The sequence below is a fragment of the Sorex araneus genome, chromosome X, assembly GCF_027595985.1.
Source record: "Sorex araneus isolate mSorAra2 chromosome X, mSorAra2.pri, whole genome shotgun sequence".
NCBI classification, from domain to species: domain Eukaryota; kingdom Metazoa; phylum Chordata; class Mammalia; order Eulipotyphla; family Soricidae; genus Sorex; species Sorex araneus.
In genome coordinates this window covers 114732245-114804333 of record NC_073313.1, presented here as the reverse complement: position 1 = coordinate 114804333, position 72089 = coordinate 114732245, and the positions used below count along the sequence as shown (strand labels likewise).

General features: G+C 37.5%; 1 pseudogene; it reads left to right on the top strand.

Moving 5' to 3' along the window:
* The first annotated feature begins 23647 nt into the window (after positions 1-23647).
* LOC101544980 (39S ribosomal protein L1, mitochondrial-like) lies at positions 23648-40200 on the top strand (annotated as a pseudogene).
* Positions 40201-72089: the final 31889 nt, after the last annotated feature.

Genomic DNA, 72089 nt, shown 5'->3' with positions numbered 1-72089 from the left:
CTTCCTGTTGTACATATCCCTTGATGATCTTCACTGTCCCATTGAATCTTTTTTAACCTGAAATCTATGTTGTCGATACTAGCATGGCCACCCCAGCTTTTTTTTAAATTTATTTATTTTTTTTATTTAACTTTTTATTAAATCACCATGTGAAAAGTTACAAAGTTCTCAGGTTTATGTCTCAGTTATACAATATTCAAACACCCATCCCTTCACCAGAGCCCATACTCCACCACCAAAAACCCCACTATACCCCCCGCCCCCACCCCCTACCCCCTACTGTACTAATGAATTTCACTTCATTTTCTCTTTACCTTGATTACATTCCATATTTCACTACAAAACTCACTATAGTTGTTGGAGTTTCCACCCAAGAGAGACAGACCTACTACCAAGGAAGCATTTGATAATTAGTTTTCCATTGCTGGAAATGAAGAAATATGTAGCCCCACTGCTACAAGTACATAACTCTTCTTTTTTTTTCCTTTTCCCTTTTTTTTTCCCTCATCCCCTTTCCCACGCCTCATAGTATGGTGGACGCCACGCCGCGTCCGCCAGCTTGGGGTTTTTGCTTAGCTCACAGTCCAGAGAGGTGGCTGCTACATTAATAACTTTCAATATTTCAACAAAAACTTACTGTTATTATTTGGAGTACCCATCCAAGTCAGATCTGTTCAAAAGGAACCGTTTCACATAGCTGACAATAATAGATGTTAAGTTGCACGGATGCGGCTGCGTTTTGGATTTCTGTATAAAGTCCAGGGAAAATTCTGCCAGAAATGGCATAGCCCAGCTCACGGTCCCAGTGCATTGCTGTTATGGCGACATGGTTGGGAGCACTTGCTGGGTTCAGAAGTCATCCATCTCGCTCTGGATGTTGGGCGTACAGCAGCAGAGCGGCCGTGCAAATGCATGGCCACACCGTTCGAGGGAGTTGTTTGCCTGCAGGATTGTTTATACCAAAATCAAACAAAGACATCACAAAAAATAAAACTGCAGACCAATATCCCTGATGAATACCGATGCGAAGATCCTCATCAAAATATTAGCAAATAGAATCCAACAACTCATCAAAAAGATCATACACCATGACCAAGTGGGATTCATCCCGGGGATGCAATGATGGTTTAACATTTGGAAATCAATCAACATGATCATTCATATCAACAAAAGTACCTTAGAATCAGCTTAACTAAAGAATTAAAGGACCTCTACAAAGAAAACTATAAAACGCTACTCCATGAAATAAAAGAGGACACGAGGAAATGGAAACATATCCCCTACTCATGGATAGGGAGAATCAACATTGTCAAAATGGCAAAGCATTATACAGATTCAACGCGATCCCGATAAAAATACCCATGAAATTATTCAAAGAAATAGGTCAAGCAATCCTGAAATTCATATGGAACAACAAACGTCCACGGATACCTAAAACAATTCTTGGAGAAAAGATGATGGGAGGCATCACCCTCCCCAACCTTAAACTTTACTACAAAGTGGTAACAATTAAAACAGCATGGTACTGGAACAAAGGCAGAGCCGCAGACCAGTGGAATAGGATAGAATATCCCTACACATAACCTCAAATGTATGATCATCTAATCTTTGATAAGGGAGCAAGAAATGTGACGTGGAACTAGGAAAGCCTCTTTAACAAATGGTGCTGGCATAACTGGTCAACCACATGCAAAAGAATGGGCTTACACCTCGACCTCACACCATGCACAAAAATCAGATCAAAATGGATTAAAGACCTCAACATCAGACCACAATCCATTAGGTACATCGAAGACAAGGTCGGCAAAACCCTACACGACATTATAGCCAATGGTATCTTCAAAGCTAACACGCCACTGGCCAAGCAAGTGAAAACAGATAAATAAATGGGACTACCTTAAATTAAGAAGCTTCTGCACTGCAAAAGATACAGTGACCAAAATACAAAGACAATCTACAGAATCGGAAAGAATATTCACCCAATACCCATCCAAGAAGGGGTTGTTATCAAGGGTATATAAAGCACTGGTTGAACTCGACAAGAAGAAAACATCCAACCCCATCAGAAAATGGGGTGAAGAAATGAACAGAAACTTTTCTAAGGAAGAGATACGAATGGCCAAAAGGCACATGAAAAAATAATCTGCATCAATAGTTATCAGGGAGATGCAGATCAAAACAACTATGAGATACCACCTCACACCACAGAGAATGGCACACATCTGAAAGAACAAAAGCAACCGCTGTTGGAGAGGATGTGGGGAGAAAGGGACCCTTCTACACTGCTGGTGGGAATGCAAACTGGTTCAGCCTTTTTGGAAAACAATATGGACGCTTCTCAAAAAATTTGAAATAGAGCTTCCATTTGATCCAGCAATACCACTTCTGGGAATATATCCCGGAGACACAAAAAGGTATTGTTGAAATGGCATCTGCACTTATATGTTCATCGTGGCACTGTTTACAATAGCCAGAATCTGGAAAAAACCCGAGTGCCCGAGAACAGAGGACTGGTTAAAGAAACTTTGGTACATCTATACAATGGAGTACTATGCAGCTGTTAGAAAAGATGAAGTCATGAACTTTGAATATAAGTGGATCAACATGGAAATTATCATGCTAATTGAAATGAGTCAGAAAGACAGGTACAGACATAGAAAGATTGCACTCATCTGTGGAATATAAAATAACAGAGTAGAAGACTAACACCCAAGAATAGTAGTATATAATACAAGGAGGTTGGCTCCATAGCTTGGAAGCTGGCCTCACATGCTGGAGGGAAAGGCAGCCGGGATAGAGAAGAGAATACCAAGTAAAATGCGGTTGGATATCTCACGCGGGAAGGGAGATACGTGCTGAAAGTAGACTAGAGACTGAACACGATGGCCACTCAATACCCCTATCACAAACCACAACACCCAAAAGGAAAGAGAGAACAAAAGGGAATACCCTGCCACAGAGGCGGCATAGGGTGTGGGGGAGGGGATTGGAGGGTAGGAGTGATACTGGGTTCATTGGTGGTGGAGAATGGACAAGGGTGGAGGGATGGGTTCTCGAGCATTGTATGAGGGAAACACAGGCACGAAAATGGGTAAATTTACAACTGTACCCTCACGGTGACTCACTAATTAAAAAATTAATTAATTAAAAAACATATTGTGGTTCTGAAAAAAAAAGAATACATTCAGCCAAATGGAATGAAATCGAAAGCACAAGGATAAATTCTTACAGACATGGGCAGTAAATTTATGACAAAAAAGAACTTTTAGCAGAAAAAGAAAAGCTTTTTCAACTTTTTAGCCACATACAAAATCATAAATCAGACTACTATCTCACAATATTTTTAAAATTTTTTAATTGAATCATCAGGAAATATACATTTGAAAAGTTGTTAATGATTGAGTTTCAGCCATACAATGTGCCAACACCCATCCCTTCACTAGTGCACATTTCTCACCACAAATGTCCCCAGTTTCCTTCTACCACATACACTCTCCTCCACACCCTCTCAGCCTGCTTCTATGGCAGACAATTCTCTATCTCTCTCACACACACACATACACACACTCTCAGTTTTTCTCTCTTATTTCCATTTGAGCGCTGTGGTTTGCAATACTCTTACTGAAAGTAACACGCATATTATTTCATTTTTCCTACTTTCAGTACTCAGATTTTGTCGAGAGTGATATGTTTGTCCCTCTCCCCTTGTTTAATTTCACTCAGCATGATACTCTCCACGTCCATTCATAAATAAGCAAATTTCATGACTTTATTTCTCCTAACAGCTGTGTAGTGTTTCATTGTGTAGATGTATCATAGATTCTTTATCTTTAATAAAGATTCTCTATTCTTTATTCCACTCATCTCTTCTTGACCCAAAATTTGACTCAAAATTTAATTAAGTATTTACATGTGACATATGATTCCATAAAATGCACAAAGAAAACAAAAATAAATATTCCATAATATTGGCTTCGATGGTGTCTTTGTTGCTTAGACTCACTCATGAGAAACACAAAAGCAAGAAAAAATAGCTTAATTCACATCATCTGCACTGTAGAAGAAACTACATATAAAATCAAAAGACATCCTACACAATAGCATGAAATATTCACACATTGTACAACTGACTATATCAGTATGGCCAAGGTGCAGTGAAAAAATTACCCTCATTAACTATTGGTAAGGTTATGAAGACTTTAGTGGTTCAGCTGCTACAGATTTCTCAAAGCACACAAAAAATCTACCATATGATCCTATAATTCCATTCCTAGACCTCTATCCTAAGAACACATTAAAAACGGCAATTTGAAAATATTTTTGTCATCCAAGCCACCCCAGAGTGGGCTGGTTCAGCCACCCAAACAGAGTTCCAGTATCTGCTTGCTCCCATACTGCAAAATTGCTACAATGCTTCTGACCAAATACCATTGTCTCTGGGCTGAGCAAACCCAGAAATTAATCTGCTGCAAATTCAGGCATGTGAGTCTTTGTGACAGAAATCTGCCAGCTTTTGCCAGACCAAGAATGGCTACCTCCCTCAATTTCCCTGTACATTTGGAAGCCCTGACAGGCCTGTCCATGAACCATCTTGGGCACCATGCAAGCTCATCTAGAGGTTTTTTTCCAGAGACTCATAAATAAATCTTGAAAGATATCAACTTGCCACAAAAATTTTTCTTGGACCCGCTTAGGCTGAGTATCTGGGGCACCACCAAAGGGTGCGGGTCAGCCCAACAGCTGAACAAACGAACCCTAGCAGCCGCTTGCTCACACACTGTGATATCATCACCATGCCTCCAAGGGGACTCTATTGTCTGAGATTGTAGCCTCAAACAAAATTCACTGTATCACTGTCACGGTCATCCCATTGCTCATCAATTTGCTCGAGCGGGCACCAATAACATCTCCATTCATCCCTGTCAAATTAACCTCTGAAAATTCATGTATTATCATATTTGTGGCTGAAATCACGTGGCCTTCTTAAGGTCGGGATGGACAACCTTCATGTACTTCCAGAAGCCTAGGCAGTCATATCAACATCCCAAAGCCACTGCCCAGTTAAAAATTAAACTCTAGTTGCATAGCACAGTTAAAAATTCTGGAATTCCCGGATCACAGGGTCACATTCACAGCCATATGACATCTCCAAACTCGACAACACTGCTAACCCACACACCAGATCGGATGGGATAAAACATAAAAGCAACCAATCTCAACTAATCAAAAAAGTAACACAGAAGTCTTAACCTGTAACAACATCTCAGTAAATCCTTATACAAGGACTTAATGTTTCATGGTGAGATACAACAATTTACACTACTTTTCTTTACAATTTACTGATAACAAGCAATATAAAATAAATTACTGTGGGTCTGCTATGGAGGCAGGTTTGCAGGGTGGTTGGGATAATTGGAGATAATTGTGGATGGAAAGTGACAATGGTGGTGGGACTTAGTTTTGGAAAATTGTATGCCTATAACAAATCATCATGAACAAGTTTGCAAGCAACATAGTTTATATAAAATGCTAGGAGAAAATTTACATAAGTAGGCCTTACCTATTTCATGCAAAGTCCAAAATATATTAGTGCAGAATTTCTTTAAATGTTTTATTAATGACAGGTAAGGCATGATTATTATCATACTGAGATACAAATATAAAATAAAATTTAATGGAATCAATATATCTTAGATTCCAGAGTTGAAAACGTATTTATGCAACTGAGAAGCAGCTTTCCTTTCCTTGTTTATATATAGGTTGAGAGAAGGGCACATTGATGGTGTTGGAACACTAAATGCATAAAACAACTGTATAAAGAAGAATTTGTAAATTATTGTTTTTAATAAAAGCTGTCACTCTCATCCCGTTGCTCATCGATTTGTTCTAGCGGGCACCAGTAAAGTCTCTCATTGAGAGACTTATTGTTACTGTTTTTGGCATATCCAATATGCACGGGTAGCTTGCCAGGCTCTGCCACGCGGGCTCAATACTCTTGGTAGCTTGCCGGGCTCTCCCAGAGGGGTGGAGGAATCGAACTCGGGTCAGTCGCGTGAAAGGTGAATGCCCAACCTCTGTGCTATCACTCCAGCCCAATGCTGTTTACAATATCCCAAGAACTGGAAACACTCAAGAGTGCAATGATAGACGTGTGAATAAGCAAGTTAAAGTACATATACACAAAAATAGGATGTTACTAAGTAACAAGAAAAGATCAAATCTTTCTTTTTTGCTACAACTTAAATGGAATGAATGGGTACAATGATAATAAAAATCAGTGAGAAAGAGAAAGACAAATATAAAATAATCTGACTCATAGAGAACAGTCAGAAAATAAAAATGTCTATTAAAGTCAATCTCTGATGACAGAACTTAACATGATCAAATAATGGAGTTGGGTGAAGGGAGCCATGGAAGGAAACTGTTCTGTGGATATTGTTAAAGAATATTGACTCTGTGGTGTTGCATAATGTGATATCCCTAAAGCAAACATTTATGCTTTTGTAAGCCATGGATACTTGAATAAAAATGAAAATTAAAAGGGAACCTTGTTTTATTTTAAAAAGACATCATGGATCTCAGAAACATAATATATCAAAGGAGTTGGATAAAATACTGCATATTTTAGAGTTCAAAGCACAGAAATTTAAACATAATGATTGAACTTGAAACATGATATACTTGAAGATGAATAATCATTGGGAGAACACATAGGGATATCACATCACCCTCTCCTAACCAACTTCACTCAGTTTAATACTCTACAAAACATCCACATAAAAAAAATTTGCATGGTTTCATCTTTTCTTATATCCAAGTAGTACTCCATTGTTTATCTATACCATATAGTATTTGAACAGTTTTCTGTTCTTGAACATCTGGGTTTTTTGCAGATTTTGGATACTGTGCATAGTGTTTCAATGTACATAGAAGTGCAAAATTTCTTCTATTTTTTCAGAAAGTATTTCATTACCATTTTACTTGTGTTGTTTATTATTTTTTAAATTTTTGAGTTTTATTTATTTTTAAAGCAAATCTATGTTAATATATTTTAAAATTTACATGGAATAGGTAAGGCCTACATATGTAATTTTCCCCTTACACTTTATATAAGCACTATGGTTTACAAAGTTGTTTATGATGATTTGTTACAGGCTTTCAATATTTCAAAACCAGTCACCACCATTATACCTTCCCTCCACAGTGGTCTCTAATTTTTCCAACTATCCCTTGAGCCTGCCCGCATAGCAAGCCCTCAATAATTTACTTTATATTTCTTGTTATCAATAATTTGCTAACAAAATTATAAAACAAATTTCCTTAGAAGAAAGTTAGTGAAAATTGTATCTCACCATGAAGCCACTAACACCTTGTATAAGAGATTACTAAGATGTTGTTACAGGTAAAGACTGCTGCGTTTACGTTTTGTTAATCAAGACTGGCTACCATCTATATTACCTTCTATATTAAATCACATACAATCTTTTGTGCTACTACTGAATTTGTGTTTTTTGAACTTAGATTTTAGGATTTATTTTTTAGATTTTATTTCCCCTTACACTTTATATAAACATTATGATTTACAAAGTTGTTCATAATGATTTGTAACAGGAATTCAATATTCCAACACCAATCCTGCCACCAAAATGCCTTCCCTCCAACAATGTTCCCAATTTTCAGATTTTTGGGTTTCCTAAGGTAGACTAAAAGGGGTAGACTATCTAGATCATATGGGGACTGGAATGAGAGCACAGCAGGTAGGGCACCCACACGGCAAAGCCTGGCAAGCTACCCGTGGCATATTCGGTATGCCAAGAACAGTAACAACAAGTCTCACAATGGAAACACTACTGGTGCCGGCTCGAGCAAATCAATGAACAACAGAATGACAGTGACAGTGCTAAAGTGTTCATATTGCTTTTCACAAAGGCATGACCAATCAAAATTTGCACCAGCATTGAACGAAGGTCCATTTCCCCCCACATTCATGCCACATGCATATCCACTGGCTGTTCTTTTATTCTTCTTGATGTGAACTTGTATTACTAGTGTGAGATGACATCTCATTGTTTTGACTTGCATTTCCCTGATGATAAGTGATGCAGGAACTTTTCATTTTTTTGTAACCTGTGTGCCATCTGTGAGGAATATTTATTTTTTTCTCCATTTTTGATGGGGATAGTTATTTTTGTTGTAAAGTTCTACCTGCTCTTGATCAATATTGGATATCAGCACTTTACCAGAGGAGTGGTCGGCAGATATTTAATCACTTTTATGGGATTCACTTTTCTGTTCGTTGTTTCTTTTTCTGTGTTGAAGTTTCTTATTTTGATGCAGTTCCATTTATTTATACATAATGAAATTTTGAAATTTTAAAATACTGATACCTAAATATAATTTTATAGAATATAGTTCTTAAAAATTAATTTTAGGGTCCAGGGATGTGACTCAGTGGTCAAATGTCTGCCTTTCAGATGTGAGGTCACAAGCTTAATCCACAGAATGCCTCACACCTTGAATTCAGATGCCAGTGGCACTGCCATTGAAATACTTGATGAGTGAAATAATAACAATATCAGCAACATGGTTAAATGTGGAAATGTATTCGATTATTTGTTTATATAACCAAAGCAACTCTACTCTTTCAAACCCACTAATTCTAAGAACGTGTGGGTTCTGATATTTGTTCTCAAATACCTCCATAATAACCTTGGTATACAAAAATGAGCAATTAGATATTTTCTTGCATGACCACTTAGAAAGCATCTCAAGGGCACAGATATTGTTAGAATAATAGACTATCAGTTTTAACCCCTTATTGAAAAATAATGAATCAGATCAGATCTCTGATATTTGGGAATCTAAAGCTCAACTCTCATCACCCATAAATCTTTAAGGACAATGAGGAAACAAAGGAATTCATCTGCTCTGGAAGACAGGGTCAGAACTCTCAGCAAATCATCCAGCTCAAATAATTCCTCAAGCCTCACTGAGGAGGACATCAAATCAACACTTCATGCAAGGGCGATGAGTATAAAACAATCATTGGAAGACAAAGTAAATATGCTCAAGGTGGAGCTGATCCAGGATATCAAAGATCCCATACACATGGAATTGAAGAAGTTAAGGAATACAATAGTAAATCACAGTAACAGAAATCAGCACACATGGAAAAGTATCAGAGATACTAAAGACATCAACAATAATGAAGTGGAAAAAGAAAAGAGAAGCAGATAAGTAGAAGAGAATGAAGAGGAATAATATCAAAATTATAGAAATACCAGGAAAATAGGGGAAAAGTAAAAAGAAAGAACAACTGGCAGAAGAAATAGTAACTGAGAAATTCCCCAGAGAGTGGTATTCTGTACAAATACAAGAGACCCAAAGAACATCAAACAAAAAAAAATTCCCAAGACAACACCAAGGCACATAGTAATCAAAATGATTAAAAAAAACAAAAGATAGACTATTTTAAAAATATTTTTCATTTTTATTTTTTAACTTTTTAATTGAATCACTGTAATATAGACCATTTCAAAGTTTTTCATGACTGGATTTCAGTCATACAGTATTACAACACCCATCTCTCTACCAGTGTACATCTCCCAGCACCAGAGTGCTCAGTTTCCCTCCCATGCCCCCCCATCACCTGCCTGCCTCTACAGCAGGTGCTTTTCTTTTCTCTCTCCCTTCCTTTCCCTTATCTCTCTCCACTTTTGGGTGTTGTGTTTTGCAATATTGGTACTGAAAGGTTATCAAGAATATCCCTTTATCTACTTTTAACCCTTAGATCTTGTCCAGCGTGATCATTCTCAGCTATTACTGTCATACTGGTCTCTTCTCTATCTTACCTACTCTCAGCCCCACACACACTTGTGGTTAGTGCCAACCATTGTCTTGTCCTCCTAATCCCTGTTTTCCCTGGCCATGGATATTAGTCTTCTACCATATATATTTTATATACTACAAATAAATGCAGTCATTCTATATCTGTCCCTATACTTCTGACTCATTTCATTCAGCATGATCCTATTCATGTCCATCCATTTACAGGCAAAATTCATGGCTTCATTTTTCCTAACAGCTGCACAGTACTCCATTATGTAAATGTGCCATAGTTTCTTTATCTATTCATAAGACTACTCCAAATCATCAAGAAGAAAAAAGAAACTTCAAGTACAATGGAAATAATTTAAGAATTACAGAAGTCCCCATATAACATAATACAACCAAGAAAAGAGTAGAATAACATCTTAAAATTACTGAATAAAAAATAAGTTCAACCTAGAGTAACTACCTTGCGAAGATATAATTTAGATTTGAGGGAATGATAAGAACCTTCTTAGACAAACAAAATCATGCAACCTTTGTGACAATCCAACATTGCAGAAACTACTACAAGCTTCTCATAAAAATTAAATGGCTATTTGTAAAAGTAACTAAACAACATGCACACATACTAGGCTATATCATCATTTACATCAATACTCTTTCTATTAATATAGTAAACTATTATACAAAAAGGCATAGAGAGTGGATGGGTGGATAATGAAACAAAATAGGTGTATTAGTTTCTCAGAAGAAACACACCTAAACTCAAGAATAAATAGAGGCTCAGACTGAAACAATGGAAAATAATCATAAAAGCCAAAGATAGACAAAAAAGCAGGAGAACCATACTTATACCAGGTAGCATTCAACATAAAGAAGGCAGATAAAGATCGGAGACAAGAAAAGGATGCCCACTCTCATCACTTCTCTTTAATATAGTACTGGAAGTATTAGCAATAGCCATCAGGCAAGAAAAAGATATTAAGGGGATTCAGATCGGAAAGGAAGAAATCAAGCTCTCACTATTCGCAGATGATATGATACTATACCTAGAGAAGCCTAAAAGCTCTAGTAAGAAACTCTTGCAAACAATTGACCTGTACAGTAAAGTCGCAGGCTATAAAATCAACACCCAAAATCCATGGCCTTCCTATATGCAAACAATGAGACAGAGGAAAGGGACATGAAAAAAGCAATCCCGTTCACAATCGTGCCCCAGAAAATCAAATACCTTGGAATCAGCTTACCTAAAGAAGTAAAGGGCCTCTACAAAGAAAACTATAAAATGCTACTCCATGAAATAAAAGAGGACATGAGGAAATGGAAACATATCCCCTGCTCATGGATAGGGAGAATAAATATTGTCAAAATGGTAATACTCCCCAAAGCATTATACAGATTCAACGCGATCCCTATAAGGATACCCATGTCATTCTTCAAAGAATGGATCGAGCAATCCTGAAATTCATATGGAACAACAAACGCACACGGATAGCTAAAACAATTCTTGGGAAAAAGATGATGGGACGCATCACCCTCCCCAACCTTAAACTCTACTACAAAGTGGTAACAATTAAAACAGCATGGTACTGGAACAAAGGCAGAGCTGAAGACCAATGGAACAGGGTGGAATAACCCTAAACACAACCTCAAGTGTATGATCATCTAATCTTTGATAAGGGAGCAAGAGATGTGAAGTGGAGCAAGGAAAGCCTCTTTAACAAATGGTGCTGGCACAACTGGACAACAACATGCAAAAAAATGGGCTTAGACTTCAACCTGACACCATGCACAAAAGTCAGATCAAAATGGATTAAAGACCTCAACATCAGATCACAAACCATAAGGTACATTGAAGACAAGGTCGGCAAAACCCTCCACGATATTGAAGATAAAGTTATCTTCAAAGATGACACGCAACTGGCTAACCAAGTGGAAACAGAGATCAACAAATGGGACTACATTAAACTAAAAAGCTTCTGCACCACAAAAGATACAGTGGCCAAAATAGAAAGACTATCTACAGAATGGGAAAGGATTTTTACACAATACCCATCAGAGAAGGGGTTGATATCAAGGGTATATAAAGCACTGGTTGAACTCTACAAGAAGAAAACATCCAACCCCATAAAAAAATGGGGCGAAGAAATGAACAGAAACTTTTCCAAGGAAGAGATACGAATGGCCAAAAGGAACATGAAAAAGTGCTCTACATCACTAATCATCAGAGAGATGCAGATCAAAACAACCATGAGATACCACCTCACACCACAGAGACTAGCACACATCCAAAAGAACAAAAGCAACCACTGTTAGAGAGGATGTGGGGCAAAAGGGGCCCTTCTACACTGCTGGTGGGAATGCCGACTGGTTCAGCCTTTTTGGAAAACAATATGGACGATTCTCAAAAAACTAGAGGTTGAGCTCCCATTTGACCCAGCAATACCACTGCTGGGAATATATCCCGGAGACACAAAAAGGTATAATTGAAATGACATCTGCACTTATATGTCCATTGCAGCACTGTTTATAATAGCCAGAATCTGGAAAAAACCCGAGTGCCCTAGAACAGATGACTGGTTGAAGAAACTTTGGTACATCTATACAATGGAATACTATGCAGCTGTTAGAAAAAATGAGGTCATGACGTTTGCATATAAGTGAATCAGCCTGGAAAGTATCATGCTAAGTGAAATGAGTCAGAAAGAGAGAGACAGACATAAAAAGATTGCACTCATCTGTGGAATATAGAATAATAGACTAGGAGACTAACACCCAAGAATAGTATAAATATGTACCAGGAGGTTGACTCCATGGCTTGGAGGCTGATCTCTAATTCTGGGCAACTCAGAGAAGGGAACACCAAGTAAAATGTGGTTGAGGCCATGCGGGGGAAGGGTGATGCACTCCGAATATAGACTAGAGACTGAACGCAATGGCCACACAACACTTTTATTGCAAACCACAATACCTAATCAGAGAGAGAGAACAAAAAGGAATACCCTGCCATAGTGGCAGTGGGGGGGTGGGGAGACGGGACTGGGAAGGGTGGGAGGGATGCTGGGTTTAGTGGTGGTAGAGAATGGGCACTGGTGAAGGGATGGGGTATCGAACTTTGTATGGGGAAAACATGAGCACAAAAATGTATAAATCTGTAACTGTACCCTCACGGTGATTCACTAATTAAAAATAAATAAATTATAAAAAAGAGATAGATACTACTTATTGTTTAAGGTCACAATATACAAATACATTAACCCGTACTAGTATCAGTAATATAAAAACCAATACAAATAATGAATAAAACTGGTTATATAAAAAGAATAAACAAGATAAAAAACTTTCCTAACTCATAAGGGAAAAAGAGAAAATGTCCAAATAAATCAGATCAGAGATTAAAGAAAAGAAATTACAACGGACCTCTCAGAAATCCAAGAAATTATGAAAGGTTACAATGAACAACTTTATGCTATTAAACTGGAGAACCTAGATTAAATGGACAGATTACTTATAATCATGTACTCTCCCAAACTGAATGGGGAGTAAGTAGAAAGCCTGAACAGGCCAATCACAAGAAAGTAAACTGATATAGTAAATACAGATTTTTGCAAGGACAAAAGTCCCAATAAAGATGGGTTTACCAATGAGTTCTAACAAATCTTCAGAGAAGACAAGTGTCTGGCAACAATGTTCCTATACAAAACTTGATTGCATCCTTATATACAAATAATAAATCAGAGGAGAAAGAGATCAAATAGTGTATCCCATTCAAAATATTGTCCAAAAAGTCAAGATTCTAAGACTCAACTTAAGAAAAAGCTGCATGGCGGCAGAGGACCTGGGCTATCCCCCTCAAGTCTCTGCCCGTCCAGCAGACTGGCTGTCACGCCCACAATTTGCCTTCGGGAGCCATCTTAGCACACCAGCCGCCCTGGCCTACAGACACAGCAGCAAGTCCCGAAGACACCACAGAGCCAGAGATCTCTCCAGGCCCCATACTGAGCCAATTTCATGGGGGCACTCAGATGGAGCAGGTGTGCTCTTCCTGCCTACTGCTGATGAAATCCTGTCAACCAAGAGTTTCCACAAGCAAGGCCCACCCTCCCCACCACACCCCCACCTGTATGCAGGTTCCAGGACTAAATCTCCAGGCCACATGGCGGCAGAGGACCTGGTCTGGGTCTTTGGCCCCCCAGTAGACTGGCTGTCACGCCCATAATTTGTCTCCAGGTGCCATCTTAACTCACCAACAGCTCTGGCCCAGAGATTCCCAGTTGAATCCCAAAATGGATTAGTGCTGCACAGAGATGTTTCTGGAGCCCAGACATTTTCAATCTAGAAATTTACATTTACAATTGCAACCATGGGAGCTCTCATGATATTCAAAATGAGCAATGGAAAATAAATTATCTAGCATCTGCCCCTGGCAGGTAGACTTGAATAGTGGGGGGAAATTTCAAGCAAAACCTAATACCCAAAATTAGAGAGACTGTATTGAGGAAATTGTTTGCCATAAAGGCAGAGTGAGGACTGGGATGTGGGTGGTGGAAAAGTGGAAAATGTGCACTGGTTGAGGAATGGGTGTTTCATCATTGTATGGCTGAATCTCAAACATGAAAGCTTTAAAACTATATCTCACTATGATACAATTTTTTAAAAAAAGTAATGTGGGGTTCATGCCCAATTAAATTAGCTTAATCAATGGCTGAACAAATAGCAGTACTTCTACATTATTTTTAAAATGTGGGATTATATACTATGAAAACTTTAAATCACTTAGAGATAGACCTTAGAAAATGAGAAAATATTCCATGTACATCAAATGGAAGTCTCAATATTGTCAGAATGATGATCCTAACTAAACTACTATATATGTGCTGTATACACCTTATCCAAATCCAGGCAACACTCTTTTAGGACTTATAATAGTCTATAATAAAGTTTGTATAGAATCATAAAATACCCAAACTGTACAAGTCATACTGAAAAATAAAAAAGTGGGAGGAATCTGTTACCTAAATTGAAACTACCATAAAGCTATAGTGATCAAAACAGCATTGTACTGGGATAAGGATAGAGTATCTGACCAATAGGTCAGAATCAAATATCCATGGACAAGTCCTCATAATATAATCAGCTAATTTTTGAAAAGTAGTAAAATGAAATAAATACATCCCATTCAACAAATAATGCTGGAAGAAGTGGATAACCATATGTGAAAAAATTAACCTAGATTTGTATCTCACAATTTATACAAAAGTCAATTCAAAGTGCACTACCGACCTCAGATCATATCAGAATCTATACATATGTTGAGGAAAAATACAGGATTCTCCATTATTTGGACTTCATATTGGTCTTCAACTATCTGATGCTACTGGTAAAGATAACAGAATTTTAAAAATAAACAAACATGACCACATCAAACTAAAGGGTTTCTGCATGGAAAAAGAAACATGGGATATAACTAAAAAACAGGTAATGAATGGGAGAAAATATTCATACCCAACACACCAGATAAAGTGTTAACATACAGAATATATATAAGACTCCCAAAGATCAAAAAATCCAAAGCCCCACCAAAAACTGGAGAGAGGAAATTAATAGACAATTCTTTGAGAAAGACCCATGGTTTTCCAATAGGCACGTGAAAAGTGCTCATCATCACATATTCCAAATCAAGATGACAATGAGACACCATCTCATACCAGTGAGAATGGCACATATCAAAAAACCAGGAACAATCTGTGGCAGGGATATGGTGAGAAAGTAACTCTCATCTACTGCTTATGAGAATGTTGTCTGGTTCAACCCCTATGAAGAATAATATGGAGATTTTCAGTAATATAAGAATTGAACTGCCATATGACTCAGCAACTCCACTTCTAGGTATCGGTTTCCAGGACTCAAAATACTTATGCACATGACGTCTGAAACTTAACTATGAATAACGTTGTAAATCATGGTGTTTTAAAAAGTAAACTAAAAGTAAAAAATTAAAAATTAAAGTCTTGCTCTTCTGAGTCAAAGAGATAATATAGCAGGTAGAGTTCATGCTTTACACCTGATTCGTGCAGTTTTGATCACTGACACCCTACGTGGTCCCTCAAGAACAGCCAGTTGTGATCCCTGAATGCAGAGCCAGGAGTAAGCCCTGAGAACTGTTGGGTGTGTTCCTGAAAGAAAAACCAAAACATGGAAAGTATCATGTTGAGTAAAATGAGTCAGAAAGAAGAAAGAGACAGACATAGAAAGATTCACTCATATGTGGAATATAAAGTAGCAGAGAGGTATGAGCTAGCAATGATGCAACTTCTGGCAGAAATCCCTCTGGACTTTGTTACTAAAATACAGAAATCCAGAAACTCGCGGCCACTATTGTGGCCATACGACCTCATATCTCTTCATTGTCAGCAATTGAAAACAAATGATCAAATGCTTCCTTTCCAGCAGGTCCAACTCTGGGGGGGAGGGAAACTCCAAACAATAATAGTGAGTTTTTTGTTTGTATGTAATCAAAGTAAAGAGAAAGTAAAGTGAAATTTATCAGCTACACAGGTGGGGTGGGGATCTGGGGGGCTGGGGGGGTGGGAGGGGGAGGTTTACTGTGGTTCTTGGTGGTGGAATATGTGCACTGGTGAAGGGATGGGTATTAGAGCATTATGTAACTGAGACTTAAGCCTGAAAGCTTTGTAACTTCCCACATGATGATTCAATAAAAATAAATAAATAAAACCTTAAAAAATCTTTCTCTTCAAGTTTCTACTGGCTTCACCTCCCTACAGTTTTGAATACTTAGGTGAATTATTTGCTATACATTTATAGCTATTCTCATTCAATGGTATCCAGACGCTTTGATTGACATATGAAAATATCTAATAATGTATAGAATATAATGATAGAGTTTGTATTATAAACTCTCTGTTTATCCAGCAGCAAAGTAAATACTTTTCAGAGACATGTAAAGTCACTTCATGGTTTCTCCCTTTTTGGCCCATTTAATCAACCAAATACCCAAGAGAATACTTCATCCTTAATTGTTAATTGCATTTTGATTAGAAAATCTCAAAAGTGAAGAAGCAGAGAGAAGTTGTAAATAATAATTATCGCACAATCAAAAATCAATAGGGAAAGTTCTTTGATTGAACTTTTTTTTGACCGAAATAACTACCAAACCAGTCTCTCTCCTGCTATCACATATACACTGAGATAGAGTAAAAGGGCAGATATGCCAAATCTTTTTGTCAGGACTTAATAGCCTCATCCTGCCAATTTTATGATGCCTCTGTTTACTTCTTTCTTAAGAAGATAAGGGACTAGAGTACAGAAGGTAAGATGTTTGCCAGCCTATATAGTCATCTGATCCATTCCAAGAGTGATCCTTGAGCACATAGACAGAAGTGATCCCTGAGTACATATTTAAGAGTAATCCCTGAGCACCGCCCACTGGATGTGGCCCCAACAAAGCAAAAAAGAATTCAGTTTCATTTTGAGTACTTTTCTTTCCTAGAGTGCTCTGGAAAAACCACTGGTGTCAGTAAATAGAACCTAATAGTCACCAATTCAACACTCCAGGTTTAGTGGCTTGGACTCTCATTACCACAGGCTCAGGACCTTGAATAGCCTCTGCAGAAATAGGGGTCAAATGTATTGAAATATGATTTAATTTTGTAAGTACTTCATTTTTATCTTAGATACACAAAGTCTTTTCTAGGAGACTGAAGATATGCTAACTAGAATATATTGCTGTTATACATTATAAATAAAATCTGCAGTTGCTAGGTTTGCATAATTTATCTTAAATACGAAATTACAAAATTTTAAAGTCTAGACCTATGCTAACTAAACATGGTCTATGGACCAGCAACAAATGCAATACCTTTATTCTTGCTATAAATGCAGAATTACAGGTTCCACTCCAGTTTTACTGCACTAAAGTTCCAGAAGTACTTTTTTTCCCACTGAATATCCTTAAAGAGCATCTGCTTCTCGAACTTTAATGTATATATGAGGTACCTGGGTACTCATAAAACTTCATTACTGATTTCCCAGTAAGAGTGGGGAAGGAACTAATATATCTCAGAGGAGCAATATTAACTATTCAAGGTTTCTTATGTAAGCTAACACTGTAAACTAAAAATTTCTTCAAGTCAAAGTTTGTCAGGTATATGTTTTAAGCCCTCAAGTAGCTTATCATTAGAATATACATGACAGTAAATAACCTAAGGAGTCTCTTAGCTATCATTTCATATCCAAATTTGTACTTAAAATAGGCAGACAGCTATAATTTTGGAAATTTCAAAAATACTCCAAGTATAATACAATTTTCTGTTCAGTTTATTTATTTGTAAATTTATCAACAGGAACAGCCTGTAGTAAAAATAAATCTGATTTGGGTGTATAAGCAGTCCAGAGTGTAATTAGCAGGTGGACCACTGGCTGGAGCTCAAACTCTTAACATTGTAACAAATTTGTACCATATTCTAATTTTGTTCTTTTCATCACAACTGTTTTTAAAGAGTTCAAAAATATTAAGAATACTTTGTATCAAGGAAAAAACCACACAGTGCAATCTGCATAAAATGCTGACAGCAGGAGCAATGTGAGATATAAAATTCAAAATACTTGAATTGAATTCTCTGTTCATCCACGGTGGCACACTGTCACATGAGTTAGATGAGAGGTGAATAGAAAAATAAGCCCTCTTTGCAGTACAAAAATTCCCATAGACAGCAAAAGAAGTTTGGTTATTTGGCCTGTTGTATTTATTTTAGATAACTAAGGTTATCAATTTCCCAAAATATCTCCATGCAAACTAATCAGCCTTTAGATAGGGACATCAATTCATGTGACAAAGTTGTTTCCATCTTTAAGAGTAACATATCTAAAAAACCAGCATATGTGGTAATTAAAGATTTCACTATTTCCAAGGTGACTTTATTCTTTATTGTGCTTCTATTTTCATTTTATTCTGAAGCTATGTACAAAATCCTTCACTAGAATAAAATAAACGTTTAAATTAGTTATCACAGACATTCAAGAGATAAAAGCACACCCTCTTGAGGTCCCCTCCATCCGCCCTTCCGAGTCCCAGCCTGCTCCTCAGACCCTCAGCACTCCAGCCTGCCTAGTCCGGTTGTGGGAAAGGGGCGTGGCCTAATAGTCAGGGGCGTGGCCTAGGAAAGTGGGAGTGGCCTCTTTTGGGGCCAGCTGCCGCTAACATGGCCGCAGATATTCTCCTCAAACCCATCAATATGTTGTTTCATCTCAACCTTAGTCACCTATGTCATGTCCAAAAGTAACATTCTAGCTTTCCAGAAATAGTAGGACAATAAAACACAAGACTTCACATAAGGATTAAAGGAACATCTGAATGGGAGGCCATGTTCTAGAAGGGGAAAATAAAAAGGCAACCACCATTGACTGAGCTCATCCACAATCCTTTTTGGCAACAAGAGGGAACGGGGATACTGATCTTCAAGGTCCTTCTTCCATACCACCACAACAACATGAAAAAACAACACAAATCCCCACCGCAAGCAGAGGACAATGAAAGGAGTCCAGAAAACTCAATAGGCGTTTCTTGCAAACTTGTGCTCTCTGATAAAGAAACCAGAGTTGAAATCCTCCAGATGTTCAATGAACTCAATGGAACGATTGACAACTTAAAGGAGGACCTGACAGAAACAGTACAACAGACAGCCAACAAAACATGGGAAGAAATGAGAGCAGAAATAAAAAACCTACAAAAAGAAATGAAGGATTCACTAGATGAAATCAAAAACTGTATGGCTACCCTCAACAATAGAATGACTGCAGAAGAAGACAGAATCAGTGTGCTTGAAGATCATCTGCAAGAAGCCTACAAGCAAAAACAAACAATGGGAAGGGACCTCAAAATAGCTCTAGGGCTACACAGATTCCTAGGGGATGATTTCAAGAGGAACAACATTAGAATCATCAGAGTACCAGAAGGACAGGGAATCAACCCCAACGAGAAAGCCACAGTCAAACAAATCATGAAAAGTTCCCAGAGCTGGACAATGCAGGAATTCAGATTCAAGGCTCCCGAAGGGTGCCAGCTAAAAGAGACCCTAACAGAAAAACCCCAAGACATATCATAGTTACAATGATGAATATCATGGATAGAGACACTATACTGCAAGCAGCAAGGTCGAAGAAGGAAATCGTATACAAAAAAGCACTCCTTAGATTCACAGCAGATCTATCAGAGGAAACCCTCCAAGCCTGAAGACAATGGTGGGATATAGTGAAAAAACTCAATGAAATGAATGCTTCACCAAGAATACTTTACCCGGCTAAACTCTCATTCAAACTCGAAGGAATGATACACTATTTGGGGGATAAACAACAGCTCAGGAACTTCATAGACTCAAAACCAAACCTAAAAGAAGCACTAAAGGGGCTATTGTAAGACAAGAAGAACCCCTACAAGCACAACAAACCCTTACAGAAAGATGGCGCAAAATCCCATAACAATAATCTCTCTTAATGTCAATGATCTAAATTCACCAATTAAGAGACACAGAGTGGCAAAATGGATTTAGAGACTAAATCCAACATTTTGCTTCCTGCAAGAAACTCATCTGAATAACCAGAACAAACACAGACTCAAAGTGAAAGGATGGAAAACAATCCTGCAAGCAAACAACTCTCTCAGAAAAGCTGGGCTGGCCTTACTAGTATCGGAAAACATAGATTTCAGGTTGAAAAAGATTAGATTACAAATTATCAAATGCTTCCTTTCCAGCAGGTCCGACTCTGGGGGAAGGGAAATTCCAAACAATAATAGTGAATTTTTTGTTTGTATGTAATCAAAGTAAAGAGAAAGTAAAGTGAAATTTATCAGCTACACAGGTGGGGTGGGGGACTGGGGGCTGGGGGGCTGGGGAGGAGGTTTACTGTGGTTCTTGGTGGTGCAATATGTGCACTGGTGAAGGGATGGGTGTTCGAGCATTATGTAACTGAGACTTAAGCCTGAAAGCTTTGTAACTTCCCACATGGTGATTCAATTAAAAAAAACACACACACACCCTCTTGAATACTTAGTTCATGTCATTTCTTAGAGATGTCTGTGGACTTTTAAAAAAATTATAATCTATGCATCTAATTACTAGGTTTCAGTGTGGTGGGATAATGAAACTACTCCAAAATGCATTGGATATTGGTTTATGACTCTTAAATATATATATATGTACTCCTTTGAATGATTTATATTTTAAATTAATTATAAGATATGTGAATTATATGTCAATAAAATGTTATTTTTTAAAATTATTTTTCATACTTTTTCACCTAATCATCTATATTTTTTTTAGATATAGTGCTTTTTTTCAAAGTTTCTAGTTTTTTCTAGAACTATATTTCATGGGTAAGAATAAAATATTATCCCTTAATTGAAGTTACCTCTTAAAGAAACCCATTAGAATGTAAAATCTATATAGCAATAGATTCCTTAAAATGTATGTACCTAAAATAGGTGACAAGCAACTCAACTGATACTAATTCACAGATCAGGGCTTTTAGTCAAAATTAAAAAATATATATAAATCACAAAATATTGGAGTTTGAAGGGATGTAAAATTAGTTTAATACAATCCTAGTATTCCAGATGATTAAACATTTGTAAATAAAAGAAAATTGGCTTATTAAAAGAAATGCATACATCCTACATCAACCTTGGCCCCAGAGTATAGGGAGAATAAGGAAATAAATAGAGTGAAGGAGATGGGAATAAGAAATAGATAGATGATATGCAACGGAGGCAGGGGTCAAAGGGATTGATGGTGTTAAAGAATGATGGAGCTGAATTTTCAAACCAAAGAGTCAACAACACTGAAATCATGAGACCCAAACTTTAATTTCCAAATGTAAAATATGCCTGTCAATATGGCAGGCTGGGGTAGGGGCTGGGGTTGTGAGATAGGAGAGGAAACATGGTAACACTGGCAGAAGAAAGTTTACACTGGTGGTGGGATCAGTGATGAAACATCGTATGTCAAAAACCCAACGATGAATAATTTTGTAACTCATGGTGCTTTAATTAAATAAAATTGGCAACCGAGGAGTGGGGAAGAGGCATACATATATGGTAAAATAATGCACATACTTCCTGAGTTCTGATATAAAATAGGGGTTTGGATTTCAAGAACAGGGAGTATGTACGCTTCGGATATGGGATGGTCATGAAATTAAACCAAAGATTGGGCCTATTCTCTTGCAACCAAACTTTTTTCATGTCACTCATCTTGTGCACACCTTTCTCCACATACTTTGAACTCTATTCTGTTCCTCTGATATTGTCAAAAGACTTACTTTTTCCATTTAAAGTTTCCCCTCTTTAGAAAGAGCTTTTTATGACACCAGAGCCATAGTAGAACAGGTAGGAAGCTTGCCTTGCATGCTGCTGACCTGGGTTCTATTGTATATGATGTCCTGAGTCTCACCAGTACTGTTGCCTGAGCACAAATCCAGGAGTAAGCCCTGAGCACCGTTGGGTGTGCCACTCCCCACCCCCCAAGGAAAGACCATTTCCTGGATAAACCAAAGATATCTTTAAATAAGTCATTTTTAAAGGACTTTGCTAAGAACCCTATTTAATGCAGTCACTTCATACAAGAGTTAGCCAATACATTTCTTCATGACAGCATTGACCTATTTCTTTTCATTACCATTTTATGTTTATTTGAACTTAAAAATTGCAAAATTAAGTTTATGGAGTATAGAAAGTGATGGGCATTGAGATCTTTGGGGAAGAGAATTGGGCACATCAGTATTGGGTGTGATGCTGGAATTCTGCACACTGAATATGACAATTAACAATATTGTAAATCACAGTACCTCAATCAATTAAAAGAAAATGTATAATCCAGTAGGATAATACATTTGCCATGATTGTGGCATACAGACATACCAGTGTTCGATCCCCAACATTCCATATAATCCCCAGCACCACCAATAGTGATTCCTGTGTGCAGAGCTAGCAGTAACATCTGAGTGTTGACAGATGTGACCCAAAATATTAAAAACTACATTTGATTAAATGGCCCTTTTCCACTAAGTAAACTATATTTTTATTAAATATTTCTGTCACATAGTGGCCACTATGGTGATTGGAGGCCACCCTAGAATCCCTCTCGAAGAACCCGGCAAGCTACTGAGAGTACCCCCACACACATGGCAGAGCCTGGCAAGCTACCCGTGGCATATTCAATATGTCAAAAACAGTAACAACAATGGGCTTCATTCAGCTTCATTCACCTGTCACTGAATGAGCCCCCAATACGGCAGTGTTAAGAAGGATGAGCAAGGAGAGCCTGATAAAAATCTCAAGGACGAACTAGACTGCCAAAACAAAGAAAGACTAAAATGACTGTCTGTACTTTCAACGCACATATGCTGGCATAAGAAACATCCATCGAGGACCTGATGGTGCAAGCACAGAAGATCAAGTATGGCATCTGGAGAAGAAGTGTTCCTCAGAACATGTGACAAGAGAGGCATCAGTGGCGTTGGTGTCCTTGTCAACATGAACTTGGCCATGAGCATTGATTCATTCAAATGCCTAACAACCCGAATTGCATGATTACGCTTGAATTGATGTGGTTCATGCCGGCAGTTTCTATCTTCGTTGTCTACACACCAACATCCAACTATGATGAAGAAGAAATTAAGAAGTTTTACATGGAACCGGAGAAGTTCTATAAAGATCACACCTTCTACACGATCATTGTTGGTGATTTTAATGTGAATATAGGACCGAGAAAGTTGCCCAAAGAACTCCACATCAGGTCCCATGGCCTATAATGGATCGGACAAGGTGAGAGACTGTCAGAGTTCATCATGTCGACCAAGACCATCCATGGTAACTCGCAGTTCCAGAAGGCCGAATCTAAACATTGGACATGGGAGTCTCCCAGTTGACAGTTCCACAACAAAATTGACCACATCATATTCAATCGAAGGCTTTGCTTGACCGATGTTTCTGTTGTCCCAAAATCCTAAATGAGATCGGACCACCGTCTTCTTCGTGCAAAATTCTACTTAACAGAGCGGGGATAAAAGACTAGAAAGTTTAGTTTAAGATGGGAACTCCCAGAATGACCACCAACTGGGAGCTCTTTGGCACTATTTCAGCAACGAAGATGCTGTTCTTGACAACATCAACAAGGAATATGATCTACTGGTTCAGCACCTCCAGACTGCGCAAATAATGCTGAGAGTGAGAAAGCCACAAACAGACGCCTGTCTTCGGAAACTATTGAGCTCATTCGTCAACGTTGTTTGGCGCGAGACAAACCACAAACTAACGTCAGAGCTCGCAAAGCTGTGCAGAGAAGCGATAAAGGAGACCTCAAAGAGATAAGAGCAGTAGTGTTGACCGATGCGGCAGAAGCCAGGAAAAGTATTTGGAACACTTGTCTAACCTTAGCCAACTACAAGACCAAGATGACTGCCCTCCGACATCCTGATGGGTCTCTCACATGTTCCCAAAAGGCAATGGAGAGGATTATTCACGGCTTCTACTCAGATCTCCTTGACAGCCATGTCCACCTGCCCACATACCAAATTCCGCAGGACGGATATGTTGTTCCCAATGTCCTCCTTTCTGAAATCTGACATGCCATTTCATTTGTAAAGACGCGTACAGCACCCAGACTGGACAAGGTCAGACCCAAACACCTGAAGAATCTCCCGCCAGTACTCATCAATACACTGGCTCGGCTCTTCACACACTACCTGTCTGAATGCAAGGTTCCATCCCAATAGAAAACCAGCAGGACCGTTCTGTTGTACAAGAAAGTAGACATCCACGACATCGGCGACTATTCCCCAATCTGCTTGTTGTCTATCGTCTACAACATGTTCACTCGTGTCATCCTAAATAGAGTAGACAAAACACTAGATGAAGGACAACCATGCAAGCAAGCCAGGTTCCAAAAAGGATTCAGCACAATCGACCATATCCACACAGTGACCAAGCTCATTGAAATTTCACGAGAGTTCAAGATGCTGCTCTGTCTAACGTTCATTGACTTAAGGAAGGCTTTTGATTCTGTTGAGACTGAAGCAGTCATCAAGCCTTAGCCAAACAGAGCATTCAAACTCATTACATCAGGATCCTCTGTGAACTTTATTATGGATTCACCACCAGGATCTCACCATTCTGCAAAGAACTGATCATCGACGTAAAGAGAGGGGTTTGGCAGGATGACACCATTTCACCAAAACTCTTCAGTGCCACCCTCGAGAATGTCATGTGATGACTGGAACGGGAAGGAATGGGAGTGAAGATAGATGGTAGGCAACTACACCACCTCTGCTTCGCTGATGACATTGTGCTCATAATGCCAAACATTAACCAAGCGGCGCAAATGCTGGCCAACTTCAACCATGACTGTGGAAATGTCTGACTGCAGCTGAATCTCAACAAGATGATGCTCATTTAAAACAAGCTAGTACCTGACATTCCATTTGCTCTCAATGGAATGAACATCTCCCAATGCAGCAGCTATGTGTGCCTGGTTTGAGAACTCAGCATGAGTAATGACTTGGCATCAGAACTGCGCAGGAGGAAGAGAACAGCGTGGAATATCTTCAAAAGCATCGATGAAGTGGTTAAGAGGAGAAAGGACCTCTGACTCCCAGCACATATTTTCGATTTCACCGTTCTTCCTGCACTAACATATGCCTCAGAGACCTAGGCCCTACGAAAACAGGACTAGAACGCTATTTGTGTATCCCAAAAGAGGAATCGAAAGAGCTATGCTAAGAGTATCACGTCTCACTGAAGTGAAAGAAGGAATTCTGACCTCCATCTATGGTCAAGAATCAGGGACGCTGTGTCATTTGCCAAGGTGTCAAAAATCAGATGGATCAGGCATGTAATGCGATTCAAAGACAACCGCTGGACTAGAGCTGTTACCAACTGGATTCCACAGAACTTCAAAAGACGGCGTGGCTGCCCACCAATGAGATGGTCACACTTCTTCATCAAAACCCTGAATGAATGGTATGAGGCTCTTCCTGTTCCTAGAGTGAGCAGACATTAACACTAGCATGCGACAGGGACAAATGGAGACGTTACTGGTGCCCTCTCGAGCAAATCCAAGATCAATGGGATGACAAATGATCCAAGTGATACAAGTGGCCCCTTATATATGCATGTCAAACAAATTTAATGCATATCAGAAATATTTCCTGAACAGGAGCCCTCCTTCCTGCAGTTTAAAGTCTGAAATACCCTATTTTCACTGCCAGGAAATAAAACCAAGACAGAATACGAGTACTGGTCACCAGACCTTGATCATAGTCATAGGTATACGCTAAAGTCTTTAGAAAGTCAAGCTTAATAAATAGTGATCACTTGAAGTTGACAGACCCAACAAACAGGAACAGCATAAATGATTAGAAATTAATTCACGAATCTGCAGTAGAGGCTAGTGGGCTAAAATATAATGAAAAGGAAGTCCAGATATATGCATGATCATTCCTATTACTTTGAAGGTATATGATGTGTGACTTAATTAAAGGATTAGGATTAAGTAGAACCATGGTAACTTTAAAGATTCCTTTCCTACCAACTCTCACAGTAGCGTAACAGAATGAGAGTCTTAAAAAGTTAAGGAAATCTTACTTTTTCTGTTAAACTTAGGGTCATTCCTTAAGTTTGGAAGAACTTTCACTATGAAAGTTCCATAAGGATAGATACCATATTTTATTCGTTACTTCCCTTGGCACTGTACTTTACACACTGTACATGCCGAATAAATATTTGCTAATTGAATAAACAATTGAATGAATAGACTGCTGTTCAGCAGAGACAACAGGCAATGCTCTAAACTGTGCATGGGGAAGATGTAGAGTGTAAGTTGACTCAATATTTGGAAAGAATTTTCCTTCTTTAAAGGTCAAATTATACTCTGTAGTATATTTGGACACTGCTAGCTGTGACTCACACCTTGGCCTGCACCGTCTTTGGGTGTCTGCCCTCTTTTTCCATCTGAGTCTGTTTGACCCTTTCTATCCAGTTTTGTAAGAGCGTGTGAGACTTCCTCTCTAGAAAGTATGTTGTTTCCTGGAGAAGGCATTTGTGTATATATATACATACACACACACACACATATATATATTATATACTTAACTAAGCTATTAAAGTACAAATTAGTTTACCTTAAGGAAAACAAATACCAAATTTGAAAAAAACACATTAAAAAACCTGAGTTAAAATGAATACTATCCCTTGCTCACTGCCCTTCTCTCTTTCTATCTCTCCTTATCTTAGTTATAAAATTCTGGATGTGCTAAATACCCAGCAAAAGTCACTGTCTTTTGGAAACAGTGATATATTTAGATTGTTTTCAAATGATACTATGAAATAATGCATTTCTTATTTTCCTTTATCCAAGTAAGTTTCTGTAGAAGCTCAGGGATTAAAAGACTGGCAGCTTCCAATAGTTAGAGATCCTGTAGACTTTTATGTCACTTAAATAAAGCAGTCCCTAGTAAGCGTGGTATGCCAAAGAGTGAGAAAGGAGAAAAGGAGAAGGAAGATTCTATATATATAAATATATATACATAATATATATACATATACTAAGAGCAGCTAACATAATGCATCATGATATTACCTGATCTCCACAAACACATAATGTCATTGATATCACTTTTATTTCCACTTTAGAAACTAGAAACATTTTCAAAAACTTTCACTTTCGACTTCAATTACCAGCCAAGGTGGAATAACATGGGTCTGGAGCAATGTTACAGCATACAGGGTGCTTTTCTTTATTAAGTATGCAGTCAACCCTAGTCAGGAGTAATTCTGAAGAACCACTGGATGCCCGCCCCCATTAAAAAGATGGAGCAACATGGACAGGGTTTACCCTCTCACTTAAAAAAAAACACAAAATCAAAAAGATAAACTATATAAAGAAACAGTTAACACAACTAAGAATGGCCCATTTAAAAAAATTCTGGACACAACCAGCACTGGTGAATATGCATTCACTATTGGTTGGAATGTTATCCTCCTCAGACTGTACAGAAAGCAGCACAAAGACTTATCAAAGACTAAAATTATATCTTCCATTCTTTTGGCATCTATCCCAAGAACAGAAAACATTAATCCATAAAGATATGTGCATCCCTGTTCGCTGCCGTGCTGTTTGTAGTTGCCAAGATCTGGGAAAAAAGACTATTCCAAACAATAGATAAGCGAATAAAGAAATTGTGGCATAGACAGACAATGGCACACTGCTCAACTGTTAAGATGAAATCTTGCATTTTGCAAAAATTTGGATGGAACTGGAGGATGTCATGATAAGTAAAACAACTCAGAATGAAAAAAAGCTCAAATGTTATATGATATCACTAGTGTGAAATATAAAGAAACAAAAGTAATAGCCAATAGCCAATGCAAACAGACCTTGAGATTCTGCCAAAAGAACTGTGTTCATGAAGCTAGGTGAAGAAGGAGAAAAAGGGACCTAGGGACAGTGGTGGAGGAATATTGACAACTCTGGTGATTGGTGTGTTGTGCTAACATTGCATGTGCAACACTTTAGTTTAAAAAAACTATTGTGAATAATGATACATCAATAAAATGCTTCACATAGTCAAAAACCAAATACAGATATTTATCAATGAATGACAGTGCTATCAGAGAAATGGGCAACAAAAAGAAAACTGGATTGTACCAACTTGCTATTTTAATACATTTTCCATGAAGAGGAAGAATTGAAGAAATGGTAGAAGACTCTCCAGGCTAAAAAGATGTAACTGTAAATACAGGAATATTGATGTAGCTAGAGCTCATAGGGAAAAATATCATAGAGGAGATAACTGCACAGAAAAGTCTGAAAACTTTTGCATTAAGTAATCATCAAAGTATGTATATGTGAGAAAATGACCCCAAGCTGGTTAAAAGGTCAGAGTAAGCAGCGTCCAGTGCTCATAGTTCTATTTCCAGTGCCCGGTGCTGGAAATAGAACCTGTCCCAACCACTCAGACTGGAAAACTCATAATTCATGTGTTTTGGACAGAGAACACAGAAGGGTCAGTCCTTGGTAGTGGGAAATAAGTAGCCCTAGATTTAACACTGCTGCAAAACCACCTTACAATCATAAAAACAAGATGCAGAAAGATAAAAATGTTTCCAAGTAAATTAGTTTAACCGCAGAACAGGACTAAGAAATATTTATAGAAATATAAAAACATTCAGCAGCAAACTGGTTAAATAACAATATCTGCCATCAAATAGAATAGCAACATTCATGCAAAGCAGCAGGAAAAAATGATCCATAGTAAAGTTACCAAGAAAATTAAAACTGAACTAGAAATAATAGTATTGGTAGAATTAGCTAAGAAGGATATAATAACATTATTCAGTCAATTTTGATATTTTTAGAAAGCTAAAAATATTAATATATAATAAAAAAGAGTTACACCAAAGGTAATGCCCTGCCACAGAGGTGGGGTGGGGTTGGGGGGTGGAGGTGCTGGAACGAATTCTGGGATCATTGGTGGTGGAGAATGGGCACTGGTAGAGGGATGAGTACTCGATCATTGTATGACAAAGGCAAGCACAAAACTTTGTAAATATGTAGCTGTACCCCACAGCGATTCACTAATAAAAATTTAAAAAAAATTCTAGAGATTAAACATTATAGTTTTGCTTCCTTTGGGTCACACCCTATGATACACAGGGATTTCTCCTGGCTTGCACTCAATGATCACTCCTGGCAGGTCTCAGGGATTTGGGATACCAAGGATCAAACCTAGTTGGACCACATGCAAGGCAAGCACTGTATCCACTGTACTATCACTCTAACCCCTAGAGATAAAAAAGTAGTGCAATGTAATTGTAAAATACACCACAAACAAGAGTAGTTCATCCCATGGATGCAAGGATGGTTCAATATATGTAAATCAATGAACATAACACATCATATTAATTAAAGAAAATATGAAAACTGTATGTTCATATTAATCAATACAGAAAAAGATTTATTTCAAGATCAAACATTGTTTCATGATAAAAACTCTCAACTAAATAGGGGTGGAGGAAACTTCCTGAAGACAGGCCATCTACAACAAGCCCACAGATAGTGTCATCATTAATGATGAAAAAATGAACACATGAGATCCAAATTATAACAACCAAACTTAAAAGTGTTCCTTTTGAGGAGTCAGGATTGACAAGGGGTGAAAGGGGTGGAAATGAGGACACTGGTGGAGGAAAGTTGACACTGGTGGTGGAATTGGTGCTGGAATATTGTATGCCTGAAATTCAACTATGAATAACTCTAAAAATTCATGGTATCTTAATAAAACTTGTCTTAACCACAAATGTCAAGATATACCTAATTCAGAAGTGATTATAGATGAATATTTTTGAAATATTCATAAAGTTTCTGATATCACTTTTAAGAAAAGTTAGTAATTATATGAATGCATATTTAGACGCAGATGCGTGGATTCACATACACATGTTCAATTGTAATAAATGAATCATTAAAAACCTCCAATATGTAACACTTAAGAAGTGTACTAGATGAGATTAGTAAAACTGTACACTGCAGAAGAAACATTAGTGAAATTAAAGGTATAACAATAGAGACTATTCTAGAGGGAAAAACAGTAAAAATAAGAAAAAGAGTAAAGAAAATTAACTATGCCATAGCTCAATTGGGTAATAATATATAATCAGAGGGGCTGGAGCAATAGCACAGTAGGTAGGGCATTTGCTTTGCACGCGGCCGGCCTGGTTCAATTCCCAGCATCCCATATGGTCCCCTGAGCACCGCTAGGGGTAGTTCCTGAATACAGAGCCAGGAGTAACCCCTGTGCATCGCTGGGTGTGACCAAAAAGCTATATATATATATATATATATACACAAACATATATATATACATATATGATCAGAGTTGGGCTGGAGCGATAGCATAGCGGGTAGGGCGTTTGCCTTGCACGTGGCAGACCTGGGTTCTTTTCTTCTGCTCCTCTCGGAGAGCCAGGCAAGCTACCAAGAGTATCTCACCTGCACAGCAGATCCTGTCAAGTAATCGTATTCGATATGCCAAAAACAGTAACAAGTCTTACAATGGAGACATTACTGGTGCCCACTAGAGAAAATCGATGAGCAATGGGATGACAGTGATACAGTGATGATAAGAGTTACAAAAAGAGGAAAGGAGATATATGGCAGTATAATATTTAATATTGGCTGAAACATTCTAAAAGTTTGCAAAACACAGATTCTTTGTTTTAGTAAACTCTAAAATCAAGTAATACAATGATAACTCTTTCAAGGCATAATATAAACAAGTTGCGTAACACTGATGAAAATAAGAGAAGCTCTTAAAAGCTACCAGAGTAAACATATTTATCCCTCAGGCAGAAAAAATTCATTCAAGTATATATGCACACCATTTTTCAATGTAGCACTCAATATAATAGCTAAGATTTGGAATCAACCTAGATTTCCCATGACAGATAAAAGGATCATGAAAATGTGGTATATGTACACAATGAAATACTACACAGATGTAGAAATGATGAAATCATGCAACTTCGCAGCAATATGGATGGAACTGGAAGACATCATGTTAAATGAAGTAAGCCAGAAGAAGAAAGTAAATAATAAAGGACTTATTTTATTCAGAGAAGAAAAATAGAAATGATAGGCATTTTTTATTATATACAAAGCTAAAGGGCAAGTATACATATATGTATAAATAGTGTGTGTGTGCTGGGGTTTGGATCCAGGCACTTACTCAGACATATGAAACATGTGTTCTACACCTAGCTAAATCCCTGATCAATATCTTGAATGTTTAACAGGAAATAAACTATTAAAAATTTTAAAACTGGAAAAAATCTTCTAAAAAGTTAGACAAATAAAGAATATTTTCAGACATGCAAAAGCTGAAATATAAATCACCTGGACCATTTTAATATTAGAACAGTTAAAGGACCTTCTTCATGTAGAAGGAAAAATGTATGAGATAGAAATTAGGATCCACACAAAGTAATGAAAGGGGGTGGAGGGGTGGGAGGTGGGGGAAGACAGAGAGAGAGAGATATTCTAAAAACAGTTTACTGTTTGAACAAAAGTAATAAGTATTCTGAAGTTTCAAACATAGATAAAGGTAAAATGCATAATAGAGATACTATAAAGATAATATAAAAGAACTGGAGGTATACATTAGAAGAATTCTTTCAAGTTATATTGAAATATAATTGATATGCCACTGTGCAAGTTTCAAGTGTACAGCAGCAGAATCACTTATCTTAATTAGGAAGACACTAATTTTAACATATGCAAAAGACCAATATCCTTTTGTTTATTAGCTTGCGAACAATGTTATAGAATTTCAGGGGTATAGTCTTATACATCTGCATGTGTATAATTTATCACCCCTGCCACCAAAATTCTAGTGCCCCCTCACCACCAAAATTATCTCTCTCTTACAGCTTTTCCTCTTGAAACCAATATAATTCACCAAATCTAAGAGCTAGTTTTCTCTTTATGCCTGTATGTTTCAGTAATTCATAATGTACAACTGAGTGAAACCATCTGTTAATAATCTTGAGAGCAGATTGTGAAAAACCAAAGTAGTAAACCATAAATCCTAAAACAACCCCTAAATTAACAAAACAAAAAGTTAGAAAGCCAAAAAATATGTTAAACATAAGTTTTTAAAAGTATGCTATTGTTGAGAGAAAAAATTGCAGAAAATGAGAGAAAATAATACGTGAGACAACTTAAAAACAAATGAGGTGGTAGACTCAAATCTTACCATATGAATAATTATGTTAGGTGTTAGAGAAAGTGCAAGATTCAGTTAATACACTGCTTATAAGAAATGTATCTTAAATATTAAAACACAAATCACTGTCACTGTCACTGTCATCCCATTGCTCATCGATTTGCTTGAGCGGTCACCAGTAAGGTCTCCATTGTGAGATTTTGTTGTTACTGTTTTTGGTATATCAGATATGTCACGGGTAGTTTGCCAGGCTTTGCCGTGGGGACAAGATACTCTCGGTAGCTTGCCAGGCTCCCTGAGAAGGGCAGAGGAATTGAACCCGGGTTGTCCACATGCAAGACAAATGCCCTACCCACTGTGCTATCACTCCAGCCCAAAGAAAATTATTTAAGGTTTAAAACACAAATAGGTGAATGAAAAACTAATTCATAAACCATGTTTAAAATGGTTCAAAAGAAAACTGGATTTAGAATTTATTATCATTTCATAAAATAAATTCCAAAATAGAGAATTTCATTTATTTGCTCTAAGTGACACAATTTATAGTATTATGTCAAAAATTTAAGCCATGATCTATTTTATTATGTTGAATATCATTTTATGTCTTCCCAGAGATCTACTTTTGAAGACTTAGATATAAAGACCTCTCTCTCTTTCTCTCGCTTTCTCTCTCTCTCTCTCTCTCTCTCTCTCTCTCACACACACACACACGCACATGCATACACATGGGCGAACATACATAAAACGTATGCACAAAAGTTCTAAGAATGCCCAGCTAAAGGGTCAGACAAGAAACCTTTCTAATTCTGACTCTATTCCTGTGTTCCTGTACAAGCAAGAGTGCATTATTTTGAGCTTTTTGAAACACAGAACTCACTCCCATCAAATTAGAATCTTGGATCATATCTTTCCCAGGGACACATGTGCAGTCATTGCCACAGCCAGAATTTGACCGTGGTCTGACCTACTTTCCCAATAGTGCAAAACTTGGCACCGCTTAACAAAAAAACACAAGGCAGGAGGCTAACTATGCAAAAGGTTCTCAGAAGCCTCGAGCACTAGGAGATGGAGTGGGAGTTGGCGAAGCATTTGAGTGTCTGGAGACGGAATTGGAAAAGGCAGTTTATGGTCTTGGAAAGGGTCCTGCCAAGGTTGTACCGATGATACTAAATTCTGCTGTGCAGCAGGCCTTCTCCTGCTGGGACAATGACGCATTTGAAGTTCATTTCCTGACACAGAGCCAGCCTCAGACTTGGATCAATGATCTCCCAACCCCCTCCAGTCCCAACAGACACTTGAGAATTAGGCTAAGAATGTTGCAATATCCATGGAGAAATTTCAGCTACATATTAAACCACATTCTTTAACTATGTCACTGTATCTGACTTGAGCTATTTTTTTGGACACGCATACAACAGGCATCAGGCACATTCATTTGATAATACATACATGTACATGTATATTTATTATTTTTTGCCTCAAGAAGTGACAAAAATTGTACTTTCAAGGTTTTTTGATAGAAAGGGCTATTCAAACATAACATTTTGAAAAGTCATCAGTTTTGCCTAGACAGTTCAAGTTTCTGTTCTAGGAACCATTTTTAATAAACTGCTGAATAGGACACATTTTTGTTTCCTGATTCTGTGAACAATCTACAATAGTTTCTCTAAAGGAAGTTTTACCCGTCTGTAGATTCTTCTACTTTTCTGGCACTGTTTCTCAAAGGTTCCTATTGTTACCTGTTCCTGTTCCAGGGCCTCTCATCTTCCAAATCTCATGAAAACAAATAAAAGACAACCTAACCTATTACTTTTACCAGTTTTTCCTGATAAAACTAGGTGATAGGTAGGCAGGAGAAAAATTAGAAGATTCATTAGGTAACAATTGCAAATCGTATTAACCCATAACAACTTCACTGCAAGAAGTCTTATTGTCTTCCTTTTCCCTTTTTGTTTTCTTTTGTGTATTTTTAAGTCTATTCCTGGCTCTGTGCTCAAGGAATCACTCCTGAAGGGCTCAGGGGACCATAAGGCATTTCAGGGATCAAACCTGGGTCAGCCTTATGCCAGATAAATGCCCTGCTTTGGCTCTGACCGAAGTTCAGTTTCTCCAAACTTTCTCATTTTATAGGTAAAGTCATAGAAAAGGTTTGTACAGAGTGAGTTTACTCTTTAACTAAGACTCTAATTCAAGTTTCCTAAGAATCACTGTCACTGTCACTGTCATCCTGTTGCTCATCAATTTGCTTGAGCGGGCACCAGTACCATCTCCATTCTGAGACTTGTTGTTAACTGTTTTTGGCATATTGAATACGCCACAGGTAGCTTGCCAGGCTCTGCTGTGTGGGCATTCCTAAGAATACTTTTTCAAATTATATATTGATGATTTTCAGGTCACTCTTACAGGAGACACTTCATTTTCACTGATTTTTAAAAATTTTATTTCCCTCTTACATCTTATATAAATACTGTGTTTTACAAAGTCGTTCATGATGATTTGTTATAGACATTCAATATACCAATATCAGTCCCACCACCATTGCACCTTCTCACCACCATTATCTTCAATTTTCCCAACCACCTCTTAAACCTGCCCCATAGCAGGCAATCAATAATTTATTTTATATTACTTGTTATAATTTACTAAAAAAAGATCAAAAATATTTCCTCAGAAGAAAGATTTTAAATATTGTGTAAACAGTGCTGCAATGAACATAGAAATACATATGTCATCTCTACTATACCGTTTTGCCTCTCTGGGATATATTCCCAGGAGTGGTATTGCTGGGTCAAATGGAAGCTCAATTTCTAATTTTTTGAGAATCGTCCATATTGTTTTCCAAAAGGGCTGAACCAGTCGGCATTCCCACCAGCAGTGAAGAAGAGTCCCTTTCTCCCCGCATCCACGCCAACACCGGTTGCTTTTGTTTTTGGGGAGGTGGGCCAGTCTCTGTGGTGTGAGATGATATCTCATGGTTGTTTTGATCTGCATTTCCCTGATGATTAGTGATGTGGAACATTTTCTCATGTGCCTCTGAGCCATTCGGATTTCTTCTTTAGGAAAGTTTCTGTTCATTTCATCACCCCGTTTTTTGATCGGGTTGGCAGTTTTCTTCTTGTGGAGTTCAACCAGTGCATTGTATATCCTTGTTATCAACCCTTTATCGGATGGGTACTGCATAAATATCCTTTCCCATTCTGTAGATTGTCTTTGTACTTTGGTCACTGTTTCTCTTGAGGTGCAGAAGCTTCTTAGTTCTGGAAAAAACCAGAGTGCCCCAAAACAGATGACTGGTTAAAGAAACCCTGGTATATCTACACAATGGAATACTATGTAGCTGTCAGGAAACATGAAGTCATGAAATTTGCATATAAATGGATCAACATGGAAAGTATCATGTTGAGTGAAATGAGTCAGAAAGAAAGAGACAGACATAGAAAGATTGCACTCATATGTGGAATATAATGTAACTGAGAAGTACAAGTTGGCAACGATGCAACTTCTGGCAGATATCTCTCTGGACTTAGTTACTAAAATACTAAAATACAGAAATCCAAAACTGAGAGGCCGCTAAGTGTGGTCACTCGACCTCATACCTCTTCATCCTCAGCAATGGAAAACAAATTATTTAATGCTTCCTTTTCAGCAGGTCTGACTTTAGGGGAGAGACTCTCCAAACAATAATAGTGAGTTTTGTTGAAATATTGTATGCAATCAAAGTGAAAGGAAAGTGAAATTTATTAGTTACACAGGCGGGGGGGGCTAAAAGTGGGGGGGCTAGGGGCGTGGGGGGTTAGGGGTGTGGGGGTGCGGGGTGGAGCTATACTGGGATTCTTGGTGGTGGAATATGAGCACTGGTGAAGGGATGGGTATTCGAGCATTGTATAACTGAGATTTAAACCTGAAAATTTTGTAACTTTCCACATGGTGACTCAATAAAAAATTTTTAAAAAAATATTGTGTATCTCACCATGGGGCTATTAAGCCCTTGTATAAGAGATTACTAAGCAGGTGTTATTACAGGTTAAGCCTTTTATGTTGATATTTTGTTCATCGAGACTGGATGCCTTCTACATTCCATCCTATCCAAGCTGGTGTGCTAATTCTGGTTTATCAGGGTTGTAGAGTTTGAGGTGTCACTCCCGGAAGTCCAAAATTTTTAAAGGGGTGATACATCTGGAGTTAAATTTTAAAGTAGCTGGCATTGGGGAGGGGGGCACTGCCAGGGCTTCCAGAAGTACAAAGAGATGAGGGGAGGTAGCTCATCCCCGACTCTCATGAAAGCCTAGAGATTTCAGCCAGAAAACCCACATATCTGAGTTTTTCAACAGATTAATTTCTGGATGAGGGTCTGGCAGGGAATGTGGTGGTGATTGTGGAGTGTGGAGGGTTTAAAGTTGCCAGATCTCTGTTTTTTGTAGTTCTGGGCTCACGCACTGCCCTGTTCCCACACCTCTCACCCCAGGGTATCTCAGATGAATCCCAGATGACTCAACCTTACACGGGGTCTGGAAGTTGTCTCTGAAACTTGTTGATCTCTTTCTAGATTTATTTATGAGTCTCTGGATCATGGCTCGTGAAAGACTTATTTTCACTGCAAGTGTCATCAAGTGTCATCCCGTTGCTCATCAATTTGCTTGAGCAGGCACCAGTAACGTCTCCATTTTGAGACTTGATGTTACTGTTTTTGGCATATCGAATACACCATGGGTAGCTTGCCAGGCTCTGCTGTGCGGGTGAGATACTCTCGGTAGCTTGCCGGGCTCTCCAAGAGGGGCGGAGAAATAGAACCCAGGTTGGCTGAGTGCAAGATATCACTCCAGCCCTTATTTTCACTATTTTTGAGTAATTTATTTCAGTGTTGTTCATTTATGCAGGCTGAGACGGAGTTGGGCAATCAAACAGTTATGCATAAATGGATATTACAACACAAAATACCCAATAACAAGCAACAAAGTTTCTAAATAAAATTAGTGCTTTAATAATACTAAACTTTATTTTTCACAATTCAGAGCTGATATGCCTATTCCTCCAAAGAGCAGACAAAACTAAGTAGCAAAGATAAAGTAGAAGTCTTATTTTGTGATTTGTTTATTTATTTTTATTTATTTTGTACTTTAGATAACTCTAACTCTCCTCTCTGTATATGCATAAATCTTTAGATATATATTCATGCAAATACATATGCATATGTACACATATAGATGTCTGGGTGTTTATGTGAGTCTAATGCTAAGAAAAAAATTAGAAACAAAGTGATGTTCACCCACAGAAAAATTCCATTACATAAATTAAAACTCACATGCATGAAAAATAATAAAAGACACTTTATTTAATGTAAATTACTTTTAAAATCAAGCATTATGCCTATGGTGAAGATAGGATAACTGAAGCAGAACATGGGGATAAGAATGAAATTAATTGGTGCTAAGGATGCAGCTCAGTGGTTAATCACCTGCCTTGCAGGCATGAGGTTTTGAGTTCAATACCCAATACCACAATGTATATTGAGGAAGATTATGCAAGAAAGCCTATACAAGGCCAAACGTATGTGTTCTTCTGCACACTGCAATCAAGTGTGTTCAAGCACTATAAACAAGTCTGCAACTCCTGGACATTGCAGCAACAATAATAGTGATGAAGAGAAGTGGGGAAATGAATGGATAGATAGATAAACAGTAATAAATAAAATCTTGAGTATGACTGTACAATGATCAGTTGTGGTTATGGACTGTAACTAAGAATGTGGTGAAATCAACCCTCAGCCTTTAAAATCTAACAAAAATTAACCAAATCAAAACAAAATAGTCACTTTCTGATACCTACTCCAGGAAAATGATCCAGGAATGAACATATCATTCTCCTTTTGTATAAAAACAAATGGTGTTTTTGGAGACAAGTGAAATTAATCATATAGTAGGTATATTGTATAATTTTGGATTTATTAATTGATATATTATATTTTCAGCAAATTGCATTCCACTTAAGTATGAATCCCGTGCCTACCAGCAATATACAAGAAACAATGGCATCTTTTGTTGAACTTTAGAAAGTTAAACCTTTAACCAACAACATATGTGTATATAATTTGATTGGGAAAGGAGATAAGAGATTTTCCTTGGTTTTGCCAAAATATTCTTTGACTGTAATTTGAATAATTTTTTTCATTTTGAATTTCTTTCAGTTGACTACTTGGCCACACTTCTAGTTCATATTGCATCAGTAATGTATTTAATTTTGAAGTTGTTAAGCAGAGGCACATTTCCGTTACAAGAATTTCACAACATAAATTTCCATTCTAGGTCTTGAAACTTGTTGGAAATGTTTTCATCATATTTTGTTAATTAAAAATGTGTCTGGGTGTTAAATTAACTTAAAGGTAAATTAACAGTATTACTAATTTAGCCATTGCTGTGAGTAAAATTCCTACAAATAAGTAATCAAATAAATAAAGATATAATTTGAAACTTAGTGGAGATAGTTCTCTTCTTTTCCCAAATTCTTGGTTAGCATTTAAACTTTATATGGTCAAAAAGAGAAAACAATGCAAGAAGGTGCAGTCCACCCTATCTAAATTTTATTTGTAACTATAATTTTTCTTCATTATATGAGGGAAAAAGGGTGTACAAGAAAAAGAAGTAGATTTGTGAATATGAAAGTGGCCATAAGACGCTTAGTAATCTTGATAGTTAATCAAAGGCATAGTGTATCCAAGATGGTTTGTTAATGTACCTCCAACTGCCTAGCAGATATTATGCTGCTGCTATGAAACGTCTTGTGCAGAGCAGTGCATAGTGAAGTACCTAATACTTTAGCTGGAAACTGGAAACTCTTTTCTTGTTAGCAGTGAATCCACCCAGTGAGAAACTTGCAGAAGCTGCCCACGTTGACTAACTTATGACCAGACACAACAGACCAACATAAAAAATAAAAAATAAAAAAAAACCTAAAGAAAAGCATTAGAGGGCAAAAAAAAGTTGATATAGAAAAAAAAATAAAGGCATAGCCATATATGGAAGATAAACCCATACCCATATATGGAAGTTAAACTGATGATGATGTCTACTTAAAATGCCTACTATAACCAAGACAGATACTTGAGGTGAATAAAGCTATTCATTTGCTTAACAAACCTCAGGTTTTGGACTTTACTATCCAAATCATGGTGCTTATCTTGATTTGGCACTGTATATGGCATTAGGGAAGAAGAAAAACGTGGAGTCATTTGCCAGTGTTCTTGGTTTCCCATAGCCATGAGTTTCAGAAATCAATAAGGTTTTTGTATTTTCAGGGAATGCTTCAGAGGTTAACTAACAGGAGAAAATTGAGCTGTATCTGCAGGAGGAACTGATCTGATTCAGATTTTGGATGATGAAAATCAATCAGCTATTGTTGTTGCTGTTCTAGAAATAATGCTTGAGCTTAATCCATTAAAGAAGAAACTGTGAAAAAGAATTTCCAAAATTAAGCTGAAATGCCTTTGGCCATGATATTACTAAAATGCTTGAATTAATTAAAAGTGGACATGAGGTTAAGGTTGATAAAGAAAGGGAGAGATTTCTCCACACCAATTAAAAAGCCTTCATTTAAAAAATTATTGATAGATAAGTGTTAGCCATACAATACTCCAACACCTACTACTACTACTACTACTACTACTACTACTACTACTACTACTACTACTACTACTACTACTACTGTGACTACGACTATGACTACTACTACTACTAGTGCAAACTTCCCTCTATCAGTGTTCCCATTCTCCCTTCCAACCTATCTCCACATGTCACCTTTGGTGATTGTAGTTCTGTAACTGTAGTTTTAATCTCCTGTTCTTGCTGTTGTTTAATCTGTATTAGATATACCACTCTCCAACATCACTAGTATTCCTGAGGCCCCTGACCCTAGTTCCTCCATTACTTCCCTTTCTCATCTTCTTCCCCTCTAGATTTCGTTGCTTCTGTGCTTCATCGTTGCTTCCTATTCGTTAGAGCTAGTGTGTTTTAGGCATCCCCCATTTACTACATCACACTTCCTCATTCAGTTATTCATTAATATATATTTTTAAATATATTTTTAAAAATATTTTATATATTATATATTTTAAAACCAAACTCCTGGAAATGCACAGCCGTTTTGCAGCTGTGCGACATCTTATAGTCTAGTTCTCCCTCTGGGAGGACCAGGCAAGCTACCGAGAGTTTCCTGTCCACGTGGGAGAGCCTCGCAAATTCCCCATGGTGTATTCATGTGCCAAAACCAGTAACAGTGCTAGGTCTCATTCCCCGGACCCTGAAAGAGCCTCCAATGTGACATCGTTGGGAAGGATGACTAAAGAGACGCTTCTAAAATCTCAGGGCTAGGATGAATGGAGACGTTACTGAGACCGCTCAAGAAATTCGACAAACAACGGGATGATGGTGATGATGATGATGATGATGATGATGATGATGATGATAATGATGATGGTGATTTTTTACCACTTTTGTCAGCTACATTTTTCAAAACAGAACAAAATCAAATTGAGTACAATGCTGTAACATGAACATTCATGTAGATACTAGTGATGAGAGCAGCTTCATGATGCTTGACCAAATTTTATTTCATTTCATTACTTTAGTCAGTGTTAGGAATTAGACCTAACATCTCACATATGTAAGGCAAGTGTTTTAGTGCTGGCTATATCCTTGGCCCTTGGACCATTAAACTTTGAAATTCATCATCATCATCATCATCATCATCATCATCATCATCATCATCATCCCGTTGTTCATCGAATTTCTCGAGCAGTCTCAGTAACGTCTCCATTCGTCCTAGCCCTAAGATATTAGAAGCCTCTCTTTATTCGTCCTTTCCAATGGTGCCGCACTGGAGGCTCTTTCAGGGTCAGGGGAATGAGACCCATCATTGTTACTGGTTTTGGCATATGAATACACCATGGGGAGTTTGCGAGGCTTGCCTATGTGGGCAGGAAACTCTCGGTAGCTTGCCAGGTTCTCCCAGAGGGAGAACTAGGCTATAAGATGTCCAGGAGCTTGGTTTTATAGTCTCTGGATGTTGGCCATTGATGGGATTACACGAGGCCGGGGGCAGTCCCTGGGTATGACCACCTAGCTACTGGAAAATGGGGAATCTGGGCGGAAGAGGCCCAGGCCCAATTCGAGCAGGCTTGGAGGTCTCAGGCCTGGGTCCCACACACCTGGGTTCCTCTGCCGGTTCCTTCATTCCTGAGGCTTATCCAAACCTGTGGAGAGGGAGGGGCCTTGAGCATGGCTGTGGCTAGGTTCTGCAGGTCTTCAGCCATGGGAGCTCTGCTCAGGGCAGGGAGGGAAACTGAAGCCCATCCCCTCCAAGGGGCCCCGGGGAAGACAGCTAGGCATGGGGGCAAGAGACTCTCTGACCCAAAAAGGAAAAAAGATGTGCAAGAGGGCAAGCAGACTTCTCTGGAGGTGGGAGAACTTGGAGGTGGTGGTGAGGGAAACACCGAGAAAGAGGCCACACCTTCAGCATCCGGCCACGCAGGGAAGCCCACAGGCTCAGCCGCATGAGGAGAAACAATTCTGATGTCGAAATCCTGGCAAAATGCAGGCCCTGGCAGACCTCCTCCCCTCCCTGCCGAGCACCCACCCTGCTGCGGGTATAAGGCTGATACTGCTGCAGGCCTGGGAAGCCGCCTGGTCAGAGGAAAATAAAGACTCCCCTGAGCTTGTGGTCCTGTTGCTGTTCACATGAGAAAAAAAGTGAAAGTGAGCTGGCTGCCAGCAGGGAGAAGGGCTTCCTCCCCTCTATGCTCTCTGCGCCCACACAGCAAAACCCAGACTGAAATTGAAATTATTATTACTATTTTATTGTTATTATTATTTTATATTTCTTACATCTTTATTTGATTTTTGTCTGGTAGATACTTTTTGGGGGGGGTCACACCCGGGGATGCACAGGGGTCACTCCTGGCTCTGCACTCAGGATTTACCCCTGGCAGTCAGTGCTCAGAGGACCATATGAGATGCTGGGAATTGAACCCCGGGTTGGCCGTGTGCAAGGCAAATGCCCTACCCGCTGTGCTATCGCTCCAGCCCCATGGTAGATGCTTTTATTTGCATTTTTTAAAATTTTTTATTAAAGAGCCACAAATTACAAAGTTACTGATAGTTGGTTTAGGTCATTTAAAAATTATAGTCATTAATGTATCATGATTTACAAAGTCATTCAAAGCTTTGTTTTAGATATGCAATGTTCTAGCACCGATCCCACTACCAGGATGAACTTTGTTCACTTATGCTCCCAGATGCCCTCCCTCCAAGCCTTCCCTTCCCAACAACCTCAGACTTTCCTCTCGACAGGTACATTTTTATTATTTTTTCACACAACTGATGGACCTGAATCCCTTGACACATTTTCTCTGTTGCTTCTCATCTATCTGTTCTCCCTTGACTCTCAGTTCCATTTCTTTCTTTCTCCTCTCTGTACTCTGAGGCTAGGGGTGATCTAGATATCACCCCCTTTAAACCATTGAATTCTCTTATCCAGTTATTCTAAATACCACATATAAACGATATCATATGTGTCTATCCTTTTCCTTTTGGTCCATTTAAAAAATGTAGGATAGCTAGATTTCTTTCAATACAAATGCCTCCATAGAAAAACTAAATGCCATTTTACAAACGATTTCACTCCACAATATAAGTGGAGTGTCTGATTAAGTAAACACTACCTTTCAGGGGAATTAAAATTAATGATCACATAACACCTTAGCATTGAAAGGACCAATATCAAATGTTGTAGGTGTGTACCAATATGGCCATTTCCAAATTGAATTTATCCCATTGTTGGAAAAAAGTTAAAGCACTGATATCTTGCATTGGCTTATGTAAAACATTGTGACTCTTATAGCCTGCTATGTATTTCTTACTTTCATTACTTCCATGTCTCCCATTGTTCCCATTTTCTTATTCTATATTCTATCTTGGAACTTGTCAATGAATATCTGAGCTTCTGTGTAGCAAATTTGAGCCATGGGGAATCTATTTTGCAACAATGAGTTCAAAGGATATGTTTAAAATATAATTTTAAATGAATTTAAATGTATAGCCTTGGGGCTGAAGACATAGTACTACAGGTAAGGCACTTGCCTTCCTTGTAGCCAACACAGGTTCAATCCCTGGCACCCCATGTGATTGCTTGAGCCTCCTGTATATATACATATATGTACAAATATATATATGCAAATATATTTTTATAAATATAAACACATATAAATATATATACATATATACATCAAATTGAGGTGATAGGCCCTTTTATGTAATTTAAAAACATTTCCCTTAACTTAGGAACCCATTACATACATACATTATCCTTTTCTCTTATTTGGCCATCTAGAATGGGGTTTCTTAACCAGGAGCAAGAGAGCCACAGTAGAAAGCACATTAATGGAGTGGGGAAAGTCACATGATTAGAGGGCTAATTGGTAGTGTGAGGTAGAGGATGGCACTGAGGGTTAAAAGTAAGTAAGGGATATTCTATTTTTTTTGGGGGGTCACACCTGGCGATGCACAGGGGTTAGTCCTGGCTCTGCACACAGGAATTACTCCTGGCGGCAATCAGGGGACCATATAGGATGCTGGGATTTGAATCCGGCTTGGCCGCGTGCAAGGCAGACGCCCTACCCGCTGTGCTATCACTCCAGCCCCCAGTAAGTGATATTCTTGATAAACTTTCAGTATCAATATTGCAAATTACAATGCCCAAGATGAGAGAGAGAGAGAGAGAGAGAGAGAGAGAGAAAGCTCCTGCCAAAGAGATAGGCAGGGGGTGAGTGGTGGGGGTGATGGGATGAAACCTGGGGACACTGGTGCTGGGAAATGTACACAGGTAGAAGGATGGTGTTGGAACACTCTATAAATAAAATCCAATCATGAACAGTTTTGTAATGGCCTATTTCACAGTGATTCAGTTAAAAAGCAAAAAAAAAAAAAAACGTAAGGTAAACATGCAAAAAAAAAAGAAAAGAAAAAAAAGGAACCAACTTCCCAGCGGTAGACAAATTTTTTGAGAAATTCTGATAGAAGATACCAACTTCCTTGTTAAATGAAAATATAGACATGGATGAAGGTTTTTTTTATATCTCATCATTTGGAAGATCCTCACAACCAAATAAATAAGCTATCCTCACTACTATTAGTATTATTGCATTGGCTTGTGTAAAACATATATATTGAAGGATATGTGTGTGTCAATTTTTAGGATTTCCTTCATTTCATACACATTGCAATTATAGCATAAACATTATACATGTACATATATACTTGGTACTTATTAGTAAAAACTAAAATGGTCAATGTATGATGCATTGACAAAGACTTGGCTAGCCTTTTCCTCTCTCTCTGACATTCTCTTTCTATGTTTAATTAGTGATGAACATTCCTATGCCCAAGTACATAATCATTGGGATAGAGAAGGGACCACTATGACAAAGTTGGAAATGATCGCTCTGGATAAGAACTGCATGCTGAAAATAGGTAAAGGAAGAAACATGAAAACCTCTCAGTATCTGTATTGTAAACCATAATGCCCAAAAGGAGAGAGAGAGAGAGAGAGAGGAGAGAGAGAGAAAGGTAAAGAGAGAGGAGAGAGAAAGTGCCTGCCATAGGAGTTTGGGAGGAGAGTGGCAGGAGGGAATCTGGGGCATTAGTGGTGGGAAATATACATTGGTTTGAGAGTTGGGTGTTGGAACACTGTATGACTGAAATCTGATAATGAACAGCTTTTTTACTCTGTCTCGTGGTGATTCAATAAAAAATAATTTTTTAATAAAATTAATATAGTTAATATTGTAAGCACTACTAACTTATCATAACATACATATTCTGTCACTGTCACTGTCATCCCGTTGCTCATCAATTTGTTCAAGTGGGCACCAGTAATGTCTCTCATTGTGAGACTTATTGTTACTGTTTTTGGCATATCCAATATGCCATGGGTAGCTTGCCAGGCTCTGCCATGCGGGCGTGATACTCTCGGTAGCTTGCCGGGCTCTCCGAGAGGGGCGGAGGAATCGAACACGGGTCGGTCGCATGAAAGGCGAACGCCCTAGCGCTGTGCTATTGCTCAATACCACAAAATCTTCAAGCAAGACTCTGCTGTCAGTTGAGCTGTCTCTCACTGTAATTGCAAATACATTACTGGGAATGAGAGTTGATTTAGGCAAAAGTGATGAGATCAACCAGCCTATAACTATGAAGTGGTAGTAATGTTAACAATTGTGTTAAAATATACATTTGCATTGTAGTTGCTCCAAACAATTAAACTGAGATATAAGCAGGTGCCAAACTCACCAAGAAAAATAGAGACTCCACTATACTGTGACGGGCTGGAGCGATAGCACAGCGGTTGGGCATTCACCTTTCACGCGGCTGACCCAAGTTCAACTCCTCTGCCCCTCTTGGAGAGTCTGGCAAGCTACGGAGAGTATCGAGCCCACGCGGCAGAGCCTGGCAAGCTACCCGTGCGTGTTGGAGATGCCAAAAACAGTAACAATAAGTCTCTCAATGAGAGACGTTATTGGTACCAGCTCGAACAAATCGATGAGCAATGGGATGACAGACAGACAGACAGATACTGTGAAAGTACTACTGAGATCAATGAAGGGGGTTGAATAGAGAAGGGTGGAAGTGGAGAGTAGGTAGGAAGAAAAAAAAGAACGCAGAAGGAGGGGGTAGGATATTTCGTATTATTCTCTCAGCATTTATCATCCATTAATTTCTTTTGGTTGATTATTTACTTATGTTTTATTTGAGAATTCAATAAAATAGATATGTGCAGAAAACAATATAACAAAAACCAGGATTCATACTAACCAGTGTGGTAAATGATCACATTTTAACATTGCCAAATATAAGGCATTTTGTCACATTTGCCTTATATTTGCTGTCTATTAAATAAAATATTTTATATATGATGAAGAAATGTTTATTCTTTGGTTTTGGTTGTGTAGTAACAACTACTTTGAAGATACATAAAATTGTATTCCAAAAACATATACATAAACTAAAAGTTATCTCAATTTAAAAGAATATTACAGGCAAACACTTTTCTTGTTTTATTGACTGCATCTGGCTGTATTCACGGCATACTCGTGGCTCTGAGCTCATGAATCACTTGTGATTCATTTCCATTGGGCTTGAGGAACCATATGAGGTTCTGGGGTTATAGCCCAGGTTGACTACATGCAAGGCAAGGACCATACCCACTGAAGTATCATTCCTGCTACAATTATTATAGGTAAACTTGAAGCAATCTTTTTCCATCCAAAATTCTATTTCATTCTTTCCATTCACACATACACTCTCTGGAGATATACATTATTATGCATTTAGTGGAAATACTTCCATTCCATCTTTATTTTCATGAATGCATAATTAACTAAAATAACTATTTACACATTTTTGTCTTGTTTTTTATTTTCTATTTGATAGTAATTTCGACTTATTTTTATAAATCAATGTAAGTTTATTATGACATGAATTTTTGTCTGATTTGTTAAAAATTGTAATCCTACTACTTAAAACAGTAACAGTATACACCAGAAATTCAGTAAAAGTGTTGAAGTAATAACACAGTGTACATGTTTTCTGAGCTGATGAGTTAGAACTGATGAGTTAGAGCTTCTTTGTGGTATATGCAACACAATACCTATTTATTATTGTTTGCAGTATGTTATATGCAATTTGAGTTTTGTCAGATACTGCTCCATACTTGCTCTCCTAAGAGAAAAACACACAGCGTATGCTTCTACATGCATACAATATGCTTCATACTTCACCTTCTTTTACAATAATGAAATATTTTCTGCTTTGGCTATTATTATAAATATTAGTGTATTAGTAAGTATTTAATTTGCATATATTATTGATAGTATGTTATAGCAGTTTTTACTTATTTATTTTTCAATTTCCCTTTATTTTAATCTTTCAATTTAATTTTTTTAGGTTTATGGAGACATCAGACACATATATCATACATAATTTAAGAGCTATGTTTATGCTTTGGTGTACATATGTGATGCAAAATTATTCCCAAAATAAGGGTAGTTAATGTCTTCAGTCTCACATGTACATTTTTGTGGTGATAACATTTAGGATCTACTCACTTAACAGCTTTCAATTATATATATTGAATGTAAGTTAATTATATTCCCTTTACTATACATTCGATTCTATAACTTAGGCATTAAAGATACAGTTTTTCCCCTTTCCTTCAGTCCCTAGTCCCTAATCACCATTCCACTATTTATACAAGTTCTTTTTTTAAGATCTCACATATAAATGGATGCATATATTACTTGTCTCTGACATTTTTTCACTTGACATATTGACCCTAAGGTCAATTGATGTCATAAAAGACAGTATTTTCTATTTATAGTTGGATAATATTTCATTGTGTTTACATGGATGATATATGTGCATCTATATCACATTTTCCTAAGCTATTTTTTTAACAATTGACATTTAGGTTGTTTCCATGACTTGGTTATTGCAAATAACATTGCAAAGGCCATGGGAGTGGAGATAAATCTTCAAGATAGTGTTTTCACTTCCTTTAGTTATATAACCAAAATTGAGTACTCTCAATCATATTTAAATTTTTTTCATCAACTTCCATTACTGTTTTTCTTAGTAGCTGAAATAATTTATACTCCCACTAGTCATGCGCAAGTGTTCCTTTAATTCTACATCCTTACTGATAGCTTTATGTATTGTCTCTTTGATGATTGAAATTCTAGCAGGTGTCAAGTTTGTGGTCTTGATTTGCATTGCCATGATGATTACTAATTTTTAAAATCTTTCCATATAATTGTTATCTATTATCTTTTCTTAGGAAACATATCTACTAACGTTTGTTGTCCATTTTAAAATCATTGTTTTTTGCAGGATAACCTTGGTTTGTCCTTTCTGCCTTGCCACAGGAAGCTTAGATGTATTGGGTTACTCTCATCACAGTGCTCCCATTCCTGTTTGTTTATTTGTAACTTCTTTCTTTGTACTCTGCTTCCAAATCTGTCAATTACCTTTGCCTCCTGATCAGAATTCAGAGCAGTGTCCTTTTTGTATAGACACAGGAAGAGAGTTAATGCTATGCTTTTGTAACTCAGAAGTTAATTAACTCCAGAAAATATTACCTCCTGGACATCTGTTCTCTTGACTTAAGCCTCAGTTGCCCTTACTTCCTAGCACCCTGAAAGCAGGGTCCCGACGAGGAACTGGATGGACCCAGGGCAAGAAGTGAGCTACCCTGGCATCAAAATAGGCCTGGCCAAAGTGCCATAATACTTAACTGTAAGTTAAGAGCATGGTCATGGACAAATTCTATCATGATCCGGAAAGTAGTAACTAGATTTGAATCCTGATAAGGTTAGGAAAGATTAATCTGGCCTGAGCACTATAGTCTGAGATCTATAGCAAGATGTTCCCAGGAGAGCCAGCCTACAAACTCAATGTATCTCTTACTGTGTCCATACAAAATAACTAATATTAAGATGTTAATTAAGTTATTGGACTAAAGAGAGGAGAAAACACCCTTAGGTGGTATTTCTGCCCTTGAGCCTGATGGGTGATCAGGAAGGGCCTCTGATATGTTGATGTTGCTACCCCCAATACTAGGGAGTTGGAGAGAGACTAAAGAGAGAGAGAGCAGGGCAGCAAGATGGAGAGACTAGCAAGGGGGAGAGACTAGCAAGGGGGAGAGACTAGCAAGGGGGAGAGACTAGCAAGGGGGACAGAGGGAGAAGAATGTAAGGGAAAAATGTAGGAGCAGGTGCGTGGGAAGACGAGATGCAGCTGTGAGAGGGAGTGTGGAGGGATAAGTGGGAAAGACAGGAGGGATGCGAATGAGGGGCAGTGTGAGACTAGAATGAGGGACACAGTGAGACTGGAACAGGTGCGTAGGGAGAATGGAATAAATGTCAACTGACCACCAACCAGCCTGGTGGCCCTCGTCTCCACCTTTGTCCGCCGATGGCATCGTCCCACCTCGGGTGGAGAAGCAGCCTGAGGCCACTGAACTCAAGCAGTGAGAGAGAGTCATAGGGCTCTCCCTAGCTGCCTTGAGATTACACAGCTTTTACTATTGACTTATAAAAATTCTTATACATTTGCATTATAATCACTGATCAGATAGTTGGTTTGCAAATATTTTCTCACATTCCACGAGTTATTTTTTCTTTCCATTTTTTTCTACATAAAAACTGCTGTTTTGGAAGACATAATTTGCTATAGAATGTAAAACCTGGGTTCTCTCAGATACTAATCTTTATTATTTATTGAAATATTTTGAATATTTTGCTATTCAAAATAAAAAGTTATTGACATAACATTGCTTTATAATAATAGATAAGTTTCAGTTATGTGGCACTATAATTTAATATCTTTGTATACTTTATTATGATTAGTAGCAAAAGTTTAGTTTTCATCCACAACCAAACAATTAGCTCTATTTACCTGTGTCACCCCTTTCTTAATCTCCACTCCCTCTGGTTACAGCCACAGATCTTTTTTCTAAGGGTTTTGTTTTGTTTTGTTCTTTGTTCATTTTCTTAGTTTCTGCATATTCCACATATGTATGAAAAATTTTCATACTCCTTCTGACTAAATAACCTCCCTTCTGATTTCACTTAACAAAATAACCTTAAGAATCATCTATGTTGTTGCATATGGCAAGATTTCATACTTAAAATATCCAAATGGTATTCTTGTGTGTGTCTCTATGTGGGTACATACAACATTATATTTATTCTTTCTATCTTCAATGGTTACTTGGATTATTTTGATAAATTGGCTACTTAAAATAATACTGCATTTGTCATTTTAAACTAGTGTTTTATTTCTTAAATACTTAGAAGTGGAATTTCTGTACTATAAAGTATTTTGATGAATAATATTTTTAGAAAAACCTCTAATGTTTTCTATAATGCCTGAATATGTTTATATTACCACAGCATTGTGTGAGGATTCCCCTTTATCCACCCCTTTCAAACAATTGCTGTTATTTTGTCTTCTATTTTTTTTAAGTGCTGGGTATTGAATTGAATTCAAGGCTTCACATATGTAAAGTATGCATTTGTTCACTGAGCCACACCTCCAACTCTTTTGTCTTCTCTCTAATAGAAGTCTAAACAATATATGAAATGATAGCTCATTATGGTTTTTACTTAAATTTCCCTAAAAATAAGAGATAATTAGTTCACCTATTCCTTTTTTCCCCTTTTCTCAGTTATCCATCTAGATGTCTACAAGTCTTCATTTGTAAAATGTCTATCCAGATTCCCTGACCATTTTAATCAGATTGTTTTGTTGTTGTGTTATATAAGTTCTATATTTGGAATATTAAAACCCTTGTCATATATTTATATATGTATATGATTTGAAAATATCTTCTGTCACCCAGTAAGCAGCATTTTCATTTTGTTTTGGTATCTCTTGTGCTGAAGATTTTTAAGTTTGGTATATCCCCATTTGTTTATTTCTGGTTTGTTTTCACTTGCTTTTCGGAGTGAAAACATCCCCAAAAGCTGATGTCAGAGAGGTTAATACCTATGCCTTCATTTATGTATATTATACATATTATTTGTATTTATTTATACTTTTGAGTTTTATATTCAAACCTATCTTGAATTATTCTTCATGCATAGTATAAAATGGTGGTCTAGTTCATTTTTTCCCCCATGAGACTCTAGTTTTGCAAGTACCATTTATTGGAAGTTCTTTCAGTTCTCCACTTATATTCTTGGATACTTTGTTATAAAGTAATTGTCCACATATGTGCATGTGAGTTTCTACTTCTGTGCCCTCAATCCTGTTCCACAGATCTGTGTCTAATTAATTCAAATATCATGCTAGAGCATAAGCTCTTAATTTTTATAAATTATCACTTGTTTCATGTTTATGTTGTTTATGAATTTTAATCAATATTTTAAAAACCATTTTCAACACCCATGTCAAAGACCTTTAACCTGTTTATTATTTTAGTAGTTTTAAAGTTTCAGATCACACATTTAAATCTTTAACCTAATTCAATATTTACAAGTGGAGTAAAAGAGAAGGCATGTGAATATCCAGATTTCTAAATATTATTTGTTGAATAGACTATTTCCCCTTTAATTATTGTTCAATTCTTTATCAAATACAAGTTGGTTGCATATGATTATAGAAGGATTTATTTCTGAGCTCTCAGTTCTGTCCCATTGATCTACATTTGTCTTTCATTTTGCTTTTTGGGTCACTCCCAGCAATGCACAGGGGTTACGCCTGGCTCTGCGCTCAGGAATTACTCCTGACGGTGCTCAGGGGACCATATTGGATGCTGGGAATGGAACCCGGGTTGACCGAGGGCAAGGCAAACGCCCTACCTGCTGTGCTATTGCTCCAGCCCCTGTCTTTCATTTTTATGCTAGTAATATGCTGTTTTTATTATTGGATATTGTGGCAACCATCCCTGTACTCCCTCTTTAGTAAATTCTGTAAAGTCATATCAATATTTATCACTTCAAATCTCAGCTTAGTTTCATTTCTCTTTTGTTCTGGTCTCTATTTCATTTATTTTTGTTTGATTTTTATTTCATTCATTCTGCTAACTTTTAGCTTAATATTCTTTTGTTTGTTTGTTTGTTTTTGCTTTTTGGATCACACCTGGTGATGCACAGGGGTTACTCCTGGTTCTCCACTCAGGAATTACTCCTGGCGATGCTCAGGGGACAATATGGGATGCTGGGATTCGAACCTGGGTCAGCCGCGTGCAAGGCAAACGCCCTACCCGCTGTGCTATCACTCCAGCCCCTTAATATTCTTTTAAGTTTCTCAAGACACAAAGTTTCTTTGTGATTTCATTTTTAATGTAGATATTATCAACATAAACTTTAAGCTATTTTTTGGCATCTGACAATTTTTGTTATTATATACCTACTTTCCCACGAGATCTTTAAATCTTCACTTTCATTTCATTTTGGTTCATGTGTCATTTATATTACATTTGTGAATTTTCAGTTACTATTTGTGATTTTCAGTTACATTTTATTATGATTAGAGAAATTCTTGATGTGATTCAAATCTTCTTACAGTTGTTAGAGTTTCCTTTGCACCTAATTTGTTATCTATAATGGACAATGTCCCTGTGCAGTTGAGAATAACGTGTTGTCTTTTTATCATTTTATTATAGTTTATATAGGTATAATAGTATTAAATGTTACAGTAGCAAGAGACAAAATTACTACAGACAACCACCACCAAAGTGTCTGCAACCCTTCACCACTGTCTCTATCTCACTCCTATCTAGCTTTCTTCACCACCCACCTCGCCCTACTATTTAGCAATTTGTTTGTATTCCAAGAATGTTTAGGTGTTCAGTATTCTTTGCATTCAACAGGTGAAGGAGATCATTCAGTATATTTTGTTCTCCCTCTGACTTGTTTTGCTCTTTAATTCTATCTATGTTGCAGTGAACTTTTAAATGTTATTCATATTTCATATTTTGGGACAAACGGATAGCACTTTGCTATAATTTCACATACTTTTAACTTTCATTAAGTTTTAGTCACTATGTATTACAGTTACAAACTTATTCATTATTAAAATACCACAGATTCTTGATTCTTTTATCCATTGTTGGACAGTTAGGTAATTTCCATGTTCTTAACATTGTATTAAGATCTACAGTGAAAATAGATGCACATGTATTCTCTCCATTAATGCTTTGTGTTTGGGAAGCAGCTGACAAGAAGTAGAATCACTGGGTATGGGAGCTTTATTTTTACTTTGTTGAAAAATCTCTATATTATTTTTCATATAGACTGAATCAAAGGTCATTCTTATCATCAGTGAATATAAATTTATTTCTCACCACATCCCTGTCAAAACTGGCAGTTTCTAATACTTTTTGATATATGCTATTCTTTCTATTATGACATGATAACTTGCTGTTTTTCTGGTTTGCATTTCCCTAAAAAAAGTTGTGATGATAAGCACTATTTCATATGCCTAGTAGGTATCTGTACATCTTTAAAGAAGTGTCTGCTATTCTCTTCTAATTCATGGTGGGGGAAATAGGGGTGACATGCAGAAGTACTGAGTGCTCCTGGCATTGCTCAGAGGATCATATGTGGTTCTAGGATTCAATCTGATGTTGATCGCATACAAAACCTTGACCCTTGTACCATCTCTTCTCATTTTTGATGAGATTATTTTACTTTTTGTTTATGAACATTGTGAGTGCTTTATAAATCTTGGCTATAAGTCCTTACTGTGTTGTATTGTATGCAGATACTTTTACATTCTCTTTATATTGAGTAGAATGTTTCTGTACATGTCATGTTTGTTACGTTCTTTTTATGAAAATGTGTCCTTACTGATTTTATGTAAAAATATTTATTTAATGTAAGAGCCATGTTTTACACAGTTATTGACACTCGAATTTTAGACATATAATGTTTTAGCAACAATCCCACCACGAGTGTCAACTTCCCTTCACCGGTTTTTTCAAGTTTCCTCCCCACATGCCGACTCCCAGCCTGAAACCTAGACAGATTTTTAAGTTTTTTGGCTGTAGTTTGGACTGCACATTTTCAATTTTGTCGAGTCTATGATTTGATTATTAATCTATACTATTTCCCCACATAACCAATGTACCCCAGACCCCTGATCCATGGTCGCCGTTACTTCCCCTTCTTACATTCTTTCTCCCTTTGATTTCTCTCTTTCTCTGTCCTTCTCCCTATACTCTGGGGTGATCGCAGGTGATCTAGGCATCCCACCTTTACTACACTGCATTCCCTCATCCATTTACTCTCATTTACTCTCACACAGATAAGTGAGATTTTCCTGTCTGTGTTATTCTAGTTTAGCCTGTCTCATCCATGTTGCTGCAAATTGCATAATTTCATTATTGCTTTCAGCAGTGTAGTATTCCATTGCATATACTTATTACATCTTCATAATTCATTCATTTTTGTCCTTCAACATCTAGGTTGATTCCATATTTAGCCACTACTTAGGTGCACAATGAATAATTGTGTGCATATATTCTTTTCAAATGAAAGTTTTTGTGTCCTGGGAGTAGATACCTAAAAGTGGAAATGCTGGGTTAAATGGCAGCTCAATTCTAAGTTTATTGAAAAGTTTTCATACTGTTTTCCACAGGGGGTTAAACAGATAGCATTCCCACAAGCTGTGGACAAGAATTCCTTTTTCACCACATCCCTGCCAGTACAGGTTGTTTTTCCTATTTTTGATATATGCCATCCCCACTGGTATGAGATGATACTTCATTGTTTTCCTGATTTGGATTTCCTTAATGGAAGTGATAATGAGCATTTTTTTCATGTGCCTATTGGCCATCTTCCTCTATTTCTCTGAGAAGAATCTGTTTATTTCCTCTCTGTTTTTATAGGGTATTTGTATTTTATTTTTTGTTGTTGATCTTTTTGAGTAGTTTATATATTCTGGATACCAACCATTAATCTTCTGTGTTCAATGCAAAAATTTTTCCCATTCAGTAAGGTGATTTTTAGTTTTAACCTTTTCTTGCCATGTAAAAAATCTTTAATTTGATGTAGTCGCATTTCTTTCCTATTAATTCTGCTGCCATTTCCAGTGGCATTGAAGACCCATTTGAGTTCCACATCTTTCTGCCTATATTTTTCTCCATGTACTTTATAGTTTCCAATAAGATCTCGAATTCTTTGGCCCACTGAATTGACTTTTTCATAAGGTGTGAGATATGGATTCAGCTTTAAGTTTTGACATGTGTTTATCCAATTTTCCTTGCACCATTTGTTGAAGACGGAATCTTTGCTCCATGTCATTTTCTCACTTCCTTTGTCTAAAATTAGCTGTCCAAGGATATGGATGTTTGTCCTTGGATACACAATCCTGGTCAGAGAGGCTCCTTTCATTCCATTAGCATGTAGTTTTTATCACTATCTTTATAGTAGAGTTTCAAATTATGTGATAAATTTCCTACCAGCTTGTTATTTTTAAAAAGGATTCATTATTTGGGTGTCTTTTCTAATGCCATACAAATTTTATTACTGATTGTTCTAAGTCCGTAGAGAGTGTCATCTGAACCTGAAATGAGATTGTATAGAATCTATATGATACTTTAGGTGGCATAGTCATTTTAACATTGATTTAACATTGGAATATGAACTATTTTTCTATTTCCTAAAGTATTCTTTTATCTCTTTCTTAAGTGATTTAAAATTTTTGTAGTACAAATATTTCACATCTTTTTGTTCAGTTGAATCCTAGATAATTGAAGTTATTCCTTATTTTACATGGAACAGATTCCCTGATTGCTTTCTCCTCTGATTCATTATTCTTGTGTACAAGAATGAGGCCAGTTTTGTCTACTGTAGCCAGCTATCTTCCAGGAATATTATATATATACACATATATAATATGTATGTATACATACACGTCTATATATACATATTGTCTACAAATGATAATTTGACTTATTTGTTTCTAATTTGTATCCCTTTTATTTGTTTATGTTGCCTTATTGCTATAACTAGGATTTCTAATATTATATTGGATAATAGTGTACACAGTGGATATCATTGTCTTGTACCTGATCTTAGAAGGGATGCTTTCAGTTTTCACTATTAAGAGTGATAATGGATGAGAACTGTTATAGATGGCCATTATTTTCCTGAGAAAGTTTCCTTTCCACTATTTTGTTGAATTTTTATATCGTGAATGAATGTTGCATCTTGTCACAGACTTTCTCTGCACTGAATGATATGATCATAAAATTCTTTTCTTTTCTTTTACTGATGTGGCATAATATGTTAATTGGTTTGCCTATGTTAAACCACCCTTGCTTCGCTGAAATTAATTCCACTTGATTATGGTATATAATATTTTTGACATGTTGTTGGATTCAGTTAGTCAAAATTTAGTATAGAACTTTGCATTGATGTTCATCAGGGAGATTGGTCTGAAATTTTCTTTTCTGAAAGTGTCTGTTTTGATTATCAGTGAAATGTTAGCTTCATATAAGTTATTAGATAGCATTCCTATGTTTGATATTTTGAAAGAGCTTAAGGAGTAAAGGCAGTAAATCTACTCTGAAAGTTTGACATAAATCACTAATGAACCATCTGGATGGAGATTTTGTTCTTGAGATAATTAATTACTGTTTCAATTTTCTAAAGACCCTTCTAGTCTTCCTTATTCATCTTTGGGGTATTAGACTGATAATAATCTATTTTCTTCTAGGTTCTCTGATTTAAGAGCATAAAGTTGTTCATAGTTGCCTCACATTTCATTTTTAGTTTTGAAGGATCTGTTGTAATTTATCCCCTTCAGAAGGTCTCTGATCTGATTTATTTAAACATTTTCTTTGTCTTTCTTCATGAGTCTAGCTAAAGCTTTATCTATCTTGTTTATTATTCCAAAGAACCAGCTCCTAGAGATGAAGTCATAATATTTGCTTATAAATGGATAGACATGGAGAGTATCATGTTAAGTGAAATGAGTCAGAAAGAGAGGGACAGACATAGAAGAACTGCATTCAATTCTGGAGTGTAGAATAGCATCAAATGAAGCTGACACTCAAGGACAGTAGATACAAAGGCCGGGAGAATTGCCCCATAGGTGGAAGACTGCTTCATTAGAGGAGGGGAGAAGGCAGATGGAATAGAGAAAGGATAACTAGGAAAATTATGGCTGGAGGAATCAGTCTGGATGGGAGATGTGTGCTGAAAGTATATAACGGGCCAAACATGATGACCTCTCAGTGTCTGTGTTGCAAGCCATAATGCCCAAAAGTAGAAAGAGATTATGGGGAATATTTTCTGCCATGGAGGCAGGGGTGTGGAAAGGGGGGATTATAATGGGGATATCGGTGGTGGGTGATGTGCACTGGTGGAGGGATGGGTGTTTGATCATTGTGTGATTATAACCCAAACATGAAATCTTGTGTTAGGGGTGGCAGATCTCTGCCCGGGGGAGGCTCAGAAAAACAAAAGAACAAAACCAAGACAACTCTTTCTGCAAACGCACGGGGTTTATTCAAGCCAATATAGCTATATTGGGACCTTCAACTGTGCCGGAATAGCGTGGCATAGCCAAAGGCCCCGAACTCCAAAAAGCAGGCTGTATTTATACCCTTTTGGGGGAAAAGGGAAAATCACACATATTGCAGCATCAAAGGGAAATCACACCTATAGATCAAAGGGGATCACAGATAGGTCGCTTCATTTGCTTATCTCAACATTTGTTGACTGTTAACTGTTTCCCTGCAAATTCCCTGCAAATGTTTGCATACAGTTATCTCAACATTTGTTGACTGTTAACTGTTTCCCTGCAAATTCCCTGCAAATGTTTGCATACAGTTCCTAGGGCAGTTTGTTGACTCTACAGTTCCTAGGGCAGTTTGTTGAGGTCTCGAAGAAAACCTCTTTCAAAACAGTCAAACAGTTACAAAGGAAAATTTAACCCTTAACCTGCCCTCTTCTTCACTTGTAACTAACTCACAGTGATTCAACATTTGCTGAGTACCTATTACATCTCAGAAAATGTACAACTTACCATAGTCACAAACATATAAAACATAGTCTTCTAATGAATTGAAGTCTGAAAAAAATAGTTAAGCTTAAATCCTTAAATACCTATCATCAAATGAGAATGTTGTATTAGATTTGGTAGAATATGAGAACCACTGAAGTTCAGCGTCAGAAATATGAGTATACTCACACATAGCACACATTCCTGTGGAAAAAGTTGGTAGAAGTAGTATAAAATTGAAGAATAAGAGAATAACTAAGTTATTAATGAGTGTTAGAGTTAGGGGTTGGAGAGTTGGAAAGAAAATTTGGCAGATGGAACTGGAATGGAAGGCCTTTCTTTTTTATCAGATGGTAAAATTAAGCAGATTGGAGAAGTATTCAAAGCTAGATATGAGTTTTGTTACCTGAGTATATGGCTGGATTTTTTCAAAAACATCTTCTCTTCATGAGAACAATTTGCAATGGTTTCAGCTTAACATCCTACCACTGTACTGTCTCTCAGGCCCAAGCTGTGGTTAAGTACTTTCTCCCTTAAATCTTTAAAATAGCTATAAATTGTTAATAATGATATCACAGTATTAGACCACTCTGAATCTTACTTACCATTACAAGCATATGTTATATTTTCATGTTGCTAGTTATCATCTGTTCATTTCAGCTTAAATAACTCTTTTGGGGGGCAGAGAGTACAGCAGGCACGGGACTTTCCTTGCACTAGGAAGACTGGGGTTCAATAACCAGCAACTCATATGGTCCCCTAAGCTCTGCGAGGAGTAATCCTGAGCACAGGGCCAGGAGTAATCCCTGAGCCATGAGTAAATACTGAGCACTGCAGGGTGTAGACAAAAGAAGAAGAAAAAAAACTTCAAGAAAGGTATATTAAGGATAAACTTCAGAAACTTCTTTGGGAATGACTATCAATTTATTTAGGGGATGGTGATGGGGCCATACTCTATTGTACTCAGGAGCTAGTCCTAATCAGGAGTCATTCCTGGTGGTGCAAGGGTTATGTGATGCCTTATATCAAACTGAAACTGGCTACATGAAAAACAAATGCCTTACCTCTGTACTATCTCCCCAGTTCTCTCTTCATGTCTCAAAATGACAATTTTGCTGACTAGTTTTCTTGCTTAATGGTTTTTACCAGGACTTTAAATATATTTCCCCACTGTCTCCTGGCTGGCAATATTCCTCTTAAATCTACTGAGAGCCTTATGGCACTTTCATTATAGTAGACATTTTTTTCCTCTTGCTGCTTTTAAAACTGTCTCTTATTTTGGAGTTTTTTACTATAATATGTATTTGCAAAGACTGTGGTTCAAATTTCAAAGTTTCAAGTTATTTTCATGAAATTAGTCAATACTAACATCGTCCTAGATTTTGGTAGTTCCTAGGAATTTATTTAAACAAGATTTCTTTTTTACCTTCATTTCTTTTTCACAAATTCCAATAATATACAGAATATTTCATTCAGTGAGAATGCAAATTTATGAATATTTTATTCCCTCCTTTCCATTTTTCTTTGTCTTTATGTATTAATGGCCAGGAGATTTCAAATGCTATTTCATTTATTTCACTGATTCTTTTCTTTTACATCATCATGTCTGTTGCTAAGGCTCTCCTGAATCTTTTCTTTAGTCTATATAGACTACAACCATATGATTTCTTTTTCTTGTTGGTACTTTTTGTTGAACTTCTCAGTTTTTTGTGTATTATTTTACTAATTATATTTAGTTGTTGATCTGTGTTTTCTTGTGTTTGACTGAATGTCATGAAAAAAGCTTCTCTAAGACTTTGCCAGATAGCTCATAGATCCCTATTTTTTAGGTTCAATCATTAAAGATTTATATTTCCTTTGGTGGAATAATGTTTTCTTCATTATCCATTATACTTAAGACCTCTTGTATTTGTCTGCATGTATAAGGAACTAAATATCTCTTCAGGTGCTTACAAACTGGTTTTTATAACAAAAGTCCCTTATCAGTAACCTGCCCAGATATTTCCAGTTACCCATGCTGTGTATCTGAGGATTTCTGCTGGAGTTCTTAGATGAACAAGCCAGATGTTTAGGTTAGAAATTGGGTAGGACTGGTGTACATGGGTAGCATTGTGGTGCCTGGGTCCATAGGCATTGGTCTGGAACGTGGGTCCAATCCGGTGATTATGGAGATTGATTCTGCACTGATAGACCTAGGAACTTTATCTCTGTGGCTATAGTTAGATTCTGTATCTCCGTGTAGACAACTGGAGTACACTTACAGAGGCCATTTAGATACTGATATGGCACAGAAGCCTAGTTTCATGACCAGCTGATGGGGTTGGATAGAAGATATGTCCACAGAATATATTAGATCAATGTGATAGCCAGTCTGATGCTAAGGTGGGTATAAGTATCTGACTCTGAGTGATTGGTTTACATATGTACAAAGGTTGGAATCTGGGTTCATGGATATCTGCATCTTGCCCTAGGCATGCCAAGTCTGCTTGGGAGCCTTGGAGCACAGGAGTCACTCAGGTCAATGGGAGTCACCGGCTATGTTATATTCCAGGAACCTTAGTTTTCTGGAGCCCAACCTGATCCTGTTGCTATAGGCAAGAAGCATGAAGCCACAGAACCTGCCTGGGGTTATAGGTAGCACTGCATTGTAGCACTGTCCTCCTGTTGTTCATCGATTTGCTCAAGCGGGCACCAGTAATGTCTACATTGTGAGACTTGTTTTACTGTTTTGGGCATATTGGATACACCACGGTAGTTTGCCAGGCTCTGCCATGTGGGCAGAATGCTCTCAGTAGCTTGCCAGACTCTCCAAGAGGGACGGAGGAATTGAACCCGAGTCAGCCGCATGCAAGGCAAATGCCCTACCTGCTGTGCTATCGCTCCAGCAATACTGGCAAAAATTACTGTGGTTCAGGATCCAAGTTTATAAAAGTCACTGGAGAGTATATTACTCAATCTTTGTATGACTAGAACATAATCGTGAAAGTTTGTAAGTCTGTAACTGTACCTCACGGTGATTCATTGAAAATCAAAAAGAAAAAGAAAAAAGAAAATTCTTAGAACAAGGTGTGAATGGCCATAATCTTCATAGAATAAGGTGTATCTTAGTAGGCAATAGTACAACAATGTCTAAGGCTGTGCTGCTCATATTTTATCAGCTAGCTATCATAGATTCCCAAGTTAACACTAAGCCAAACTTTAGGAGAATTGTGAACCACGCAACTTTTATATTCCTTTACTTACCTCTACTTTTAATGCTTCTTTTCACTTTAAGCAGCAAGCATTGTTAAGTTGCTCCAAATCTCCTCTAATGTAGACAGAACATATGTGACAAATCCAGTCACACTGATATAAATACATAAAGCTACACAGCCATTTATGTTTGTCTATTTATTCATTCAACAAATATGTATTCGGTACTTGGTATACAAGGCACTGTGCTATGTGCAAAATAGTCCCTTCTCAAAAAGGAATATATCCATGCTTACTTACTAATTATAATCCAGAGTTAGCTAAAATGCTTTCCTAATCCTTCTATGTTTCATCTAAGTGTCCAAACTCTGCTCTTTTCTTTAATTTATAACTGAATAAATTTTCTTTAGTTCCCCCCACAAGATTTTAGTTTAGATAGAAAACATCTTTAACAACACTAGACTTATGCACTGAATTGAGTATTTGGATTTGAGCAGAGTCTTTCTGGTAAGATATAAAGGAGGATGTTTACCAAAATAATCAAGTCAGAGCTTTCAGTAAAGCTTAGAAGGATCAGTTACTTTTCAACAGTAAAAGTTTAATAGGTGATATGTACCTCATGGAGAAAAAAACCACAAAGGCTATTGTTCAAAAGTAAAGTACTATTGAGGAGGAGAAGATAGTCATATTCTAGAAAGAATGGTAAAGGACAGTAGGAAAGTGCACTCATAGAGTATGTAGAAATTTTATGTTGGAAATCTTTGAAAACTTGGCTGAGAATTTGGGGGCCAAATTGGTGGAGATCATTAAGAGGAAATTAAAAGGAAATTCCCCTTCTGAGATGATGCAACCTAAGATTAGGGGTGTCTGTGGCACCAGTATAGTATCTGAGTGGAGGAAGTGTGAAGTTAATGTAAACAGGGATTAAAACTGTGGCTTTGATGTCATTAGACACATATTAACATTAAAGAACACTCCTAGTAACTTGAACAAGGTACCTTTATGACCGATAAGAGGAAGTGTTCCTCTAAATAGCAGGAAACATGCCCATAGCATGAGACTTGAATTGGGTTCCAGAAAACAGTGGTTCCTAGTACATCCCGTAGTTTTATGGCTTCCACTGCCCTAGATGACACCTGAGGTCTCGAGAAGGTATAGAAAAATAATATAAAATAAATATAGATACTTGAGATAAAAGGTGTCTAGTATCTGAGGATCACTGTATCACTGTCATGCCATTGTTCATCAATTTGCTCAAATGGGCACTAGTAACATCTCCATTCATCCTAGCCCTGAGATTTTAGCAGCCTCTCCTCTCTTTACTCATCCTTCCCAATGGTGCTGCATTGGAGGCTCTTTCAGGGTCAGGGGAATGAGACCCATCATTGTTACTGTTTTGCGCATATCGAATATGCCATGGGGAGCTTGTCATGCTCTGCTGTGCAGGCAGGATACTCTCAGTAGCTTGTAGGATTCTTCGAGAGGGAGAGCTAGACAATAAGAGGACTCACATTTGATAAATTGTTTTCCATTGCTGAGAATGAAGAGATATGAGGTTGTGTGGTCACAATAGCAGCTGCGAGATTTTGGATTTCTGTATTTTAGTATTTTAGTAACTAAGTCCAGAAAAATTTCTGCCAGAAGTTGCATCATTGCTAGCTCGTACCTCTCTGCTACTTTATATTCCACATATGAGTGCAATCTTTCTATGTCTGTCTCTTTCTTTCTGACTCATCCTTTCCAGCAGGTCCGACTTTGGGGGGGGGGGGACTCCAAACAATAATAGTAAGTTTTTTCTTTAAATATTGAATGTAATCAGAGTAAAGAGAAAGTAAAGTGAAATTTATCAGCTACACAGGCAAGGTGGGGGCTCAGGGGAGGGGGATGGTGAGAAGATTTACTGTGGTTCTTGGTGGTGGAATATGTGCACTGCTGAAGGGATGGGTGTTCAAGCATTGTGTAACTGAGACTTAAGCCTGAAAGCTTTGCAACTTTCCACATGGTAATTCAATAAAAAATAAATAAATAAATGAATAAATAAATGAATAAATAAATAAAAATTTAAAAAAGAAGTTTACATAAACAAAAATGTCAAAAAAAAGAGGTCTCGCGGCCACAATTTGGGAACTTTGTCTAATAGTCTCTGGATCTCTGCTGTTGATGGGATTACATGGCTGCCGGGGGCAGTTTGTGGGTGTGACTCCCTAGCTACTGGAAATGGAGCATCTGGGTGGAGGAGGCCCAGTTCCATACGAGCAGGCTTGGGGATCTCAGTTCCAGGTCCCGCATACCTGGGTTCCTTTGCCACTTCCTTCATGCATGAGGCTCATCTGAACGTGTGGAGAGTGGCCTTGAGCATGGTTGTGGCTGGGTTCCAGAGGTCTTCAGCATCCTGGGCTCTGCTCAGGACAGGGAGGGAAACTCAACCCACCCTGCTCCAAGTGGCCCTGGTGAAGACAGCCAGGCACGGGGGTAAGAGACTCTGCAAGAAGATATAGAAAAAGAAAATAAATATAGATACTTGATATAGCAGGTGTCTAGTATCTGAGAATAGCATACAACAACAAAAAAAGCCTATTTTCCTTCAAAATGTATGGTGACATCAGGTAGATCCAGAGTTGAAAGAATGGACTATAAGTAAACCTTTAGATATGATTATCTATGATCTAGTAGGGGAAGGGGAAATGGTACTTAGAAATAGATAGGAGTCATAGATCAAAAAGAGTCAATTGTAAAATATCACAGGTAGGAATGAACACAGAAATAAAATGTTGAGTAAAGAGCAGAAATTTGCATTGAAATGTAGCAAGTGTTCCCATTAATAAATCCCTCAAGTCTCAACTTTGATAGTGGAATTAGTGGAAAAGCATCAAGGTATAGACAGGACTTAAAACCCTACAGAAAATGTAAAGAAGTCAGCTCACTGCACTCTTCCTAGTAGGACTCTTTTTGGCTGTTTGTTTATTTGTTTGTTTGGGGACCATACTCAGTTGTGTTCAGGGCTTATTTCTGGGTCTGTGATCAAAGATTATTCCTGGTGGGACCTGAGAAACCTTATGTATGGGGTATTGGGGATTGTATCTTGGTCGGCCAAATGAAAAGCAAAACACCCTATCTGCTGTGCCCTCTACTCCAGCCCTATAGTAGGAATCTTGAGATAAACAAAATTACAACTCAGCTTTTCCTAGACCAGGAATATAATTAGGCTTCCTGTATTTCTAGACTTAAAAAAAAAAACTTAAAATGCTAATTAGTCAAAAAGAGCAACATGTTTATTCAGGGAAGTACTGGGACAAAAGAGATAGCATTTCTGTTGTTTGTGAGCACAGTAAGAGTACTTGTTCTTCTTCTTTAAAGACTGTCTTCCTGGGTCAGTGATCATGTAAAGTATTGATTCTAACTTCAAAGTATTGATTTAAACTTTTATTAAGAATTCATCAGCAGAATAAAGATCATCTAGTCTAGGAAAGAGAATCCAAAGAGATTTCTAACACCGTCCAATGTGGACAGAATATGAACCTGAAATTTCCTATTGTCAGTACCATTTCTGAGAATTTATACAGGAACACATTTCTATTTATACAATCATTCAGTCAACTTTTCTTTTCTTTTTTTTTTGAATTTAAGACTTTACTTTATTCAGCAAAATCATTTATTTACACAGTGGGGAATGCTGGTTTGATTTTGACAGTCAACTTTTCTTAATGTGTTCTTCTCCTCCAGGGGTTTTAAAAAATAATTTTATTTTATTAAAGAACCGTGAATTATAAAGTTATTTATAGTTGGGATTTTAACTAAATTGTTCCATCACTCAATATCATCACCAGTGTTAACCTCAATCCATCAGTGTTCCCAGCTTCCCTCTCCTACCCCTATCCCCTCCCCAGCCTGCCATCATGAAGACACCATTTAAATTTGGTTATTAAGTTTAGGGTCTTGCAATTTCAATGTTGTTGATTCTGGTTTGGTTATTTAGCTCTGTTCCATATTTAAACTCTGCATTATCAGATAAACATAGTGAAGAAATCTACATAAATAGTAAATATTCCATAGAGTGCTCTCTCTGTGTGTCCTATTTTTCCTAAGAACTTATTTTTCTGTCATATTTTTTGTCTAGTTGATAAAACTCAAGTTGCATGATGGCAGGGATATTTGTTTTTTTCCTAAGTACCTTGAACATTGCCCAGAAGATTCTATTTTATTTTTTTTGAGGGTACACCTACTGATACTCAGAGGTTTTTCTGGGCTCTGTACTCAAGAATCTCTCCTGGCAGGTTTTGGGGAACTATATTGCATGCCAAAGATCAAACTGGGTCTGTTACATGCAAGTAAAGTGACTTATCTGCTGTACTATGACTCTGGCTCCCAAAAATTTAAATAGTCTTAATAAATATCACTTGAGTAAAATCATAGGTGAATTAAATTCCATAGGGAGCCATAGGGGAGTGTGAAAATTATCTTATGGTTTTCATAACCAGTATTTCAACAGAGGAATGGACTCTCAGGCATGTATTAGCGTTTATTATATCTTAACATTCTATATAGAAGATTCTTATTTTATCCTTTATCAGAACAAACTTGTAATATTAGCAATATATTTCATATACAATAGCCATTTCCCTAACTCTAAGTTCATCCATTCTCATCTACTTGTCACAAAATCATATAATCAGGAAGGTATATAAAAATACAAGTGAGATAAGTAAAATAAATCAAATAATCAAAGTGAAAAAGCAACCTAGAAATTGGGGAAACATATCTATAATGTGTATATATGATTAGGGATAAATAGATATACATAAAACTCCTTCCCACAACTCAACAGCAAAAAGCAAATCAAAATAATGCAATTTAAAAGTTGACAAGTTATAGGGACCAGCACAATAGTGTAGGGTATGATACAAGCTGAATTTATCCCAGACAACATATATGGTCCCATAAGTGATATGTGAGTGCAGAACCAGCAGCAAGCTCTGGATAGAGCTGAGTGTACACTCTCAACCCAACATTAAAAAGTATAAAATAAAAGTGGAAAATATACTTTAATTGAAACCTCCCAAATAAGATACATAATGGAGAACCAGCAAATGCAATGAAACTTTTATGACTAATAGTCAATTTAATGCAAACTAAATCTCCTAAGATATCATTTACACCAATTAGAATAACTACTATTTATTTTTTAAGGAAATAACAAATGCTGTCAAGGATGTGCAAAATTTGGAATATTTGCATTCTCTAGGCTGGGTTGTAAAATATTGCATCCATTATGGAAAACCTAATTGAAATTTATGTAAGAAATTCAAAATAGAACTACTTTTTTTTTGCTTTTTTTGTCACACCCAGCTATGCACAGGGGTTATTCCTGGCTTTGCACTAAGGAATTACTCCTGGCGGTGCTCAGGGGACCATATGGAATGCTGGGAATCGAACCCAGGTGGGCCATGTGCAAAGCAAACGCCCTACCCCCTGTGCTATTGCTCCAGCCCCCCAAAATACAACTACTTTAGGGCCGGGGTCAAGGTGCTTGCTTTGCACACTGAAATCCCCAGAAACACATATGATTTAAAGAGCACTGTCAGAAGTGATCTCTAAGTAGACAGTCAGGAATATGCCCTGAACACAATTACATGAGGTCCCCAAAAACAAAAAATTAAACGATTTATAATCCAAAGCCCAACTTCTAAGTATAAATATAAAAGAGAGTCACTGTCATCCCGTTGCTCATCTATTTGCTCGAGTGGGCACCAGTAACGTCTCCATTGTGAGACTTGTTGTTACTGTTTTTGGCATATGAATATGCCACGAGTAGCTTACCAGGCTCTGCCGCGTGGACGAGATATTCTCGGTAGCTTGTCGGGCTCTCTGAGAGGGGCGGAGGAATCGAACCCAGGTCGACCACATACAAGGCAAATGCCCTACCGCAGTGCTATTGCTCCATCAGAAAAAGAGAATAAGATAAAATAATAGAAGATGGATGTACTTGCACCCCAGGCTCATTGAAGCATGAACCACAGCAATCAAAAGCTGAAATAGAAAGGTGAAATAGATGAATGGATTAAGAAACTATGTGAAATAGTTTCAACCCTATATAAAAGAGGAAATCCTATTATGCTACAATATGCTTGAATCTTGAGATTAAGATGCTAAGTACATTAGTCACAAAAAGACTAATCCTGTGAGATTTCATTGGCATATAAACTGGTATACTAATCTTGTGTGATATGAGGTATCCAAAGCAGTCAAAACTTAGGATTTTTGCTGCAGGTTTTGGTGGAAGGAGGAAATGAAACAGGGAATTACTGTTCAATGGATATGGCTTCTTTTTTGCAAGTGATTAAAATAAATGTCTCATAATTTTCTCCAGCACCAGTATGTTACCTCTGCTCTAAAATATGCAATCATCTTGAGCAGATGAAAATTATATACAATATTTCTGAAAACAAATTAAAAATTCAACTGGGAATAAGAAAGCAGACTTTGGACATGACTTTCTTTTTTAGATTGTTTGGTTTTGGGTCATAGCTGGCAATACTCAGATGTCACTCTTGACCTCTGCATTCAGGAATCACTCCTGAAAGTGCTTAGGATACTATATGGAATGCCGGGGATCAAACCCAGTTCAGCTGCGTGCAAGACAAACTCCTTACCAGCTGTACTATTGCTCCAGCACCTATCTTCTGTTTTTAATCAAGTTTATTTTAGTACATATTGATTTATTACAATCATAGGTAACATTTGGAGCTGTCAAACTTTTTTTGGTTTCGAATTCTTTCCAGAATTGAAATTCCCAGTGAAATTGAATTTCAGGCATTGTAGTAAAATCTGTTTACTAGAATCATTAGATAAGACCTTTTTATTTGCCTTCTTAAGACTCATGGCATTTTGCACTGAAATTTCTAAGTATTAGAAAATATTTCTAGGTATATTTTGAATTTGGGGATGTTTGTTTCCTAGAATAATTTTTATGATTCCATAGCTTGAAGTTAAAAATCTCTCGTAGGAAAAATTTTCATGTATTTTCTTTGCCTATCAGAAATATTCTATAACAAAGTCAACATACAAGAAGAGCAAATATTCTCTATTTTCCTAATATAATTTTACAGAAGTACTATTACAACTCATAGAAAATATACTTCTAGAAAAATACCTGCCGAAATAGCGTGAGGTTAATACCCAAGGGCAGTAGAAACGAGGCCCACAAGGACTGGTCTATGGTTGAAAGTTGTTCAGCCCTTTTGGAAAACAATATGGACGATTCTCAAAAAACTAGAGGTTGAGCTCCCATTTGACCCAGAAGTACCACTGCTGGGAATATATCCCAGAAAAGCCAAAAAATATAGTCGAAGTGACATCTGCACTTATATGTTCATCGCAGCACTGTTTACAATAGCCAGAATCTGGAAAAAACCCGAGTGCGCTAGAACAGATGACTGGTTGAAGAAACTCTGGTACATCTATACAATGGAATACTATGCAGCTGTTAGAAAAAATGAGGTCATGACATTTGCATATAAGTGGATCAGCATGGAAAGTATCATGCTAAGTGAAATGAGTCAGAAAGAGAGAGACAGACATAGAAAGATTGCACTCATCTGTGGAATATAGAATAATAGATTATAAGACTAACACCCAAGAATAGTAGAAATAAGTACCAGGAGGTTTTCTCCATGGCTTGGAGGCTGGTCTCTCATTCTGGGTAACTCAGGAAAGGGACCGCCAAGTAAAATGTGGTCGGAGGTCATACGGGGGAAGGGTGATACGGGCCGAATATAGACTAGAGACTGAACACAATGGCCACTCAACACCTTTATTGCAAACCACAACACCTAATCAGAGAGAAAGAGAACAAAAGGGAAGACCCTGCCATAGTGGCAGTGTGGGGTGGGGGAAGACAGGACTGGGGAGGGTGGGAGGGATTTTGGGTTTACTGGTGGTGGAGAATGGGCACTGGTGAAGGGATGGGTTATCGAACTTTGTATGGGGGAAACATGAGCACAAAAATGTATAAATCTGTAACTTTACCCTCACGTTGACTCTCTAATTAAAAATAAACTAATAAAATAAAAAAAAGAAAGTTTGTCACAGTGGTGATGGTGAAGAAGTGAAGGCAGTTAAGATTAAAGAAGGGACCACTATGACAATGATACTTGGGAATGATCACTCTGGACAGGAACTGAGTGTTGAAAGTAGGTAAAGGGATATGCATGATAACCTTTCAATTCCTGTATTGCAAGTCATAATGCCAAAAAATGAGAGAGCGAGGGAGAGAAGGAGAGAGAGAAAGAAAGAGAAGAAAAGTGCCTACCATAGAGGCAGGCAGGGTGGGGGTTGGGAGGGAGGGAAATTGAGGACATTAGTGGTGGGAAGTCTACACTGGTAAAGGAATGGTTGTTGGTACACTGTATGACTGAAAACCAATGATGAACAACTTTGTGGCCATGTATCTCATGGCGATTCAATTTTTTTCACTTCACTTCATCCATTTTATCGTCGAATTTTCTCGAGCAGTCTCAGTAGCAGTCTCATTCGTCCTATCCCTGATATTTTAGAAGCCTCTCTCTACTCATCCTTCCCAATGATGCTGCATTGGAAGCTCTTTCAGGGTCAGGGGAATGAGACCCAGCTTCTTACTGGCTTTGGCATATGAATACACCATGGGAAGCTTTCGAGGCTTTCCCATGTGGGCAGGAAACTCTCAGTAGCTTGCCAGTTTCTCCCAGAGGGAGAAGCAGGCTACATGATATCGCTTCTGGGAGCTTGCTTTTAAGTCTCTGGATGTTGGCCGTTGATGGGATTACACACACCTGGGTTCCTCTGCTGGTTCCTTCATGCATGAGGCTTGTCCGAACATGTGGAGAGGGGCCTTGAGCATGGCTGTGGCTAGGTTCCGAAGGTCTTCAGCCACCGGGAGCTCTGCTTGGGGTGGGTAGGGAAGCTGGAGCCCATCCCCTCTGAGGGGCCCTGGGGAAAATAGCCAGGCACTCGGGCAAGAGACTCTCAAGAGACTCAATTTTTTTTAAAAGAGAAAAATATCTCTGAGACTAATAATAATTTGTGCAATGGGGCATATTCAGGATCCAACGGTCCAACACTTTCTTAGTTCTTTTGTCCCTGTAACAGTACTTCCATATGTGGTATTCATTGAGATATGCTGTATGAACTGAGTCATTGTTTTGATAGATCTAAAGTGACCTTTTCATACAGCTTGAAATAGATGCAAACAAATGATAGGACACTCAGGCAGTAATTAAGTATTTCCACATGTTAGATGGGTTTCAAAGAGTCACCCAGTCCTTTCTGTTATAATACAAGTTGACCTCTCTCTGCCAAATTTGAAAATTTGTGTATAAAAGTCTAAGCCTATTCCCTTTATATCTGTATCACTATCATCACTGTCATCCCATTGTTCATTGATTCACTTGAGCAGGCACCAGGAATGTCTCCATTCGTCCCAGCCCTGAGATTTTAGCAGCCTCTCCTTACTTGTTTTTCCCAATGATTAGAGGCTCTTTTCGGAGTCAGGGGAATGAGACCTGTTATTGTTTGCTGTATTTGACATATGGAATACGCCACGGGTAGTTTGCCAGGCTCTTCCATGATCTTCCCTAGTACTACCAGGAGTGATCCCTGAGCACCACCCAAAATCCAAAACACACAACTGGAACAATTATTACAGCAGGTAGGCTATCTGGTTTGCACATGGCTGACTGAGGTTCAATACCTGGCATCCCACGATTCCTGTGTTCTGGACCTGGCACATGATATGGCTTTTCATTGCCTATACTGTGTGACCTGCAAATGTTATAAATATCCAAATGAGGTAGCTTGTGAGACAGCACATATCTAGGAAACCAATTTTTATCTTGTTAGTAGTGGTGACATAAAATGAATTAACAGATTTATTTTTATTATATCTTGGCAAAAAATTCATCAAAACTAGAAATATATATTTTCTTAATTGATGTAAAAGCTTTGACTATTTTCTACAGTACAATGTCTCCCATTGGGTATGAAAGTCACTCAAATATTTAAGTTCAATATGGTATAGTGAGTAATTAAGAATGTATTAACATGCACTCATGGAAATGAGCCATTTCTTATATGTGTGATGTTGGAAACTGTACATGACCTTTCCCTCTGTACAAAAATAAAAGGTGATGATAAAATCTGTCTGATAAAAATAAATGTGAAAATTTAAAATTAAATATGCAAAATGACACAAACATTAATACACAATATAAGCATAGTAAACAATACAATAGACAGTCGAAAAACAGTACAATAGCATATTTTTACTATTTTGAAATGCCATCAGGGCAAACATTTGGGGAAAGAAATAAGACTGGAAAGAAATGGCTTTATTTTTATTCTTTTTAATTTTTTTTAATTTTATCATCATAAAATTGTTCACAATACTTGTTTACATTCAACATCTCAACAACAATTCCACCACCATTATGCCTTCCCACCATCATTATTTCAAATTCTCCTACCACCATTCAAGCCTGCCCCATAGGCAGATGCTAAATAATTTTGGGGGATCTGAGGCTTCTCTGTGGTATGCTGCTCTCTTCTGAGATTCATTTTTGAGTCTCTGAATCATGACCAATAATGCACTTAAATGGTGCCCAGAGGCAGTTCTTAGTCGATATTACCAGGAAAATAGAAGCGCGGGGAGATGGGGGGAGGTAGCCCAAACCCCATTCCATGAAG